Source organism: Miscanthus floridulus, chromosome 4, assembly GCF_019320115.1.
Source record: "Miscanthus floridulus cultivar M001 chromosome 4, ASM1932011v1, whole genome shotgun sequence".
Taxonomy (NCBI): domain Eukaryota; kingdom Viridiplantae; phylum Streptophyta; class Magnoliopsida; order Poales; family Poaceae; genus Miscanthus; species Miscanthus floridulus.
Window position 1 is genome coordinate 115,164,955 of NC_089583.1, and position 69,209 is coordinate 115,234,163.

General features: G+C 46.7%; 7 protein-coding genes, 1 non-coding gene and 1 pseudogene across 9 annotated transcripts; 4 read left to right on the forward strand and 5 right to left on the reverse strand.

Annotated features, from left to right (window-relative positions):
- Positions 1-1,977: 1,977 nt before the first annotated feature.
- Positions 1,978-6,414, reverse strand: LOC136549145 (uncharacterized). Its single transcript, XM_066540430.1, has 7 exons — positions 6,200-6,414; positions 6,025-6,075; positions 5,933-5,948; positions 5,072-5,713; positions 4,741-4,972; positions 2,129-3,648; positions 1,978-1,992 (listed from the first exon to the last, which is right to left on the reverse strand). Exons 1-7 carry the CDS (start codon positions 6,412-6,414, stop codon positions 1,978-1,980), a joined length of 2,691 nt encoding a protein of 896 aa, XP_066396527.1.
- Positions 5,188-5,326, reverse strand: LOC136553091 (small nucleolar RNA Z247). Its single transcript, XR_010782999.1, has one exon. It is a non-coding gene; the product is annotated as a small nucleolar RNA Z247 (small nucleolar RNA).
- Positions 6,415-11,544: 5,130 nt separating the features above from the next.
- LOC136549146 (uncharacterized) lies at positions 11,545-12,366 on the forward strand. The gene has a single exon (XM_066540431.1). It carries the CDS (start codon positions 11,545-11,547, stop codon positions 12,364-12,366), a length of 822 nt encoding a protein of 273 aa, XP_066396528.1.
- Positions 12,367-16,379: 4,013 nt separating this feature from the next.
- On the forward strand, positions 16,380-19,180 carry LOC136552745 (elongation factor 1-delta 1). The gene is made up of 8 exons (XM_066544311.1): positions 16,380-16,455; positions 17,485-17,598; positions 17,678-17,794; positions 17,879-17,957; positions 18,188-18,311; positions 18,471-18,584; positions 18,685-18,846; positions 19,007-19,180. Coding segments are annotated over exons 2-8 (684 nt in total). The 5' UTR covers positions 16,380-16,455; positions 17,485-17,512; the 3' UTR covers positions 19,009-19,180.
- Positions 19,181-21,661: 2,481 nt separating this feature from the next.
- LOC136549147 (protein NEGATIVE GRAVITROPIC RESPONSE OF ROOTS-like) lies at positions 21,662-22,998 on the reverse strand. The gene is made up of 5 exons (XM_066540432.1): positions 22,993-22,998; positions 22,783-22,864; positions 22,126-22,688; positions 21,822-22,005; positions 21,662-21,681 (listed from the first exon to the last, which is right to left on the reverse strand). The coding sequence occupies exons 1-5, from the start codon at positions 22,996-22,998 to the stop codon at positions 21,662-21,664; spliced, it is 855 nt and encodes a 284-aa protein (XP_066396529.1).
- A 2,571-nt stretch (positions 22,999-25,569) lies between these two features.
- LOC136550428 (uncharacterized) lies at positions 25,570-32,500 on the reverse strand. 2 transcript variants are annotated; one of them, XM_066541999.1, is made up of 13 exons: positions 31,826-32,499; positions 30,546-30,692; positions 30,243-30,455; positions 30,061-30,150; positions 29,798-29,911; positions 29,233-29,502; positions 28,979-29,135; positions 28,608-28,685; positions 28,102-28,202; positions 27,586-27,756; positions 27,095-27,169; positions 26,386-26,481; positions 25,570-26,145 (listed from the first exon to the last, which is right to left on the reverse strand). In XM_066541999.1, exons 1-13 carry the CDS (start codon positions 32,231-32,233, stop codon positions 25,810-25,812), a joined length of 2,256 nt encoding a protein of 751 aa, XP_066398096.1. In that variant the 5' UTR covers positions 32,234-32,499; the 3' UTR covers positions 25,570-25,809. The 2 variants fall into 2 exon arrangements, with proteins under 2 accessions (XP_066398096.1, XP_066398097.1); XM_066542000.1 differs by lacking the exon at positions 28,608-28,685 and having other exon boundaries at positions 31,826-32,500.
- A 2,588-nt stretch (positions 32,501-35,088) lies between these two features.
- LOC136552746 (uncharacterized) lies at positions 35,089-36,010 on the forward strand. Its single transcript, XM_066544312.1, has one exon. It carries the CDS (start codon positions 35,105-35,107, stop codon positions 35,570-35,572), a length of 468 nt encoding a protein of 155 aa, XP_066400409.1. The 5' UTR covers positions 35,089-35,104; the 3' UTR covers positions 35,573-36,010.
- A 20,904-nt stretch (positions 36,011-56,914) lies between these two features.
- On the forward strand, positions 56,915-60,788 carry LOC136552748 (proteasome subunit alpha type-6-like). Its single transcript, XM_066544314.1, has 9 exons — positions 56,915-57,226; positions 57,337-57,440; positions 57,554-57,635; positions 58,474-58,570; positions 59,026-59,084; positions 59,234-59,319; positions 59,591-59,686; positions 60,487-60,546; positions 60,653-60,788. Exons 1-9 carry the CDS (start codon positions 57,106-57,108, stop codon positions 60,776-60,778), a joined length of 831 nt encoding a protein of 276 aa, XP_066400411.1. The 5' UTR covers positions 56,915-57,105; the 3' UTR covers positions 60,779-60,788.
- LOC136552747 (protein STRICTOSIDINE SYNTHASE-LIKE 4-like) lies at positions 60,764-67,968 on the reverse strand (annotated as a pseudogene).
- Positions 67,969-69,209: the final 1,241 nt, after the last annotated feature.

The window sequence follows — 69,209 nt, forward strand, 5'->3', positions numbered from 1 at the left end:
ATTGTGCGAATAAACGCCAGCACTTCTTGGCCGCCGAGAAGACCTTGGATATGGCAAGCTTTGACAAAGTTTTTGTTTAATACTCCGTACTGTACTAGCATCTTTGCTTGTGGCCTCGGCAAGCGTGCATAACTGCATCTTGGCAATGGCAAGTGCAGAGCTGAAATTGAGGGCCCTTGACGTGCTATCAGGACGACCACGTGTCCGTCCCACCCCATTACAGCGGGTACAGCCTCAGCCATCAGCGTCATAATAAACGTCTAGCCTACGACGGAGTAGGGAGTACGTGCTGCCAAAAGAAACTTGTGAGTGGTCTGGCCAAACTCGCTGGAAAACAAGTACTCCGACGTTGGTCAATTGGGCCGAAAACCACAAAGGGAATTGGGCAGGAAACCAGCCGGATCGATTAATCGTCTCCTGTGTTGTGTTCCGTTTGGCACACGGCCTAACTATGTTTATCTATCTATATCATATATCAATGCATCATGTCGCATTTTCAACGTCTGAGAGTATGCACTGTTACCAGCGCGGAAGTACCTTGCTTTGCAAGTCCATGGTCTTTGTTAAATTATTTTGAAAAAGGAAAAAAAATTACGTGACGGCGGGCATGGTGTGATGGAAACCATCCAAAGGTTTGAAGAAAATGGAAATATAAGGTCAAGTCTCTTTCTTTTATTTACTTTTAATAAAATAATTGACTTCTAGATCAAGTTAAACGTACGTACTTTAGGGTTTAGTCGTTTAGACGGACTCTCGGATCGGCCAATCAATTGACTGTAACAAGTCAACGATTGCTTTTGTTCTCACTAAAGTTATTGTTTGTTTTCTCATAATAGTGAAATTTGTGAACTCTGAGCCCCGCTCCCTCCCGCCGGTGGCCACCCCGGCCCCGGCGTCCACCTAGCCCAAACCCCCCGAGGCCGCTGGGGCTTCCGCCGGCTAGCTTCCCAGCCGGCACCGCCTTGGTTCCGCCTTCCCCTTCGTCCCCCCTCCCTCCGGTCGCCATGAATTCCGACGGCTCTGATGACTCTTCCTCCAGCCTACCGCCCCTGGCCGCCATTGCAGAGGCCGCCCTCGCCCAGGCGCAGGCTGCGGGGTCGTCGTTCTCCCCCTTCGCCGAACCTTGGGTGCCGTCCTCCCCCGTCGCTGCCGGACCGTCCGCCTTGGGGGCGCAGGAGATGCTCTCCTTCACCTACTCGGAGGCCTCCTCCGACGAGTCGTCTGACGCCTCGCCCGTTGCCGCCAACGACAAGGGTGTGCGAGATTCAGAGGCGCTTGGAAGATGGGAAATGCCGTTACAGGCGTGTTTCGTGTTTATTCTGATGATAGCTGAAAAAGCCCCAGCCGTGGCTTACATAGGAGGTGTAGCACCTAGATGAATGGCCAGGAGATAATTGAGGAGATAAAATAGCAACAACCTATCTCTTTTCTTTACTACGCTAACTACCTTATCTCCTGGCCTCTTCTATCTTTGGTGTACACGTTCACATATACAAATCTGCCACGTTACACATACTTTGTATTCTAACACTCCCCCTCAATTGAAACTTCCTAAGTTGAGATTGTTCTTAAACATCTCCAAGTTCCGCACAGCCAACGGTTTGGTAAAACCATCTGCAACTTGATCTCTTGTAGAAATGTATTCAATATCAAGTAGCCTTCTTGCTACTCGTTCACGAACAAAGTGATAATCTACCTCTATATGCTTTGTTCTAGCATGAAAGACAGGATTTGCCGAAAGATACTTAGCTCCAATATTGTCACACCACAATTTTGCTTTTCTTGGCGCTTGAATGCCCAACTCATATAGCAGAGTTTGTATCCACATTACCTCAGCAGTGGCATTAGCAACTGCTTTGTATTCAGCTTCTGTGCTTGATCTTGATACTGTAGATTGCTTCCTGGCACTCCAAGAAATAAGATTAGATCCCAAAAACACGGCAAACCCTCCAGTTGATCGCCTGTCATCTTGATCTCCTACCCGGTCTGCATCTGAAAATGCACTTACAAGAAGAGAGGGTGACTTACAAATTTTGAGTCCAATCTCCATAGTATGTTTGAGATACCTTAGTATTCTCTTTACTGTAGCCTAGTGAACAGTAGTAGGTGCATGTAAATATTGGCAAACCTTATTTACAGCAAAAGAAATATCTGGCCGAGTCAAGGTCAAATATTGCAAGCCTCCTACAATGCTCCTGTATGCCATAGCATCTTTGGGACCAAGAGGATCACCTTCATGAGCAGATAATTTTTTCGAGGTGGACAATGGTGAGCTAACCGGTTTACACTCCATCATATTGGCATGCTGCAACACATCTTTAGCATATTTTCCTTGTGTTAATAGAATCCCATTATTTATCTTCTTTACCTCTATACCAAGAAAGAAGTGTAGATCCCCTAGATCCTTGAGTGCAAATTCCTTCCTCAAATCCTGTAACAGGCATGCTGTGGCTTCCTGAGTGGAGCTAGCAACAATTATGTCATCAACATAAATAAGAATATATATAGTGACAGATCCTTTATGACAATAAAACAGAGATGTATCAGCCTTTGATGCTTTAAAGCCCAACTGACACAACTTATTACTCAGCCGTGAATACCACGCTCTTGGTGCTTGTTTAAGCCCATATAAGGCCTTATCAAGTTTGCAGATATACCCATTCTTTGACTTCTCCTCATAACCAGGTGGTTGTTTCATATACACATCTTCTTCTAGATACCCATGAAGAAAAGCATTTTGAACATCTAATTGGCGTAGACTCCACCCTCTAGAGACAGCAATAGATAAAATAGTTCTGATAGTGGCTGGTTTCACAACTGGGCTGAAAGTGTCCTCATAATCAATACCATAACGTTGTCTAAACCCCTTTGCTACCAGCCTGGCTTTGTATCTATCCAAACTCCCATCAGATTTCCGTTTGACTTTATATACCCATTTACAGTCAATGACATTGATACCTCTCTTTGGTGGGACTAAATGCCAAGTTTTATTATTAATCAAGGCATTATATTCTGCATCCATAGCTAGTTTCCAATCTCTACTGTTCAGTGCTTCATCAAGAGACTGTGGTTCACCAGATGCTGTGAAACATCCATACCTGACCATATCGTCTCTATAGACTTTAGGCTTGCGAATGCCATCACGAAGTCGAGTTCGTGGTCGGGGTGGTGTAGGGGTCTCTGTTGCAGCCGCAGAGGATCCACCTTCTAGTGCAGGCGCAGAGGTTCCATCCGCAGCAGCAGAGCTGTCGGCGCCAGCTTCTGTTCCCCCCGCGCCTGCGACAGGATGGAGCGTCGGGGCTGCCACGGTCGGGTCAGCGGGGCGCACCACGTCGGAGGCAGGACGCGTGGCCCCGCCCGGTTGGCGCGTACCAGACGACGGCGAGCCAGCGCGCATAGCGTCCACCGGGGGTTCCTCCGAGGTAGCAGTGGCGGTACTGTCTCCTACAGCACCAGCAAGAGTGAACGCCGGATCTTCTTTAGGTTCTGCGCTGGGAGGCAAGGAGCTCCCCCTGTTATCACATGCTGCATGCTCACCATCAGTAGCTTGGTTAATGGAATCAAACACTTGATCAACTAACTGTTCCGTCTCAAGAGAACGCACAAGGCCGGGTGGGAGAAGTGCAATTTCTGCACGGAGGCGGGCGCCTGCGGTGGAGTGAAGAGTAGAAAAAGGAAAAACTTCTTCATCAAAGATAACATCTCTAGAAATATATACTCGGACGGATTGAATATCAAGGCACTTATAGCCCTTGTGAAGGTTACTATAACCAAGAAAGGCACACTGCTTAGAACGAAGTTCAAGTTTATGACAATGGTAGGGTCGGAGGTTGGGCCAACATGCACAACCAAAGGTGCGGAGAGAAGAGTACTCCGGTTTTTGTTGGAGTAAACGTTCAAAAGGTGTATGATTATCAATGACTTTGCTAGGCAAACGATTAATAAGAAACGTGGCAGCCATAAAAGCTTCATCCCAAAATTTCAGTGGCATTGAGGCATGGGGACATGATACATGATGAATGATGCCGACTTGGGAAAAAAACTATTTAATTTTTGATATTCCCTGCCCCAATCAGTTTGCATAGCAAGAATTTTTCTATCAAATTGTCGCTCAACCATTTTTTGGAATTCATGGAACTTTTGGAAAATTTCAGATTTATACTTAAGGAAATAAATCCACGTAAAACGACTGAAGTCATCAACAAAGCTAACATAGTAGCGTTTTCTGCCAACAGATTCAACTGCAGGACCCCAAACATCGGAATGAACAAGTTCCAAAGGAAAACTAGTTGAGCTAACAGATCTACTGTAAGGTAACTGATGACTTTTTGCTTGGTGGCAAGCATCACAAACTAATTTCTTATTGGACATGGAGGAACAAGAAAGATTATTACTGTCTATGACTTTGGTAACAATGGGAAGAGAGGGATGGCCTAGACGATTATGCCATCTAGACACGGTTGGCTTGTCAACAGCATTCGCCTGCTTAACTGAAGAATCGGCAGGAAGGGGGTACAATCCACGACGACATGGCCCCTTAAGAACCGTTTTCCTCGTAGCCTGATCCTTGATAAGAAAAAAATCAGGATGAAACTCAATAAAAGCAGAGTTATCTTTAGTAAGGCAATGAACGGAGACTAGATTTTTTTGCAGCTTTAGGAACATGAAGGACATTGTTTAGATGTAAACTACGGGATTGAGTTGGAACAGTAGTATGACCAACGTATTTGATTTCCATACCTGAACCAGACGCAGTGTGAATCTGGTCATTTCCATGATACTTCTCCCTCATCATCAACTTGTTTAGATCACTTGTGACATGATCCGTTGCTCCCGTGTCGGTGTACCAGTTGGTGTCGACATTATAGGCGTTCATGGCGATGGCGGCGTTGACATGGCGCTCTTCTGGGACATAGTTTTCATCAAACCAATGCCAGCACCGGGTCGCCCTGTGACCTGTCTTGAAGCAGATCTGACAGAGCGGTACATCATCAGACCCACTCGCCGCATCAGGTCGTGGTTGTCGCCCTCCATTGCGTTGCTTCGGTGCGCCGCTTCCTCGGCCGCGCACCTGGCCGCGCCCGCGCTGACCATGGCCACGGGCTGTGCCCGAGCCACGGTTGCCATTGCCACGCCCACGATTTGCCACGTGAGCATAGGAGCCGCCATCTTGCAGCTCCAACCTGGTCTCGAAACTGAGCAATTGGGCATAAAGCTCGGGAATCGAGATGGGATCCGTCCTAGCGGTGACCGATGTCACCACTGGATTGTAATCGGCATCAAGACCATTACAGATGTGCGCCGCCAGTTCTTCATCATCTAGGGCTTTGCCGACAGCAGCCATCTCGTCTGCAAAACCTTTCATCTTGGCAACATAATCTGTAATCGACATGTTACCTTTCTTCGTAGTGGTGAGGGCAAGCCTCAAATTCATTGTCTTGGCGCGGGTCTGCGCGGAGAACATTTTCTCCACGGTCGACCATGCTTGTTCCGCCGTCTCTGCAGCGATGATCTGCGCCTGAACTTCCTTCCCCGCGCTTGAGAGGATGAGCCAAAGGATCTGTTGATCCCGAGCATACCACGCCTCAAACGCAGGGTTAGGGTTGGTGACGGTCGTGCCGTCCGTCTTCTTCTCGACGATCTCAGCATCAGGGGCCTTGGTCTTGCCGTTGATGTGCCCCTCGTAGCAAGCACCGCGGATGGCGGCGAGGACCTGCGCTCTCCATAGCGCATGATTGGTTTTGGATAACTTCTCGGTCACTTGGAAACCGAAGAAGGGATTGGTGGTGGTGCTTGAACTCGTCGCCATGGAACCCTAGGCTCTAATTACCATGTGCGAGATTCAGAGGCACTTGGAAGATGGGAAATGCCGTAACAGGCGTGTTTCGTGTTTATTCTGATGATAGCTGAAAAAGCCCCAGCCGTGGCTTACATAGGAGGTGTAGCACCTAGATGAATGGCCAGGAGATAATTGAGGAGATAAAATAGCAACAACCTATCTCTTTCCTTTACTACGCTAACTACCTTATCTCCTGGACTCTTCTATCTTTGGTGTACACGTTCACATATACAAATCTGCCACGTTACACATACTTTGTATTCTAACAAAGGGAAAGGCCGTCGTCGCGCAACTCCGGAGGTGGCTTCATGGCTGACGCCCGTCGCCACCCACCTCCGCACACCCGTTGCAACCGCTCACCTCCGCTGGACACAAGGCGGGACCTTCACCTGCCGCGCCACCACGTACCGCGCCACCACGTACCCTGGGAGGGCGCTCGTGTGGACTCTAAGGGCTTCACGCTCGTCGAGAGTCGCCATCGTTGGCGTCGCCGGGAGCGCCCTCGGGTGTCGTCCCGCCGTCCCGTTCAGCCTACTCTGGTGGGACTCTGCTTCAACTGCTTGGCGGGAGACCATGTCGCTGTCGCCTGCCGCTTTCCGTCGCGTTGTCTCCATTGCAGGTGCACGGGGCACCGGGCTAGGGACTGCAAGCGCGGTTGCTCGCCCACGCGCTCCCTCCGGAACAGAGGCGCACCACGACGACGGCTGCTGCGGGAGGACCAGCGCCGTCCACCTTCGCCATCCAGCACCGTCTCCGGCAGTGGCGGAAAAATCCGCCTAGGGCCACTCAATAGAGTTAGTGGATTGGTTGTATTAGGCCTCCTTGCTACAGTAGTCTACAGTATAGAAAAACCAGCCAACGCCTAGGGCCATGGCCCTAGCGGCCCCAGGCCTAAATCCGCCACCGGTCTCCGGCAGGTCGCGTTCCACGGGCCGGGACACCTCTGCCCCCCCGGTCTGCAAGCCGCACTTCGGCTCTCCACGTCGCGAACCTAGCCCGGACGCGGGGCAGGCGCGCCTGATGACGAACCGGCCGTCGCCGCCGCCATCGCCCCCCAGGCGGGCTTCGCCACCTTCGGCCCACCCCTCCACGCGCCCCGTCTCAGAGATCGTCGTCATCCCGCGGTCCGCGGCACTCAACGAGGCTGAGGAAGCGCTTTCTTCCCTCGCGCTGGTGGCCATGGTTGGTGGCACCCGTCCACCGGTGTCATCCGTGGACGTCCGCGCGCAGATGGAGTCATTCTACAACATCTCGGCGAACGCGTTCACTGTCAGCCGGTACTCGATGGAGGATTTCCTGGTGTGCTTCAACAACCGGGGAGACCTGGAAGAGGTTGTCCAAGCACCGGTGCCGCTGGGGACACCCTTCTACCTCGTCTGGAAGCGATGGCGCCGCCAATCCATGGCGTCCGCTGGTGCCATGCGTTACAAGGTCCTTCTCGGACTGAAGGGAATGCCGGCGCACACCTGGAGCACGGACACGGCTGAGCGTATTTTGGGCAGCTCTTGCGCCCGGATCGTCGAGGCGCCGCAGACTGCCGCTCGCGATGATCGGTGCGAATTCTTCGTCGCAGCGTGGTGCATCCACCCCATGTTCATCCCACAGCAGATGATCGTCGCCGTTTCGGAGCCTGACCTCCGCGCGCCCCAGGTCATTCAGTCCGAGCTGCCGACACTGCGCTACCTGGTCCGCATCAGGGTCGTCGAGGTACAAGATTGGAATGCGCCACCACCCTCTGACGACGATGAGTCACCGGGGGACTCTGATCGGCTCGACCAAGGCAATCGGGGCAACACCTGGCCTCGCCGGTTTCGGTACGGCAACGCCGACGGCGAACCCTCCGGTGAAGCTCCGGAACCACAGCTGGGACCTGGTTGGGGCCCAACCTTCCAGCAGGCGACACCTGCCGTCGTCGGATCCATCCTGTGCCCGATCTTCCCGGGTCCTGGTCCAACTGGGGGTGCCACACGCAAGCAAGGCTCACTGCCGGGTGTCGCCTTCCCCCTCCCGGTCACCCGAGCCAGCGCTGGAATTCGAATTTCGAAACACGTCGCAGCCTGAGATTCCGCCAACGAGGACGGACCCGATGCTCTGTGTCGCTGACACGGCAGCAACGGCTGGCAACCCGCCAAATTGGGCGGCACCGGCGCCCCTGCTTTTGGCCTACGAGCCGGATTGGGCGTGGCAAAGCACACCACCGCAGTCGTCCTGGGCAGCACAGCTGGTGGCTAACGAGCATGAGCTCATGTCATGGCCCGCGGTCACGCCAATTGCCGGAGATCCGCCTCTGTCTTCGCTAACGGGCAATGCGGAGCAGCTGGCAAACTCTGCTGAGCCTGATCTGGTCAGCAACGTCGGGATGGAGAAGGCTCCAGAACTTGGGTCGGACCCTATTGGACCTTCCACCGTCGACGCACGGCGGCCAGGGGCTGGTTGCTCGCGGCCAAACCTTTGCATCACCAGCACACTCAAATTGAGGATAGCCCCGCAGGAACGGACGGGCCTCTGGATCAGCCCACGATGGGGGGGCCATCGACGCCGGTCCCCCTAAACACGCCTCCTCCCGTTGCCGGACAGGCTACAGTCCTCCCAGCCACCGTCCACGACTTCATCGAGGGCCTGAAGCTGCCGCTCGACAATCCAATCATCAAGTCGCCGCCGCGCCTCCGTGTTTCACGTGTTCCGGAGGAGAACCTCGTTCCGCGTCGCAGCGACAGGCTCGCAGCGAAATCGGTCTACCGTGACCCAAAGCCGGAGACGCAGGCGAAACAAGTCATGCTGAACATGTGGCGGCCGTCGTCGACTGCTCCGCGTCCGTCGCCGGCGACACCCGACGCCGCCGTCGCCAGTCGTTTCCACGACACGTTCTAGGAACCACTGTCCTTTTCCAAGCGCGCGGCAATGCGGGAACTCTTCCCCAAGGCCAGCGGATGTCGTGGGCGGCAAACGAGCATGGCGCTCTGAGCACGACGCCCACAGTCGCGCAACAGATTAATGATGAATACACAAAACGTCTTGGTGTGGAACCCCCGGCGGCCTCAACAGCCACGCGAGGCGGTGCGTCGTCAGAGATGTTGTCGTCAAAGAGCAATGCTCAGTAGTATGCTTGCAAGAAACCAAGCTTGAGTCTGTGTCTCTATCCATGTCTATGGAATTAACAGGACCTGATTTCGATTATTTGTGTTTGCCTTCGGTCAGGGCATCGGGTGGGGTGATCATTGCATGGCGTCGTGACTGCTGGGTCGCCTCACAGCCTTGTCTCCGCAAATTCTCGGCCACCGTCAAGCTTCACCCAGTACTGGGCGACGACTCAGAGTCGTGGTGGCTAACTTCGGTCTATGGACCGACTACGTCGCACTCGAAGCTGCTTTTCCTGCAGGAGTTGCTTGATCTACAAAATACCAGCGCGGGCGCTTGGGTTGTTTGCGGAGACTTCAACCTCATCCTCCACGCCCGGGATAAGAACAACGGCAGGTTGCACCGTGGCATGATGCGCCGCTTCAGGAAAACCATTGACGACCTTGGCCTCGCCGAGCTACAGCGCGCTTCTGGGTCGCTTGTACACCTGGAGCAGCGAACGCCACAACCCCACCCTCGAACGGATCGACCGGGCGTTCGCGTCCGTCCAGTGGCTAGAACAGTACCCAACACACTCATTCTGTGCGATCTCGTCGGACTGTTCTGACCATGCGCCCCTCCTTCTTCTGCTCAACACCGAGCCTTGGCCGAGACCACGCTTCCGGTTCGAACTCATCTGGGTCAAGTTCTATGGTTTCATCGATGTCGTGCAGTTCGAATGGTCCCGGCCACTACATGATGTGGATGCTTGCCGCCGCGTAGACTGCAAGTTGCGCTCCGTCGCAAGGGCGCTCAAGAGCTGGAGTGCGGCGAACATCGGCAGCGTCCGACTCCAGTTGGCCGCCGCCCGTGTAATCATCTACGATCTGGACGTGGCGCAAGAGTCGCGTGCACTGTCCACCGAGGAACTCGAGTTACGACGAGATCTCAAGGCAAACGTTCTCGGCCTATCATCCCTAGCTCGGACCATCGCCAGGCAACGAGCGCGCAACCGTTTCGTGGCGGAAGGGGACGCCAACACACGTTTCTTCCATCTACAAGCTTGTCACCGGCGACACAAAAAACAGCTGCCGACCCTGTCGCACAATGGAGTCACGTTCAGCGCTGAGGAAGCCAAAGCGGACCTGGTGTTCTGGTACTACAACGAGATCCTGGGCAAAAGCTTCAGTCGCAGTCACCGAATTGATCTCGATCGTCTAAGCTTGCCATCGCTGGATCTCAATGATCAGATTGGTGCGTTCTCGGATGACGAAGTCTCCAGGATCGTTCGGGAAACGCCATCCGAGCGTGCGCCGGGGCCTGACGGTTTTAACGGGTGCTTCTAAAAGGCCGCCTGGGAGGTGCTCAAAACGGACATTCTGGAGGTCTTCCATTCTTTGTGGCGCCTAGACTCACGGAGCTTTCATCTCTTGAATGAAGCTAACATGGTTCTGCTAAGGAAGAACGAGGCTCCGTCAGGGCTACGTGATTACAGACCGATTAGCTTGATACACAGCATCGGGAAATTATTTTCCAAGGGCCTGGGTATGCGGCTGGCTCCAAGGATGAAGGATCTCGCCAGAGATAACCAAAAGGCCTTCATCAAGGGGCGCAGGATCCACGAGAACTTCAAATCGGTGCAGTTGGCATGCCGCTGGCTGAACGCTAGGCGCTGCCCGTCCATGCTCCTGAAGGTTGATCTCGCAAAGGCCTTCGATTCTGTCGCTTGGCCATTCCTGCTCGAGGTTCTCCAGCGTGTTGGCTTCCCGCAACGGTGGCGTGACTGGATTTCGGTCATCCTGTCTACTGCAAGCACCAAGGTAGTCATCAATGGAAGGCCTGGAAGGCGCATTTGCCAGGCGCGGGGCCTACGACAAGGAGACCCGCTGTCGCCGCTACTGTTCGTCATCATAATGGAGGTCCTCAACGCGCTGATCACTGAAGGGGACGCGCAGCACATGCTCACTCCGCTGCCTGGTAATGCTATCAAATACCGGGCATCGATATATGCCGATGACCTCGTCATATTCCTCAGGCCACACCCGGAACACTTCATCTGCATTCGACAACTCCTGGAGCTGTTCGCGGGGGCCTCAGGCCTAAATACCAATGTGGACAAGTGCCTGATCACCCCCATCCGGTGCACTGACGAGGAGATCGCAGCGGTGCAGCTTGTGTTTCCCTGCCAGGTCGCGCCGTTCCCCTGCAGATACCTGGGCGCGCCTCTGTCCCTCACCACACTAGGGCGTTCGGAGGAGCAGCGCCTAGTGGACGCCGTCGCTGGTCGCATCCCAACTTGGAAAGCCAGTCTCCTCAACAACGCCGGCAGGTTAACGCTGACGAAGTCGACCCTGTCCGCCATTCCAGTCCATGTCTCCATCTGTTGTTGCCTCTCCGCTTGGGCGCTCCAGCAGATCGACACACGCCGACGCGCTTTACTCTGGACCGGCACTGATAAGACTACAGGCGGGAAATGCCGTGTGGCTTGGCGCATCGCTTGCTCTCCCAAGGACCTCGGTGGCCTCGGTGTGCCGGACTTGCGCGTCATGGGCTTCGCCCAAAGACTACGCTAGGAGTGGCTCTCTCGAACGTGCCCTGACGCAGCATGGACACGTTTACCGTCGAAGCCGGAGCCCACCGTCGCTGCCATGTTCCGGGCGTCCGTCTACGTCCGGCTGGGTGATGGTGCCACTACACGCTTCTGGACGGACTCCTGGCTGCCGCAAGGGGCGATCTGCAACTTTGCCCCACATCTGTACCGGGCTATCAGCCGCCACCATCGACGAGCCACCGTGCAGGAATCCTTGCATAACCGTCGCTGGGTGAGGGACATCACGGGCGAGCCCACCACCCCGGTGCCCTGTTACTACATCCGAGTTTGGGAGGCGGTGGAAGACATCCAGTTGAACCAGCTTGAAGCAGACCGCTTTGTCTGGCGTTGGACGGCGAACAGAGAGTATTTGGCTTCCTCGGCATACTGCTCGTTCTTCATTGGCATGACATCGTTGAGGGGTGCCAAAGAGGTATGGGGAGCAGCCGTTCCACCCAAGGTCAAATTTTTCTTCTGGCTCGCGCTCCATGGCAGGCTGTGGACAGCAGAGCGAAGGCGCCGCCATGGCCTTCAGGATGAGGCAAACTACGCTCTGTGCGACCAGGCTGACGAGAGCTCAGACCATCTCCTCGCCTCTTGTGTCTTCAGCCGTGAGGTCTGGTTCCGGCTGTTGCGTCTCGCAGGGTTACAACACCTCGCACAGGGCTCCTATGCGGTCCTTGTGGACTGGTGGCTGCGAACCCGCCTGGAGGTGCTGAGCCAATTCAGACGGGGTTTTGACTCGGTGGTTCTGCTCGTCGCGTGGGAGGTCTGGAAGGAGCGCAAGCGCAGGAATTTCCAGGGTGGTCGTCTTTCTCCGCCGCAGCTCGTCCAGCGAATCATCGACAAAGCCGCAGCATGGATTGGGGCGGGCTTCTAGGTAATGTCGCCGTTCTTAGCGCGTGGTGATAGCTAGGTCCCTTGTTTCCCCTCGTCGCAAAACCGGTGTCTGTATAATCGCCCTTACTACTCGCCCGGTTTAAGGCTGGCGCATTGGCACCTCGCCATCTTGCCTTCTTGTAAACTTCTAATTTCCACTTACCCCTTGTTTAGTTCCACCCCAATTTCCAAAAAGTTACTACAGTATCTGTCACATCGAATGTTTGCGGCTCGTGCAGGGAGCATTAAATGTAGACGAAAAGAAAAACTAATTGCACAATTTGATGAGAAATTGCGAGACGAACGTTTTGAGCCTAATTAGTCCATGTTTGAACACTATTTGCCAAATAAAAACGAACGTGCTACAGTAGCCCAAAAATCCAAATTCCTGAAACTAAACAAGGGCTTACTGAAACACGTATTTTGCATGTTCTCGAAAAAAATGCCATAGTTATAAAGAGATTTTTTTTATCGAGTATAATTTGGACGCACACAACCCATAAACTCACACCACACGCACACACACGCCTACACATCCTTACACACGGAGAGAGAGACTTGAATGAAAGTAAAATGCGTGTTGTTCTATGTAGTCCAGAAACTATACCAACATCCTTTCTTTAGTTATCTTTATGCTAAATTTTTTTGGCTTGTTACACATATTGCATTTGATATGTATCTCCTATTGAAGTATTATGCAACTTCATGATTAATTCCAGAGTATAGATGATGCCAGTCTCAGATACTAGCATGTATAAACGAATCATGAGACCAACCCACATGCAAATCCTCGTATCTTATTTAGGGCCTCTTTGGCATGGCTTATGTCGGCTTCGGCTTCATCTATTTTACGCAAATCGAGGCACTATAGCGTGAAGCCGTTTTATAAGCCGGGTTAAAATGAACTAGAAGCCGGGAAAAACCAGTTTTTCTGGCTTCACCGGTGAAGCCGTTTTGGATGAGCCGTGCTAAAGGGGGCTTTATTTGATAACACACTTGCTTTCCAAATCATGCATTTTAATAAACAAATCTGGACTCGATTCTCATTTACATTAATAACATATAATATGAGTATATCATACAATAATCAACCAGGTCATGTTTGTAATGCGAGAACTTTTGCATGTTCCTGTATTTTTCCTATAAAATTGAACTGACTATTGTGAAATTTCTGCATGATCCTTAAGTTCCAAACATGCCCTTAATCCTGTTGTCATTCAATCCATCAAAACCCACTTAGGTCCTAAACTCACTTTCAAGGACAACAATATTTTTTGATATAGGAAAATAAAATTATATTCTAGAATATAATAGTTTATAATATGGGTCTCTATTATAGTACTTGAAAGAGAACATTTTGAAATATACCACCGAACATCACGTGGAAAAATAGAAATAATAAAAAGTAGAACAAAACATAAGCGAAAATGAAAAATAATCAAACGAAAAAACAACGTAATTTGGGGAAGTAGGAAAAAAATACATCACATAGATACTACTCAAACAACCTAAAATATACCAAAAAATATCTCATAATACAATGTGAGTAATGAAAGATACACTCCAGAACAACCCTTCTATACTACGCAAACATCTCAAAATACACCCAACATCTCACTATTATAGTGAATAAACAAAAATACACAATCGAACATCATGTATACTTATGATCAATATATGTATCTCATAGAATATAAAAAATAAAAAAAACTACAACATGAAAAAAAACAATAAGTTAAAGGAGATTCTAAAAGAGAAAAATAAACAAAATAAAACAAGAAAATATAAAGGAAAAATAAAATGGCAAACATGAAAATAAAAAATAAAATAAAGAAAATAATAAATTACATTAAAACAAACAAAAATAAAAGAAAAATAAAAAAAAGCAAGGAAATAAAAAAGATAAAATAATAAGAAAAAGAACAAAAAAATAAAAATAATAAGAAAACTACGGGTTTTTTTTAGAGAGACTAAGGGTTTGTTTGATCCTTAACTAAATTTTAGCTGGCTAAGTTTAGCTGCTATGAATCCAAACCGTCCAGCTAAAAGATCAGCTAAAGTTTAGCTGAGTTTAGCTGGCTGTTTTAACCTAACTAAACTTAGCTAAAGTTTAGCTGTCTGTTAGCTGAGGGATCCAAACATCTTAGCTAAAGTTTAGCTGGAATAACTTTTAGCTAACTAAAGTTTAGCTTTGAAATTTTAGCTAGCTATATAAACTTTAGTCTTTTTTTTAGGAAAACCACACTCATTATTCATGGAGTTGGTCATAAAAGTTACATATGTCCAAAGACGGATCTAACAGCCACACATGCCTGCCTGTATAAAAAAAAAAAAATCAAGCTCCCAGCTAAAGCATGAGCATCAACATTGGAATTTCTATTCTCATGAACGAAATCAACAAAAACAAAATCATAAGCCTGCTCCTTGATCTCCTTCATAACTTGTCCATAAGGACCCATGCCTGTTCCTGCCATGCTTCTAATAGCATTAGCACAGTCAGATGCCAACCGGAATGAGGTCAACATGAGGTCAGACGCCAGAGCTAGACCTTCTCTGCAGGCGATTACCTCGGCTGTTTCCGGTTCCGTGGTTCCTTCAAGAACCACTCCCGATGCTCCCAGAAAATTGCCATCCTGCTCTTAGGCTATGGCTGCTACTGATGCCCTTCTCAAGTTCTTTGAAATAGCTGCATCGACATTCACCTTCATGCATTCAGCTGGCGACGACAGCCACAGAGGACGTCGAGTCTGAACTTTTGCCTTTGCTCCTTGAGTCAGCTTCAGTGCTTTCAACTCAGTAACATATTTGTTTACAAAGCTATGTGTCGATAGCGGGATCTGAAAAATATTTTCATGGATCGCCTTCCTTCTTGCATACCAAATTGCCCACATAGTTACCAACACCCAAATAAGATCATCATGGGACATTGTTTCAACAGGTTCGCCAACTAACCTCTCTAGTGCTCCTCCTGCATCTCGCTAAGGTGTTCCAGCACCCATACACATCTCACCATATTACATTCGAGCAATGAATGTTTCAAGAATCAGTGGCTCCACATAAAGCACATTGGCCATGATCAGCCATATTTCTGCGTTGAAGAACATCCACCGATAGCAATGAGTGCCTTGCAAGCCACCAAATAAAAATTCGTACCTTTGAAGGCACCATGACCCGCCACAAGGACCACTCCTCTTCCTGTCTTCTATCAGATCTTGCTGCATTCTCTAACAAAGCACGCCGCATAATAAGCATCCTATATGCAGAACACTGTGAAAACTCTCATCTTATCATGATGTCAAGCCCTGAAATCCGGTTGGCTCCGATGACACACAGGGATATTAAGAATCACATAAATACCAGCTTGCGTGAAAAATTCCTAAAGCTTAATTCGATTCTAAGCTGCCGATGTGCTATCAATTAGCTCGCTCACAAGCTGTGGGGAATGTGGGCGTGCGCTAGGTACTGGTCATCGCATTCCATCAGTCAGTAGCCAGTCCATATTCCAAACTGATGTAGTCGAACCTATGCCGATTCTCCTAATTAGTCCGAGCTGAAGCTTTTCTCTGCCATCCAAAATTGATCGCTAGATTTTAGAGGGGGTCGAGCCAAGATTAGCCTCTAGAAAATCATCTTGTGGAAAATAAACCGCCTTTAAAATCGCTGGCGGTTCCTGAAGGATCCGTCGGGCCTGCTTCGCAGCAAAGCAAGGTTGAATAGCTCTACATGTCAATAGCCCATTCCCCAAGAAACTTTGGCGTAATATCCATGCCTCTTCCTCTTTCCCGGTATTTTGGGCATAAGAAAAAGACCGTGCGGAGGAATCGGCCGGTATTTTGGGCTGAGGACAAACTGGGCCGATTCGGAAAGAAACAGTCAACTGGGCCGATGCGGAACGTGGACGTGTCGTACAGAACGTGGACGCGGCTGGCGGCGCGGGCATTGACGAAGGAGAAGGTCCATTAAAGGCCCAATTACAATCAGCGGGTATATATAAAACCCTAACAGCCACCAGCCTCCGCCTCTCATCCCAAGTGCCAGCCGCCACCAGCCTCTCTCCCTCCTCCCGGCTCCGGCGAAGAGCGACCACCAGGTATACCCACTTCTCTTCCGTGTCTGCTGTGCGAAACCGAGTTCCCAAATTTTTTTTTAGGAAGAGATCAGTAGCTGGCTTTTTCGGGTTTAGCAGTCGGCAGAGAAAGATCGAAAGGAAGAAGGAGAGAGGAGTCCAGAACCAGACCTGGCTTGCGGACTCGCAGAGGGAGAGGCGCTGGTCGCTGACCCGTGGCATCTCGCTTGCCTCGTCATCGGCCGCGGTCGCGTCCTGCGGTCGCACCTCGCAAGCTTGCGGGCCGTGATGCTTGACTTCCCAAACTCTAACCTAAGCTATTTGGCTATCTGATGCCTACTAACAACCTTTTGCAAAAATTATCGGCTGTACACATGTACACCCATGTCCCGTTACTAGATCCGCCCCTGGATCACAGTGGTTCCAAGTGTTGAGATAACATCTAATCTGAATTCCATTAAGTGATGAGATAACATCTAATCTGAATTCTGTTATTAGCTCTTATTAGTTCTCCGTTCTATTTTATAGCAATACCGATGTGGAGATTTAGTTCGTTAGTTTCTTATATTCTTGTTGTCGTACTTGTTAAACTCGTGATTATGTTGTGCAATTTTATGACATACGATTTTAGAATTATGTCTTTGTCGGGTAGAACCGATTCTATGATTTCACAGTAATTAGTTATAAATTTGCGATCCTACCAATTCCGAACCGACTCATAATCATGAACTGTCGCTAAAGATCTCGGTTTTCTGTTTAGATTTTTTTGTTTACCATGTGGTTCTGCCCATAAGTTGTTACCTGAGCTCTGAATTAATCTATGACACTTAGCTCTGTTTTGGATACTTCAGAAACATAGCTTTGGTTTGGATTTGGGTTCAGGGTGCTCGTTATTAGATCTAATAGCTATGAGTTGTTTAAGGATTTGGATTGGATTCTACTTTACTGTACTATAGTAGCATCATTGTTCTCTGTTCATTGAATGCCTGTTTAACTGTTGTCATGATTTGACATTTCAAGTGTTTCTAACACCACCCTCATATGTGCTGCCAGATCACTTGTTAATCTTTCTCGTGGGGAGATGGCAGTTTCTTTCGCAAACGTCAACTCTGAGGCAGGGCTAAAAAAGCTTGATGAGTACCTTCTCACTCGCAGCTACATCACTGGGTATGTGATTCGAGCTACTCTGTTTGCAGAATCGCTATAACCTTTGTACTGAACTTATGATGCATTAATCTGTCTCTAGCTACCAAGCTTCCAAGGATGACCTGGCTGTCTACTCTTCATTTTCGGCTGCTCCCTCATCCAAGTATATCAACGTAGCAAGGTGGTTTAGTCACATTGATGCACTCCTGAGGCTGAGGTATGCCCTTCTTCTCGGCCTTTATATTTCCTACTAGGTATCCTGTTAGCGGTGTGAGTGAGCTAATAATCCATACAATTTCAGCGGAGTTACTGCAGAGGGCCTAGGTGTCAAGGTTGAGTCATCAGCAGTTCCTTCAGCCTCAACTCCTGATGTTGCTGAGGTATAATTTCTTAACTTCTATTTTGGCTGAAAACGTAATAAATGAATTTAAATGTTATATGCTAATTCTTTGCGATTTTTTGGCTGAAAATTGTTAGTAGTTTTATATGCTCACATAGTTTGTGCTGATCGCTGGTTTGAATTATTATTGTTTTCTAAAGTTATCATCCATGTGGTTCAATATCGAGTTACTCAGTTTAGTTACTGAAGAGCATTTTCTAATAACCGCAGGCCTCAGCTGCTGATGAGGACGATGATGATGATGTTGACCTTTTTGGTGAGGAGACTGAAGAGGAGAAGAAGGCTGCTGAAGAGCGTGCTGCGGCTGCCAAGGCTTCTGGCAAGAAGAAAGAATGTATGTCAACGTGCATATTTTTCTGTTTTATTCTCTCATCACACTCTGTCTTGCCACCTTACTATAAGGACATCCTTGCTACTGCTATATTGTTGTCGTGGCTTTGTTTTCATACCCAAAAACTTTAAGCATAGTTCTAACCTTTCCATACCTTGTCAGCTGGGAAGTCGTCAGTTTTACTTGATGTGAAGCCATGGGACGATGAGACCGACATGGCCAAGCTCGAGGAAGCTGTTAGGAGTGTCCAGATGGAAGGACTGCTCTGGGGTGCATGTATGTTACCTCTCAGTTTTCTGCACATAATTTAGTGAATCGCACAATTGTTTTACCATTTAGTATGATGTCTGACATAATCATTTACTGTCCTTTGCAGCCAAGCTAGTCCCAGTTGGATATGGCATCAAGAAGCTGCAAATCATGATGACCATTGTCGACGACCTCGTCTCTGTCGACACTCTCATTGAGGACCATCTCTGTGCTGAGCCAGTGAGCGAGTACGTCCAGAGCTGCGACATTGTTGCCTTCAACAAGATCTGTAAGTCATTCAGCACTTGATACTTACAGCTGCAGTAGCATAACTAGGATCTTGCTTTAACCTACTCATTATAATATTGCCCAGTCCAGTTTGTAGTTATTACTCAAAACTTTTCTGCTTTCGATGTGTTTGTAACTTTTGATCAATCCTGTTGTTGCAGAAATTTCCTTGCGGTGGTGGTTGGTGGGCAATGCACCAGCCTAATTTATCCATAGTCTGCTTTGTGTGGCTAGTGATATTGCCGTGAGGTTTTTGGATCCTAGTCGAGTCGGATGTACCAGTACCAGAGTTAATTTGCTTTAATTCGAAACACCGTGTGGGTGGATTTCTGTTACTACTGTTCGTTGCTCGCAGTTCCTTTATTTTTGCACACGATGGGGTGGTTCCTCAATTTTTTATTTTTTTTTGCATCGGCGGTCGTGGAGAATAGCCGAAGATGTAGTGCTGGAGACAACGGTGCGGTAGCACCTCGTCTCGTGGCATCAGCTGCTTCGCTGCGGTAGCTCTGGTGCAGTGCAGGCCTGTTGAGATCTGATCAGAGTTGACAAACGCAAGCTCTGAATGGCTACTAGTCTACGACTCCCCTCAACTTAAAGTGTCCTCTCTCTGTTTCAAATTACAGGATGTTTTGACTTTTTTTTTACTTAGAATTTGTTATGTATTGGTATATCTAGATCCATAGTAAAATAAATATATATATAAAAAAAAGCTGAAGCGACTTATAATTTAGAACCGATAGAGTATTTGAGGAACAACTGGTTGAGTCAACATACACATCCTCTTACTCCGAGTCCGACGTCAACATCTGAATCCCAACCTGTTCCAGTTCCCATAGTGATATAGCTGCGCGATCTCATCTAGATTATCTCGCTGATTCACCGCAGATATTGCTGGAAATATTCATCCTTCTGAGTTCTGAGGCCATGCAAGCGTATTCAGTAGTTTGAAACCCATGAATGCATCATATGGTTTAGATACATTGTTATACTCGAACCATTTACCTTGTGTATCAATTAGAAGCCTCAAGCCTACGCCTAAAAACTGATTCAAATTCATGAGGAAACATTATTAGGATTAACCTACGCCTAAAAACTGATTCAAATTCACGAGTAAACATTATTAGGACCAAATCTGCAGCACAAAGAACTCACTCCGACAGATCCAGATCCTCTGCAAAATCTTGAGCATGCCATTCTCTGGCAGTCAAGCCAGTCAGTCGACATCTGAATCCCCAAATGGGTCTTCTAGTTCCCAGGGTGATAGTGATGAGCTGCCTGTGATCTTATCTGAATATCATGCCGATTTCACCGAAGATACGACACACTCAGAGTTGACTATTTGCTAGATTCACATTCCAAAAAAAAAAAAAAAACAAGAGAAAAAAAAGGAGGTACTCCGTACTCCTACTAGCTAGCCATTCTTTTTTTTTAAAAACCAAAAGCGACACGTGATTCAGGACCACATCGCGGCAGCTTCTGGGCTCTCCTAGAACACCACAATTCGCCCATTTTCCAATAGCTTTTATGCATCGATCGATCCATCCATGCACCAACGATGAACGATAGGTGTCTCTACCCTGCCCAAACATTCTTGCACGGCCAGGGACAAAAGAAATGCATGAGCTTTGAGCTCAACTAAACAATAGGTCGTCTAGCTTTCGATGGAAACCTTTTTATCTTGTGGATCCCTAGGATCCTTCCCAAAACTAACAAAGACCTGATGTCTCTAGAGAGTGGAGATCCTCAGGAATCATCTCTATCAAGTTAGAAGTATTGCTACCACCGTATTATATCTATCTACTACTCCACTACTACTGCTGCTGCTGTAGCGTATCTGCAAGCCTGGAAATATCTATAGATATACATATGATTACAGTGAGTAGTGAGCAGGCACATATATATTCAATGGCACACATCGGCATCTGCCAAAGGTGTACAATGTTGCTTGGCACTCACTCCTTGGCGTCTTTTTTCCCACAATTGTGCACGAACACACACAAATCTGCCGGGGAGCTGCCTCTGATCCTGATGGCCAATGGAGATTTCGGATGTATTTTCAGGTCCAGCCTAGCTTTCCGGTTTCGGCAATGACCATGTTCCAAGCACCCAACTTGCAATGCTACTTCTGCACACTCAGGACTCCGGGTGTGTGTGTGTATATATATATATATATATATATATATATATATATATATATATATTTATATTTCACGCAATCATATGCTTCATGAGGAATGCCATGTTCTTGAGATGGGGTCACAATTGAATAAGAATTTATCATCAGGGTTACGTTCTCACTAACTGAAATCACTTCTCTTAATTAGCCCACAGGATGAGAAAGAACTACAATACGTAGGATAGTATATATATGGAACATTAACATATCTGGCATCTGAAGATGAGATGGAAAAGGAAAGTACAAAGCTGAGAATTCTTCCTATGAACAGCTCCATTGTGGCGCTTGAACAAGCTCGCCAATGTACGTGTGAATTGTGATCTTCATTCAGTATATTACACCCTGGTGCATTAGGTATATATATCCCGTCTGATCGATTTGCCATTCAACTGAATATTCCTTCACTAGGCATTATTGTTGCACCGACCATTCTAATGGGATTTGTCTTCTGAGTCAAGGCCATCACTCATAAGCTGCGAAATAAAGATCAAACCACCCAAATTTTAGCACCAGCAATGAACCTACAAAAAAAAATGGTCATCGTATCATACAACTTTGACAGGAAATTTATACTTTTAATTGCAGTGTTGTAGCTTACCACATTGAATACCACAATGACCTTGAACTCGAGCTTCTTGATCTAGATCTCCAGAACAATGACTGCAAAACCCAAGAAATTTCATTCAGTGATCTATGATCATTACTGGCAGAGCTCATCGCATAAATAAGTTTCCACATATGCATTGTTATTTAACCGTGTGCATAGTGTGGTTGAAACTTGAAAGCATATATGTTCTTACAGTCAGTATCAGTTTTATCCCACTTGATTCTGTCAGAGCCCTTTTCATCATCCTCTTCATCGTGGCGACCATCCCGTATCATCCTCCTCCCACTCGGTTTGTCATCGAGGTAGTACTTCCTGGATGACACTGCAGCATTGCTCGGGCGAGCATTCATCTTCTTCTGAAGCATCGTTCTGAACAACTGTGTGTGCACTCAAAAACAGGAGAGAACCATATATATTAGCGTTTAAACTTTGTCTGGTGACAAGACATGAACTCAGACATATATATTTCATGTGCGTTGCTAATATAACGCAGGTACCTTCTCCATCCTTGATTCAACTGGATCCTTCAAGCTCGGTGCGGGGGCGAAGCCGCCATGGCAGACGAACATCTTTTTCAGGAGGAACTTGAACGACTTCTTCTTGATGGTGGTGCCGTTACTGTTGACGAGGAGATCCCTGGCCTTGCTCAGTATGATCTGCGTGTCCGGCGAGAACGCCTCGCCGTTCTCGCCACCACTGTCGCCCGCGGCGTGCCTCAGGGAGATCCTCCGGTCGACCTCGAGGCTGGAGGGGCAGTTGAGGAACCTGTCGAGCGGCAGCTGGCTGGCGCGGTCCTCGTCGGTGGCGCCCGACCCGCGGGATGAGCTGGACTTGGACTTGGCGCGCCGGAGCAGCTTGTTCAGCGCGTCCTGCAGCTTCTTCACCTCCTCGATGGTGAAGTCCAGCACGTCGGCCTGCGACGCGCGAGGCGGGCCTCCACCTCCATCCCCCGCCGCCGGCGGTGGGTCGTCGCCCAGTGTCCCGATCGAGAGGAGGCCCTGTGGCGGCCAGTCGCCGTTGGGGATCTTGTCCTCGCGCGCGTGGTCTTGGCGGCAGCTTTCTGACGTAGAAATGCAGCATCATGCATGCCATTGAAGCGATTCGTTCGTCAGCACGAAGCTAAGAAGAACGCACGTACGAAAGGAATCACTCACCGCGAGCTGAGCTAATGGCGGCGGCCTCGGGTCGCCTCTTCTCATGTTTACCATTGAAGCGATTCTGCATCCAGTTAATGATCTGCAGGGTGCAGACAATGCAAAATTAACCGCGGAACGTACACTAGCTAGAAAAGAACACATGGAAGAATAGCTGTCAGTGGATGAAAACCAAAAGCTAGCTTTCAGTGGAAAGTGGAATTTAATTACCCCCATATCTTGTACGTACTGCTCCCGGAGAAGAATTAGCAGTAGTATGCGAATATCCGAGCAGAGCAGAGTGTGACAGTCTGCAAGAGCGGCTGGGAGTGGGAGGCAACAGAAGCTCGATCGGTTCCAGGGCTCTGTGATTGGTGAATCAGGACGCCGCCGACTTGGCTATATGCATCCGCTACACATTCATTGGGAGGTTTCCAGGGAGCAGAGAGAAGCTAAGCATGCAGTGAAAGAAAAGAGAGTAGAGTGGCTTTGGATGCAACCAGGGTCCCCTCCCCCCTGAATTAAATAGGGTTAGGGAGGCTAAACCCATGGCTACCTAGATTGATGGTAGTGGCCAAATTGCACAGTCGCATCCTGTTACGTTCTTACATGTACATGGGATGTTAATTAATTTTATTTTACTAGCTACTTGAGTGAAGTAGAGAATATGTTAGTATTACTGGGCGACTTTTTTATTTTATTTTATTTTCTCGATCAGTAATAAGAAAGTTCATAGCACCTCCTTTCTGGTTATTCTGGGATCAATGTGGGAGTTTCTTACACCTGCCGACGCGAATCATGGACATTAATTAGAGCAACTTTTTTAAAGTACGATACAGGCAAAATGCCCACATACAGTTAGAAAATAAAATTGTAATTTGACTTCACCAAAATAAGCATTGTAGGAAAATCTTATTTTATTTCCTTGATCGAAACTTCTTAGTATTTTCTTTCTGGTTATGGGATTATTGTGGGAGTTTAACACCCATGCTGGGGAAACCATATCTACAATGAAGCAATATCTTCCATTCTTTTCTTTTCTTTTCTTTTTTTTTTTAAAAAAACAACACAATGGTGCTGATACACATTATATGAGCATCACTTCTAAGAGATTGGGCTTGTAAATCTTGAGATTGACAAAATTAGCATAGGCTTGTCTCGCTTTCGACGAGAACTCAATCTAACACTGAAAAAGAACAATTAGATGTAAATGTGAGCATTCATGTCAGCTGAGTCAGAAACTCAAACTCAACTGGACAGATTCCAATATAAGGAAGAAGGTACCTAACACTCGTCACCCTGTTCGCTTGATCGTATCAGCCATGCTTATCAGCCATGATACAGTGTTTTTCTCTCACAACAAAACAGCATCAGCCGGCTTATAAGCCACAGAAACGAAAGCGAACAGGGTGCGTAGTGGCCACATTAGTGTGTTGTTGTGGTGGTTCTGCCACAAATTTAAAGCACCTAAAGGATTAGTGCGCATTCTCTTGTTCCGCTACAGGGACTTGCTGCCCATGCATGATGCACATGGTCGTGCGGGTCTCAAGCTTACACACATGTAAATATGTCATCCAGCGTGGTGGCTTTTGCAGCTGTAATGCCAACGATATTGTCTCTCGCGTCTCGGTGCCCGCTGATGGATGTTCCCACGGTAACGATGTACAGTTGTGTACTCCGCGTACGTAGGATCCGAGTAGCTGCGAACTTAATTGCCATCGTCATTCGGGCTCTACTACTCCAAAGCACGCACCGACCCCGGCGCCCAATGCTACAGCCAGATCCCGAGCTAGCAGTAATTATCCCAGGTGCCCTGTGCGCACTGTCAAAGCAGAGACCCCGTGGAATTTATCCCAGGTGCCCTGTGCGCGGCAGCCAATGGCCTTCGCCGACGTGGTGCGCGCCCGTCCGTTCGAGCCAAATCCTGGCAGAGCGGACGTGGGCTCGCAGTCGCACGCACCCAGCCATTCGGCCCCTATTGTATTCCTCCCGCGCGTCGGCCGTCGGGGGTCGCGCGCGGACCATGAGAGAGACCATCGCTCCTCCTTCCCGCTCCCCGGCAATCAGGCGGCCGCGGGGCGGGAGGAGAGGACCTCGCGGGGAGTAATCTACCAGGGACTACTAATCTAATCGCGGCGCTCCAGGGTGCTTAGGCGGGGAGGAACCGGTCATTAACAAACAGGTGTCAGCCCGACACGGGGTGCCCTGGCCGTGCACGCTGTCGTGACACTTGTCCCGGCTCTCGCATCGCACGGACGGCCTCCCATTGGCTGCCCGAGATCCCAGTCCCAGAGGTGGCGCACGCCTGCATAGGCTGTAGCTGCAGCTGCTTGCATGTGCATGGGCATCCACTCTTTCTTTATACAGTAGTAGATGCAAAATAAGTACATGTTTAAGGCCATTTGGCCACAATTATGGAGCTTCTTTTTCTCTAGCATGTACTTCAACTGCATTCTACTATTTGGCTAGGCAACTTGCACTTCTCTGTAGACTCTAGACGGGCTTTGCAGTTTCCCGGGTGACCCTCCTGATCAGATATTCAGCATCAAATTCAGGAGGTACGGCTAGTTCCCAGTTGCCAAACTAAATCATCGGGCCAACTTACAGCAGCCACAGAGAATATCGCCGTTGTTTGGTTTGTATATGAAAATTATGTCAGCCATTGCGTTTGCTAGTCATTTTTCTGCCCAAGACTTGGGCGCCGACTTTTAAGGCCACAACCTGGGTGCGACGCCGCACCAGCGGCGCGGCTGGCCGTGACTGGGAATCAAACAGCCCCATCAACTCCCAACATTGAACAGGCAGATATTCAGAAACAAGTACTACTCGAGTGTGTGGCCCTTTTGCATCGCATGTAACAAGAGCAAATTAGAACGTTTGAACGGAGATAATGTACAACCAAGATCGATCCTCGTCGATCTAAGCTGATATATTGTATCTCATCCTCGCCCCACAACCCGGCTTCCGCAAACTCTATTATGTACACTCCAAATCTCCAATCTTCCATACAAATACAAAACACAACGCCCGGAGCTCCCCTACTTCCTACTACGACTCTGACCCTCCGCAGCACACCTCCGCACAGCACTCGTAGCAGCCAAGGCACGCTAGAGCCGCGCAGATCTGTGCCATCAGAATGGCGCACTGGTCGTTCATCCTGTTGCACGCCTTGATGCAGCACATGCAGCAGAGGCAGTCAGCGACGCGGCTGCAACAGCCATTTCCCTTTTGGAGCATCACAAGTTTTTCTGCCGGATTCATGTCCCCAAATCCTGTGATGAGATTTTCCCTTGTAGCGTCTTTGTTACCGAATCCCAGTTTCAGGCCATGAAGCAGGATCCGTTGCTCATCTCTGCCTTTCTGTCCTTTTAGTTTTTGCTTGACCTGTTCAAGTACACAAAGCTCAGCAACAAGTCCTTTCACATCAAACTATTTATAATTGCAGCCAACGGGCCAACAGCAGCAAATAGTTATGAGCTATAATTATTGTCTCCACATATGAAAAGACCCACTTTTAACTGATTTATATTTGGAAAAGGAACATAAGTGATCAAAACCTATTTTATGAAAGCCCCTACACCAAAACAGAATGAATATCATGGAAGAATAGCATATTGGACCTACCTTTTGTGTTCCATCTACTTTATCCAGATTTGTTTGAAGTAAGATCATTTCTGTGTACTCCGATGGAACACCATTTTGTATGCTTAATTTAATCACCTGCAAGATTGAGAAGAATCCCTTGTTATTCAAAGATGTGCAAGAGAGAAAACCAAAGCAAAAATAAAATACTCACTACAAAGTTTAGTTGGAGGTTATTTTGCTGTGTTTGTGGTGTGTTCTTTTCAAAAGCATTTTTAAGTCTTTGGCAAATCAGATTGAAGTTGAACAAACTTGTTTATCCATAGTATACTCACAGTAAATAGCAGTGCATTTTCAGTTCTGTTAATTTCCCCTTCAACTTACACCATAACATAACACTAAGATCAAATTTTGGGTCTAGGGCAAAAGGACAATTGCAAAGCCAAGGAAGTCTAGGGTGGCGCAGGCAAAGCAAAAAAAAAAAAAAAAAAAAAAAAAGGCCGTGCTTTGGCCGGTCAAAAATTGTTCCCTTTTTTGTGGCTATAAGCCAAAAATTGGCTAGCCAAAATCGGCAAGGCCATTTTGGCCACCCGAGTTCACTATAGATTATTTTTTGTTGAACAGAATTTGGCTTGGCTGGCCACCAAACGAAGGCCAAGTTTCCTTGGCATGGCCAAATTTTTGCTTGAACTGCTAGGGCCATAAACTAAACACACCCTAGTTCAATCATTTGTCTGACCAAATACCCCACCTTTCTCTCCAGTTGTTTGTCTGCCGAAAGCCATGCCTTTGCTGTCATAAGATCAATCTGTTGTGTCACCAATACCTGAAATTCATACAAAAAGATCCTTAATGAATAAATATTTTTTGGAAAACTACACAGATTTTGACCAAAAAAACTATCTCAAAAGCACAGCTTCCAGGAAAATTTTCACAATAATAACACACATTGTTCACAAAAAGTTTAAAACTAAACTTCTTAACGATTATTCCAGTCAACATAAATAAAACCAGTCCCACCAAGTGAAACTTTAAAAAGCGAGTTTTAATATAGGTGTCCACTGTCCAGAAGAACATGTGATTTTGTGGAAACTCTTTCTCAAGAGTACTTTTGTGATGCATTAGTTAGATTGATCAAGAAGGCTGTATTATCATGTAGTAGTTTTGTCCTAAGTCAAAGCTCAAGTAGAGAAGTCACAAGCATAACGTACAAAAAAATAGCTTCAGCAATCAGCATCTTACTTTGTCAAGAGGTATTTCCTTTAGTTGTTGGACCTTCAGTTCAATCGAGATTTCCTTCATGTCAGCTAAGTAACCTTTAGCTTTAACTGTGTGTGGGAGTTTTCCTTGGTATTTTCCAGATACACACAAAGGAGAGTTTGCTGAAAGGTCTGGAATGTACTCAGAATCCACCTAACGAACAAAAGAACGGCAATTAGACAACCAAAACCAGTACTTTTCCAGCAAAACTTGCAGAATCTTTCTTCTTAATACAATGATACGCAGCTCTCGCGTGTTCTAGATAAAACATGAAGAACCTTGACTGGCCACCAACCCAGCCTAAAAACATGTTTCTTTATTGACAAATAGAATAGTTATTGAAAAACTTATCATGGATTATACAGTACAATTTTTAGTCTATACATCCGCATCTCCACAATTAAGCATGCTAAGGTAGTTTTATGAAGTTGTACTGTCACAAGTATTTAAAATAAAATAACAAAAGTATAATTACTAATCAATCATGCACAAACTCACTTCGAATTCATCAAGATGTGTCATAGCATCAATGGAGATATTTGCCACAATTGTACTTGATGCTCTCCTGAACCACTTTAGAATCCGATTTTCGACTGATGCTGGATAACAGATTCAGTAAAAAAAAATTGGTTAAAACCATATATTTATATATTTACTAGTCCAATGCATGCATATAGCAATCATAGTGGAGATTTCTGACAGATTAAATTCGTTTATTGAACTTTAGATCATAATGTACACATAATAAAACAAAGACCTTGTAACATGTAGAAATAGAGCAAATGCAAACAGAACAAATGCTTCCTAGCTCTGAAGACCCAGAATACAAAACAAGGTTCAATATTTTTTTTTGTCCATGTCAAGGAGATTTAGGAAATTGGATAAAATGTATATTTAAGCACAGCTAGAACTGATTACATCTTATATTTGCAATACATCAACAAGCAATGGAATCATGATGAAAGGTACATAAACGATAATGCAAAGACAAGAACCACAGATACCTGTCTCAAGTGCAGCATCGTAATGTCCCTTGCCAATTGAAGCTAACATGCGCAGGAAATAGTGGTTGCAATACGATCCTAACATGTTCAAGTCACAACATCAGAAAAAAGAGAAAACATGTGATATCTAAAACATAATTTGACAAACTACACAAGAAAGAGCAAAACATAGTTTGATTCACAATAGTTACAAATCACAGAGTTAACAATCCTATTAAATTACGCATAGTTTTCTTTTGCACAGGAACTAACACTTGTATATAAAATTATGAGAAGACCATAGGTAAAATAAGGCAGAAGAACTTTAGTTCAAGTCAAGAACAAAGGTACTACAAAAATTGCATTTTGATCGGAAGTCACAATAATATTACCTAGTCCAAAAGTAGAAATTCGGGGAGATTTAGAGCCTCTGTTGGTAAGCTCAGTTTTTGTAGTTTGGCAGATGTTATGCTCATCATCAACAGAACCATCAGTAATAAGATATATTTGTGGAAGTGTGTCATGAACACTTGATAGTAATGCCATTGCCTTACATGAAGAAATGACCAGTATGAATAACAAAACAAGAGAAATCCGGATTACAAGATAAGAAAAATCCCAACTGAAGTTGTTCAAAATGCCATACCTCACTCAAAGGATGCATAACATCTGTGCCACCCTCAGCAACAAAGTTTGCATTCATCCAATCAGTTGCACTTGCTATTGCTTTGTCATTTACTTGCTCTAAACAGGAAGAGAATGAGTGAAGCTCATCATTAAATGTTATAATGTTGAAGTAATCCCCTTCCACAAGCTCTGAAAGAGCAGTAGAAACTGCACGCTTGACATTCTCAAGAGGCCTTCCTTGCATGCTTCCACTTGTGTCAACAATAAACACAACTGCTTTTCTGAATACCTATTGAAATAGCTCGGATGAGATAAAGGACCATGAAGGCATATCTCTTGAAATACAAAGGGGGCAAACATGATGATGAACTTCTTCTGAGCCGATGAAGCAAAACAGGTACTAAAAGGCTATAAAGGTACTAAAAGGAGAATAGAGGCAAATGACAATTTAGAAGAATCTCATGGTAAAATTCCATGCAGCTTAAAAGGAGCTGATACAGCTTGACATCCCTGACCGTGAAATAGATAACATTCCAAGTGCAGGGATATCAATCAAGATAATGTTGCAAGTAGCAGCAACTAACCTTTCTGTTGCCACTTCCAGGTAGAAGAAAAATGCAGAACATATCTCTTTCATCATAGTCACGTAATGTTGCGGGTTGCACAAGCACACCACCAGACAAATCGCCAGAGTAAACCTACACATATCAACATAAAATTGAAATTAGGCAAAGGACAGAATATTCAGCCAGATTATAAACTTTTATCTGCTGAATATCATGATGAGCTAGATTAGCAAGATAGTTCGGCATCGGCCTGTAGGGAACATCATTGCAGAAAAACTCACACTGTATGAAAAATTGAAATCTTTGCTCGACCAATTCTCAACAATGGTTTCATGATGGAAAAACAATTTATCTCCCTGCCTACTCTTTTCCTGAAATGAAAATAAAAATCCGGAAGATCAAACCTAGGCAGAGTTCCTAATGCTCCAAATGCACATCAGGACAGTTAATAAAATTAGATCACCTTCAACGGGTGGCTTGTTCCTTGCAGCAAAACCTCTTTACTGAAACCACTGTTCACAGACAACTGAATTTTTTCCCTCTTCATGAACACTTTTGGTAATGGGTTGGCAAAGTATGGATAACGGAAAGGTATTTCAACAGAGAAACGGCCACTGTCATATAGTAACTTCTGAGACCATCGAAATGTAGCACAAATGTCTGCTCCTCCCTCAACCTTGATGAATGAGACAAGCAGCGAATCAGCAAAGCATGATAGGACTTCCAATCATCAAAAACAAGGCACTGGGGAGACCAAAGCACATACCTGAGGTATTGTCAAGAAAAACAGATGTGGCTTCAGAAGGCCACCACTCTCAATTTTTGCATGATTCTCCAAAGTGTCTTCTACTTCGATTACTTGGGTATTATATGATCTTCTTCCGACAGTAACCTCAGCGCCTAGAATTGAACCCTATTAGCCAAACCGTTCTTAGGTTGAGACCAATCCAAATGGAAACTGATGTTTCTTAACAACGTATGTATGCAAGATAGTCAATGCTTGGCTTGATTTTGTGGTGATGTCTATCAATAATGGATGAAAGCAATGCATATAAACAAATGATGAAAGAGGAAATTCTTTGTTACTCGTACCTATCATGTTATTAAATTGAGCAATCAGAACACCAATCGATAAAAAAACTATCCCTGGCAATCAGAACATCAATCGATAAAAAAATATCTGTCTGAAAGCAGGCAAGATGCCGACCTTGCATGGACCTAATGACATGCAACAGTCATTAAAAGAGAATAAGAACTTGAATATCAAAATTAATTCCACTGGATGTTAAGGAACATCACATATACTTTCACTGCCAGATGTTTTTCAAAGCCCAAGCAATCCAATGTGCGTCCAAATGGGAACACAAGATGATCCCCCGTGCACAGTGAGCAAGATTGCCCATTGCATAACAGGTTCACTGTCATGAAAATCAGGTTACCTCTCTGCAGAACCAACAGTTCCCTTCTAGTGTTTGATTTCCCATGGACAAAGCAAGGAATTACTTTTAACTGCTTAAGCAACTACACTGCAAATTACTGTTATGTTACATCTAAAGCGTGAATACACTCATATTGCTTATCTAAGAATAAGAATCCATGAACCCAGTCTTAGTGTTACCTGTAGTTTACATGGCAAATCATTGGTCGCAGACAATACCCTTGCAACAAGAAGATCGATCAAAACACATGAAAACAGTGGCAAATGCAACAAAAAGACCCAACATCACCAGCGGCAACTACGTACAAACGCATCAAATGAGTCATGTTCTGAATGAATAGCATTAGTTTACGGGTCATATACACAGATAAAAACGCAATGGAAGGCAAAAGTCCATACACCGAAAATCAAATTAGTACATGGGCCTTCCTGACCCAATCGCTCTGGTCAAACGGTTTGGTTATACTACAACCGCAATCATTTGAGCCCCCACCAAACTGAATCTTACGAGGCAAGTCAACACTCAACAGAATCAGGGGAAAAAAACAGAGAATGCGAGCGAAATGCCAAGCCGCGATAACATAGCGCAGAAACCCGATCGTGCTCACCTGCTCGGCCAAGGGCACGACGAGGCGCACGTTGCACTCGCGGCTTCGCGTGATGCAGTGCAGCCACCAGCGCGCGCGCAGGGTGACGTGCGCGGCGTCGAGCGCGCAGTCGACGGCCAGGTCGACCTCCTTCATCTGCAGCGGGATGAGCGCGGGCGGGTCGAGGTGGCCGTAGACGTAGGGCTGGTAGCTGGGCACGTCGGGAGTGTCGACGGCGGCCGGGTCGGTGACCACCGCGTAGGCCATCGGCGCCGTGGGGAGCAGCCGCGGGTCGGGCCCCGACGCCGCGGCGGCCGACACGGTGCGCTCCATCCCCGCCGGCGGGCGCGGCGGGGGCAGCCCTCCCGGGAGCACGAGCCGCTTCGAGAGCTTGAGCCCGTCCTCCACCGCGCGCGCGAACTCCTCCATGGTGGGGTAAGGCGGGGAGGGGCGGGGCGCGCGCGAACGAATGACGATCCGCTAGGGTTCCGACGCGGTGAGGGTGAGGGTGAGGGCGAGGGCGAGGGCGATGCCGGGAGGAGGGGCGAGGGAGAGGACGAGGCGGCGGCGGCGGTATGGCTGGTTTTGATTTGGAAGGTAGGGAACGGGGAGGGAGGAAGACGGAGCGCGGCGTGTTTTTATTTGGTTGGCCGCTGCTGCCTACGTCCGGGTGAAGGAAGGCGAAGGGCAAGGTGATTAGAAACTTGCCCCGCCGGCCCGCGCCCGAGGAGGGGAATGATGAGCTGGCTGGGGGCTGGCTGGGGCGTGGGCGGTGAGAATAGGCGTGAGGAGGGAGGCGCCGTGTCCGTGGTGGCGTCGCGTGGACGAGGACGACCTGTGGCTGATTGATTCGTCCGTCGTTAATCGTTGGGGCGACCAGTGAGATTGGGTTGGTACAGTGCGGTCTGTTGGGATGGAGCTTGGGGTTGGTATCTTTCATTGGCTCTCACGGTTTTCTTTCGTTTGTTTACACATTGCCTACCCCCAAACGTTTGCAGGATGCTTGCTATTTGTTTAGCAAAGCTAGAGGATGACAGCCATTGTCTGAGAAAACACGCGATTAAGTTATGGTGTCTGGGCAATAAAACAACAGAACGATTTATGAGTGTGTTGGTTTGTTACTGTAACTTGCCAAATCACACCATAATTTTTGTGCCTAACTTGTGGTGGTTGTTTGGTTAGTTGCTGTATTTGGGGTGTGCTGTGGCACGACCACTCGTCCGTCACAGTCCTGGTGTCGTCCTTGCTATGGCGCGGTGAGCTTAGGCGTAGGTCAGACAAGCCCTATAATTCTATCTGTTGTTTGTAAAGTCATCAATTTATTAAAAAAATCATGTTTTAGTATAATATTATCAGTTGTTGATACCAATCTATGTTTCAGAGGATATGACATGTTACTAATTAGCAAAACAAGCTTATCATTGCAACTAGCCAACTATAATGCACAACGGACTTTGGTTTACAACATTTTTCATTCTATTGCCTTCAAAAAGCATTTTTCATTCTGCACTTATCAAAAGAGAAAAAAAATAGATCATGACTTCTCAATCTATAGAAAAACTGGGAGACAAAGACATGGATAATAATAGGAAGTAAGTCCTTATTTAGTTTCTCCCCAAAAAGTTTATACCCTATCACATCGAATGTTAGGACACATGCTTGGAGTATTAAATATAGACTAAAAAATAACTAATCGCACAGATTGCGACTACTTTGCGAGACAAATCTTTTAAACCTAATTAGTCCATGATTTGACAATAAAGTGCTACAGTAACACATACGTTAATGATATATTAATTAGGCTTAATAATTTTATCTCGTAGTTTACTGACAGATTCTATAATTTATTTTTTTTATTAGTATCCAAATATCAATGTGACATCAAAACTTTACGCTGGATTTAAATGGCCTAAAGTTACCCCTAGACATCGCCATCCATAGCCTAACAGGCACGACCATCTTGGCTAAGAAATGCAACGTGGCCATCGCCATCTGGTCGATCTTAGCCCATGTAATCACTCGCTACTAATGGTATATTCCTGTCCCATCACGCCTTGTCTTTCCACCAAACATCAATACTTTTTTTTAGAGACACCAAACTTTAATACAACTACTAGTGTTTAGAGACGTGCTCGATCACATAACACGCCCTAACAACAGTGGATTAGCTAGCGTAGCTCACGCGAGCAGCTGCCGACGGTGGCGCCCGGCACTTTTCCGCGGGCGGTGAGCGGACTCGCGGAAGGACTCGGTGTCTCTCGTCCTTCTTCACGCACCAAAAGTCCGAAATCTCCGCCGCCCCAACGGCTAGTTTCCACACTGACCCCGCCGCGGCGGCCGGCCGACTCGCCGCCCGCCACGTGTGGCCGTTGGAGCGCTCCTCCCTCGGCAACCAACGGGCTGGATCCAGGCGCCACCGCGTGGGCGCGTGGCGTCGTCCGTGGCGGGGAGTCGGGGGACCGACGGACCGTCACGCGGCGTCCACTCCGGCCGTCCGGGTCCCCGAGTCCGGCCTATGCATGCAATGCAGGCATGCAGCTGCAACGGCTACTGTAGTTGGTAGCCTGCCATGCGAGGGCAAAGTACGGCGCACCTGGCCCGCTTTCTCTTTCTGGGGCCGCGGCCTGGGCCCTTCTGCGGTTCTGCGGCCGTTGGACTGGACGGTTCTATTCTGGGCTTCTGCCTCTGCATCTTTCTTCGGGAGCAGCAATCATGCTTTGGAGAGACCATATATTTGTGCTTGTGGGCCACCGCCTAACGTTTCTCGCTTCTGCATCGGGGCTGCTCCGCTGACTGAGTAGACTAATTTACTGTGAGAGAGAAATATTATTTCTCTAAAAAAAAATACAGTTTATAGGCCAACAGTACATACGCGTGTTCATCCGTCCAGAGCCTTTTTTTTTTTTCTTTGGTGCCAAAAGATGTATACAGTACTAGCGTACTCCGCCACTGCACTGCACGCCTGATTGTTTGCCGGAGGAACAGCAGCGCGCGTCCGATAGGGACGCCGGACGCGGGTGATTGTTCGGCTCCACCTGCAAGTGTCTGCAGGTTAGCAAAACGGTCCTGAAAGCTCGCTCGACAGTCGGCAACAATCGTTTCTCTACCCGTAGTCGTCGACCTATGCCATCCGATTTGTCCACGTGATTCTCTTTCTTTCTTACGAAAAACTAGTCGTTGTCGACGGTGCGGCCCACGGCCGCGAACCATGACGACTGGGCGATACGGTATCCCCGCGAGCCGCCCACGAGGGAGCTCGTGCTCGTAACCGTGGCGTGCTCGCGTGGACAAGGGATCGCCATGCGGGCTCACGGAAGCTGGCGTCCCGCGTCCAATCCACCTGTGCTTGCTGCCGCGCGACGGTCACAGGCCGACGGATCTGTTGAGCCTTGTCTGGAGCGGTTGCCGTGGTCGACCCACCCGAGCTTCGGTGCCGCGTGCAGGAATTGGCGCTCCGTGGTGGCGCCCTTCTACCCGGCCTGGGTGACCCCGGTTCTTCTCAGCGCCGCAGACGTCGGCTCCACCAACCTACGCTTCTACAGCCCTTATTACCACAAGAACTTCGAGGTCTCCCGCACCCTGGAGGCACCAGGCGCCAAGTTCTGCTGCGCCGCCGGGCGCCACCTGACGCTGTGCCAGCGGTCCAAGGTACTGGAAGCCGACCTCGTCACCGGCGATGTCCACGAGCTGCCGCCGTCCATATACGGATGGTTCCACTTCGTCGTCTATGACGGCGGCGCGGAGCCGGAGAGGATGTTCCGAAATTAGATTTGCGAAAAAAGGCCGGGAAGATGATGTTTTCGATGTTTTAAGATTAGACGTCGGAATCGGTTAACTCTGTTTTGTAGGAATTTATGACTGGTATAGCCCTTATGTGTATGTGATGCATGTATGTAATTAATTTATGACTTGCATGTCGTGAGTATGACAATATGGCTGGAGCCACTAAGATATTGTCAAATTGATGTAATGGCCTGCGTGCCAAACTGTGATGATCATATCCGCGACTATGTAATCTTCTTCACTGCCTTGCGTTAGTGATAGCTAGTCTTGGTAGACTCATCACTGAAGGATGGCATACATGGATCATGGAGATGGAGATCATCATGAGGAATAGTTCGATAGAGATGGAGATGGAGATCCCCAAAGGAACATTGGGCTATACCATGTCATATCTCTGTGTTAATGCCGTTCTTACTATATTCTACTTTCACGTGCGATAATGTTTTTTTTGTCTACGTGATGGTGAAGTAGAACGATCCCTCAGCAATGTTTAAGTTAAAATGCTTCTCCAAACCTTGCACTGTCAGGTGTCTTGTACAATCGGTGGTGGGTCTATAAAATTAGGGTGCCACTTGTTTTTCTTGACTAGACAGGTTCGTATCGGATATTTACAGCAGAAGGATTGGTTACTTGAACAAGATCATCCTAACGGTTAGAGACCTTGGAGCATGAGTAGTTGGGCACCAAAGCATAGAGATGCTACCCAACAACAAGAGTCATATGTGATATGATTAGCAAAGAGTTGCTTACCAATCTACCATGTCTTCTAGCGGTGATGCTAAAGCTCACTAGTAGACTTGTTAGTTGTGGGTCTTGAATCACTAAGTTTCAATAGAGGGATATTGATTTTAGTGGGAGTAGATTATATTAAAGTTTTAATATTGTTTACTCTATCTTGGATACATTGTCTTAGTATTTTGCATTACTTTTGTTGTAGATAAATGACACCTAGCAATCAACCATTTACTTTGCGTTCAATTCTTGAGAAAGATAAGTTGAATGGAACAAACTATGCGGATTGTATCCGCAACCTGAGAATTGTTCTCAGGGTAGAGAAAAAGAAAGAAATTCTAGACACCCCATTACCAGATGAGCCTGCTGATAATGCAGCTGCTGCAGAGAAAAATGCTTACAAGAAAGCATGTGATGCTGATCTTGAAGTGAGTTGCCTTATGCTTGCTTGTATGGAACCAGATCTGCAGTTGCAGTTTGACAATAACCATGCAGCGCACGATATGATCGTGGCGCTCAATGATATGTTCTAGACTCAAGTCAGGACTAAATGGTTCAATGTCTCAAAGGCTTTTTCTGAAACCAAGCTAGCAGAGGGCGCAGCAGTTGGGCCACATGTGATCAAAAAGGAAGAAATTAGCTACTGATTTTATTCTCGCGTCTCTTCCGCCCAGCTATGAAAATTTCATCGTGAACTACCATATGCATGGGGCGGAGAAGGGCTTGAATGAGTTATGTGGCATGCTTAAAACAGCAGAGGCTGACATCAAGAAAGGTGCTGGCAGTAGCCATGTGATGACGGTCCAAAACAAGCCTAAGTTTAAGAAGAAGGGCAATTCTTGGAAGAAGAAAAAGGGCAAGGCTAAAGATGAGATCTCTAAGCCAACCCACCTGCACCCAAGGCTGGACCACCTACTGATGCTGAGTGCTTTCATTGTCATGGGAAAGGTCACTGGAAGAGGAACTGCAAGTTGTACCTGGAATCCATTAAGGATCGCGGCAGTAAAGGTACTCCCGCAGCATGTACACTTGTTGTTTATGTTACAGACATTTTCCTTACTAATTCTTATATTAATTCTTAGGTATTTGATACCGGATTGGTTGCTCATATTTGCAATACGATGCAGGGAATGATAAGAAGTAGAAGCGTGGAAAAGGGAGAAGTTGATTTCCGCGTGGGCAATAATGCAAGAGTTGCTGCGTTGAACGTCGGGACGATGCAACTCCACCTCCGTCAAGATTTATTATGGAGTTGAATAATTGTTATTTTGTTCCTAGTTTAAGTCGAAACATTGTGTCACCTTCATGTTTGATGAAGGATGGTTATTCATTTGCGAGTACAAACAATGGTTGTGTGATCTCTAAAAATGACATATTTGTGGCTTCTGCATCCATTGTGAATGGGTTATTTATTTTAAATCTTGAAGTTGCTCCTATCTGTAATATAAGTGCTAAAAGGCCTCGGCTTAATGAGTTAAGTCCTACCTATATGTGGCATTGTCGTTTAGGTCATATAAGTGAGAATCGCATGAAGAGGCTCCATTCTGATGGGCTTTTAACTTCGTTTGATTTTGAATCATACGAGACATGTGAGGCTTGCCTGCTGGACAAGATGACCAAGGCGCCTTTCACAGGTTTTCCTGAGAGGGCGGCAGACTTGCTGGAACTCATACATACTGATGTATGCGGACCAATGAGTACGACAACAAGAGGCGGATTCCAATACTTCATAACCTTCACTGATGACTTTAGTAGATATGGCTATGTCTACTTAATGAAACATAAGTCTGAGACATTTGAAAAGTTCAAGGAGTTTTAGAGTGAAGTAGAGAATCAACGTGGCAAGAAAATTAAGGCTTTGCGATCTGATCGTGGAGGCGAATATTTGAGCCACGAGTTTAGCAATCATCTAAAGAGTTGCAGAATTGTTCTAAAGCTTATGTCACCTGGAACGCCTCAGAGAAATGGCATGTCCGAGCGATGTAATCGGACTTTGTTGGACATGGTTCGATCTATGATGAGCCAGTCAGACCTACCGTTATCATTTTGGGGATACGCTCTAGAAACAACCGCTTTCACATTGAATAGGGTACCATCTAAGTCAGTAGTTAAGACACCATATGAGATGTGGACTGGTAAGAGTCCCAATTTGTCTTTTCTAAAAAATTTGGGGTTGTGAAGTTTATGTCAAACGACTTATGATAGATAAATTAACACCCAAATCAGACAAATGCTTTTTAGTGGGATATCTGAAGGAAACTTTAGGGTATTACTTCTACAACCGATCAGAGGGCAAAGTGTTTGTTGTTCGGAATGGTGTTTTCTTAGAGAAAGAGTTTCTCAAAAGAGAGAAAAGTGGACAGAAGGTGTATCTTGAAGAAGTTCAAGATGAGCTAGTTGGGAAGGACTCTACGAGTGATGCTAATGTAGCAAAACAAATTGAGATACCCGTGGCAATAGAAACACCACCACAACCACGAAGGTTAGTGAAAGTGCATGTAGCCCTTTAGTGGGTTTTGGATGATTGAATGACAACGTGATTAAAGAACTAACCCATTTGCTAAGTGTGGACAGGTAATAGGTTATCTCACAGGTACTTAATTAAAGCCAAAATGATGTGTTGTTGTATAAACAATCTAGTTCAAGCACAAGACAATAATGCAAATGGAATTCATGCAAATGCTTGTTTATTGTGGGATCTCCATGTACTATGTGAAAGCAAGCTCATGAGTATTAGTCAATGAGACATAAGGGATTGCATATGGAATGGTCTCATATTTGAAGCTTGCTAAATTGAAATGAAAAAGATAACAATACATATAAATGGATGATTCAACACAAGATGTGACTTAATGGCTTGAGATGGTGAAGATAGCAAGGAAAGGCTTTGAGGTACTAAGCAAGGGTGAAGGGCAAGCGATGGCTTGGCGGCCGAAGAACCTAGCTAGGGTGAAGAAGAAAGTACTTGCATTTAGTTGAGGTACTAATCAAGCTAAGATGGTCATATTGATGTGAAGGATCAAATCTATATTGGACAAGTTGACTAAAGTGACTTGATGCATTTGGAGTTATTCATATTTGATGAATGGAATCAAGTCACATGCTCAAGATGGCTATGCTCAAGTGAAAAGATCAATATTGACATGTTGGCACCCTCACTTGATGAAGATTGAAAGACACGGCATCAATTTAAAGAAGATCAACTCAAAAGGTTTAATTTCGTTTTTCTTTTGATCTTGAGTTAATAGGTATGCCGTACTATTAAGAGGGATGCAAGTTTAGGTGGTCTGAGGAAGATAGAGTGCTCAAGCATAATAATTAAATCAAAAGAGAGACACTCTAGCACTTCACGAGCACAAAGAATAATTTTCTATGACTGTCGGTGTCGGAAGTCCCGACGTAAGCCGGAACTCCCGACAGTCGGAAGTCATGACTCTTGCCGGAAGTGCTGACTCCCAGTCACTGCCTGTGCGATGACTGTGGACGTCGGAAGTCCCGACGTGAGTCGGAACTCCCGACAGTCGGAAGTCCCGACCCAAGCCGAGAGTCCCGGCATCGATGGTTCTACTGACCTGCTGATTGTGCACATCGGAAGTCCCGACGTTCGTCGGAAGTTCCGACCGTCGGAAGTCCCGACGTTCGTCGGAAGTCCCGACGTTGGCTGTCTCGAGTGGACTTTGACCTCGCATGAACAGTGTTTTCTTCATACGTCGGAAGTCCCGAGATCTGCGTCGGAACTCCCGACGTAGATCTGAACGGTTAGATTTTGCCTTGGAGTATATTTACCCCTCTCCTCATTTCTAACAGTTGCCCACTCATTTCATTGCAACAAACACTCGGCCAAAACAGCCCCCAAGCATTCTAGGCTCGCCACTCTTCTCTCCTTTGCCTCCAACTTCAATTCCTAAAGGGTTTGAGTGATTGGAGAGTGGATTGAGTGAGAAAAACACTTTGAGCAAGCTTAAGCACTTGATTTCTTCGTCAAGCCGGTTTGATTTGCATTTGTTACTCTTGGGGATTTTCCCCTAGCCGGCGAGGCGTCGCCCAAGAGCTTTCATCTTGTGGAAGAGCCTTAGGAAGTTTGTATTACCCTTGTTTTCTAGTGAAGAAACTCAAGTGACCTTTGTGGTATCCTTGAGTGAGGCAAGGAGGTGGAAGAGACTCCGACCTAAGTGGTCACCTCAACAACAAGGACGTAGGAGCTCCTTTGTGGGGCTGCCGAACCTCGGGATAAATTCTTGTCTCCCGTGTGCTTGTTGTTGTTGTGATTTGCTCGAATTTACATGTATTTGGTTATCTTCCTCTCTCTAGCTATTTCTTAGGGTTTGGGCCTCGATCTACGGAGTGGTGGCTTATCAACGTCAAGAGAGTGACCCAACACCTTACCTTACCACTAGGAAGTGGGTTTGTAAGTTATCGGCATCACAAAGTTCATTTTAGCACTTGTAGTTCATTTCCCATAGGGGTCGGAAGTGCTGACAGTTTGCGTTGGAAGTTCTGACCCAAATTGTCAGGACTTCTAACACGTCAGAAGTTCTGACCCAAACGTCGGGACTTCTGACACGTCGGAAGTTCTGACCCAAACTGTCGGGACTTCCGACATTAACTGACTAGTGCATTTTGATTCAACTCTTTGGTTGCCGTTGTTTGGCTCCCTAGGTTTATCTAGTATCTTTTATATTCTTTGTGGCTAACTTGTGAGGGGCTGTATTACTTTGATTTGGAGTTTCCATTTTGGAAACTCCTATTACTAATCATTTCCGCTTTTAAAGGTGTTGATTTTTCAGAAACGCCTATTCACCCCCTCTAGGCGACATCCTAGATCCTTTCAGTTAGCAAGAATCCGTGAGTTGCGTGGGGATTTGTTATTGTTAGACGATGATGAACCTGCGACTTATGCGGAAGCAATGATGGACCTAGATTCCGAGAAATGGCAAAGTGCCATGAGATCCGAGATAGATTAGATGGGAAACAATCAAGTTTGGAACTTGGTTGACCCGCCTGATGGGGTTAGACCCATAGAGTGCAAATGGATCTATAAAAAGAAAAAGGATATAGATGGAAACGTTCATGTCTATAAAGCTAGACTTGTTGCAAAGGGTTTTTGGCAAGTTCAAGGAATTGACTACGACGAGACTTTCTCGCCAGTAGCGATGCTTAAATCTATTCGGATCATTCTAGCAATAGCTACTTATTTCGATTATGAGATATGGCAGATGGATGTTAAAATAGCCTTTCTAAATGGAAATTTGGATGAGGACGTGTATATGATACAGCCCGAAGGTTTCGTTGATCCAAACAATGCTAAAAAATATGCAAGCTTCAGAAATCCATTTATGGGTTAAAGCAAGCATCTCAGAGTTGGAACATTCGTTTTGATGAAGTGGTCAAAGGGTTTGACTTTTGTCAGAATGAAGAAGAACCTTGTGTTTACAAGAAGGAAAGTGGGAGCGCTGTTGTATTTCTGATCTTGTATGTGGATGACATATTATTGATTGTGAATGACATTCCTATGTTGCAATCCATAAAGATTTCATTGAATAATAGTTTTTCTATGAAGGATTTAGGAGAAGCAGCATATATTTTGGGCATCAAGATCTATAGAGATAGATCGAAGAGGCTTATAGGATTAAGCCAAGATACGTATATTGACAAGGTGTTGAAACGATTCAACATGGAACAGTCCAAGAAAGGGTTCTTGCCTATGTCACATGGTATACGCTTTAGCGATAAACAGTGTCCTTCGACAGCTGATGAGCGAAAGCGCATGAGTAAGGTTCCATATGCCTCGGCAGTTGGTTCCATCATGTACGCCATGATATGTACTCACCTAGATGTCTCATATGCTCTAAGTGTTGCGAGCAGGTACCAAGCTGATCCAGGAGAGAGTCACTGGACACTTGTTAAAAACATTCTTAAGTACTTGAGAAGGACTAAAGATGTGTTCCTAATCTATGGAGGTGAGGAGGAGCTCATTGTAAATGGTTACACCGATGCTAGCTTCCAAACTGACACGGATGATTCATAGTCTCAATCAGGTTTTGTGTTCACAATAAATGGTGGTGCTGTAAGTTGGAAAAGTTCCAAGCAAGAGACGGTGACCAATTCTACAATAGAGGCCGAGTACATTGCAGCTTCTGGAGCTACGAAGGAAGGTGTTTGGATGAGGAGGTTCCTCATTGAACTTGGTGTGTTTCTGAATGCGTCCAGCCCATTGAATCTACATTGCGACAATAATGGGGCAATTGCACAAGCTAAGGAGCCAAGGAATCATCAAAAGAGCAAACATGTATTGCAGAAATTTCACCTCATTTGAGAGTTCATTAGACGAGATGAGATCAAGATGTGCAAGATACACAGAGATTTGAATGTTGCAGATCCTTTGACAAAGGCTCTTCCACAGCCTAAGCATGAGGCGCACATAAGAGCTATGGGTATTAGATATCTTTGAGATTAACTCTAGTGCAAGTGGGAGATTGTTAGGAGTATGCCCTAGAGATAATCATAGAGATGATTATATTGCCTTGTATCCATGATATATTATGAGTTCATTGAATTTCCATTAAAGACAACCTGTATCGATTAGCAATTATGTGAATTGTTTGTGAAACTCTTCTACTTGAATGGTTATTCTAATGTTGTCCCTAGTCAGAGTTCGTGTGTAAACACACATGAATAATGGATCAGCACATTATTAGTTGATGACTATGTTTCACAAGTCATAGACATGGAGATGTCAAACTAATAATGTGGGCACATGTATGACATGGGGCTGGACTGACCCAACGTGAGATGTCATTATTATCTCTATTCACATTATGTATGTTATATCCTTAGATCTGAGATTGTTGTATGTATTCAAGATATGAAATGACCTACTCAGGGACTATCAAACGCTACTCCATAACAGGGTAGTTATAAAAGTGGTTTTTGGGTTTGTCGGGAAACATGCTTTGAGACATAGACATTCAAGATAGAATTTGCCCCTCTCTATATATGAGAGAGATATCACTGGATCACTCTAATGATTAGATCAAGAAATGCATGGCCGTGCTTGGGTTAAGTGTTAACCTATGAGTTGGACCAAATATCGTGTGGCAAGGGAATAACAAGTATGTGGTTTTGTGGTGGTTCGTCTGATATGATATTTGCATACGCATAGGAGTTGACATGCCTTGCTAGAGGCCGCTATCAACTAATGGCCGAGTAGGAGTACTCGGGCCATATCTATGTGTGCGTGAACCCATAGGATCACATGCTTAAGGGGCTGGAAGCCTAGTTCGAATTAGATCCAAATTAGACAAGCCTTAGGGTTACTAATGGGTCTCCAACTCGGGAGCTCATTAGGGACGCCTATAAATATATGGGGTGGGGCAACGGTGCAAATCAATCCATGCCTTTTGGCAGCCGCCACTGCCCATCCTATGCCCACACCTGCTGCTCCTCATGGACCTAGCAGTTCGAAGGCGCAACTCTTCCTCCCTATACGTGTGGATACCTCGGAGGTGCTGCATCTGGAGCACAAGGATGAACCGCATGAAGGGGACAGACAGACGGACAGACAACCTCACAACTGCACGGCACTGCTACGATGTGTTCAACTACATCGAGTCGCTTCCACTACACCTGTGCATCTAGTGGTAATCCCGTGATCTATAACTAACAGTAGATCCTGATTTATGAGGTCGAAATTTTTGTTTTCCGGCTAGCGTAGCATCCTCATAACCCTACATGGAGGACATCCAATCGATCAGGGAGAGCTTGCTGCCGCACGCAAGGTTAGTGGCAGAGCAAGTCTCTACTCAGTGGGTGATGGACGTCCACCGTGAAGACATGGCCAGAAGCGTGCCCCGGGAGGACGTTGCCCAGCCTATGGATGGCATGGAGCCTGGGTCGGAGGTGGACATCGCCCCTGCTTCGACCAAGCTGAATGTGGTCCCGCCTAGGAGTGAGCAGCCTATGCCTTCACCAGCCGTATCAACTGTAGATGCCACCAATCCGGCCCAATAGCTTAGTAAGCATAAAAAGTTCCTATGTACTTAATGACTACAGTTGATTTTGTTTTCTGTGATGGAGTCACTCCATTCGGAGAAGCTTGTTCCCTTTTGTTTCTTAGTTTTCCCTTAGCATAATTTTGTTTTTTATTCTTTCTTTCTCGTACCTGCCCATTTATCCCATAGGCTGCAACCTTGGGAGCCCGGGGTGTGGCCCATGAGGCTCAGCTGCTCGTAACCATAGGGAAAGATGAGGTGCGATCGGTCGGAATGCTTTAAAGCTAAGCTACGTAAGGCAAATTAAAGGAACAAACTACCCTTTTGGTCGGGTAGGAAGGAATTTCACCATATGATAGTAAACAAAATAGAGAGGTAGTAGTGTACCCTAGTGGAGCCCCCGAGCGCCCCGGGCCGAAAAGTGTTCGGGTCGGGGTGCTTTTATAGGAGCATACGCTAAGTAAATAATGGTAAGACTGAACTTAGGGGAAGAAAAATGACATAGCTGTTCCTCAGAGAGAATGTCATCATTGTCGTCCTTCAGTTAGTAGGCATCCGGTCGGATCACTTCAACCTTTAGTCGTCTGGATCCTTGCCCGCTACGCCCCCTTTCTTGATCGCTGCTTCTTCGCCTTTCTCTTCCTTTGGCCTGCCAACCTGTCGTAGAAGGCGCTTGAGGAGCTGGCAGTCCTTGTAGAGGTGTGTGATGGGGTAGTCATGGTTGGTGCATGGGCTCTCCATGAGCTCATGGAAGTGGCCCAGAGGGTCCTACTGGGGCTGCGTGCCCGCGTGATTAGCCATGGCGTCCAACGTGGAGTTGGGCGGTCGGCGGTGATCCTTTATGTTCTTTTTCTCCTTCTGTGTAGAGGGGCCCTCGTCCTAATCCTAGCACTTGGCCTTACCTTGGCCTCAGCCTCCATTGGAGCGCGGTGGGAGCGGCGCTCGCTGGAGGTTTTGGACAAAGGTCCGCGATCTCGGGCCATTAGGGCTAGAACTCCGGTCGCTACTGCGTGTGTCTTGGTTTGGCCCGAGCCGCGTGTAGACAGGCGATTGGTACAAAGTGGTTGTCAAGTCAAGGCGAGGTGCCAAGGCGGCCTCCTGTGCCGTGCTCGGCGGCCATCGTGGTGATCAGGTGGAGCGATCCATCTGCTGTGTCCCCATTCCCTTGGTGGGGAGTGAGGTCGTGAGTTGGCATCGCGAAACAGAGCTCTCCGCTTGTTGCACGGTAGTGGTCTCCACTAGTGCTGGGAGGTTTCGGTGGATCGCCTGTTCATGAGGGTCGTTCGGCTCCAACAGGCCGCGCAGAAGCATTGTCGCGGCGGTGATGTTCTGACTGGCCCGAGCGAACTATGGGGTTTTGGTCCCCCTGTCGATGGTGTTGCGCTGAACCTGACGGGCACAACCCCGGGTGCCGCTCACCAGTCTATGTGCACGAGGCATAGTGTGATGCGCCGAGCACGCTGGCGCAGTTGGTGGCTGATGTAGCCATTGTTGTTGTAGTGCCTCACCGTGCTCCTGTGTGAGCTCGGGGGTCTCCGCATGAGAGTCCGATGAGGTGTGAGTCTGTGAGGACTCTGCTTCCGCCGGTGGGTGTCCCAGAGCGTCCACCATGGCGCACTCCTGGAATGAATGGTGGCTAGGCACCATGTCGCCGATGCTAGAGCTGTCACTCTCGCCATCATCATCCAGGAGGTCAAGAAAACAGGTGAGAGTGTAGCTCGCCATCCCCACGAACTCAGACATGAGAGGGGGCGGCGCCAGCATCCTTTGGAGCCCCTGGGCATACATGTCCATGGGGGACACGAGGCCGTAGGGGAACCAGCCATATGGTGGCCGTGACAGGGACAACAGCATCCCTCTAGCTAATTGGTGGAAGATAGAGAATAGTAAGTAAATAACAGCATGTACATTACTCACAGCGGGGTTTGAGCAGAGGGTTTGCTCAGAATGAAGCGTAGATGCCGCGTAGTCGAAGTCGTGCATCCCAGAGTCGATGGAGGGCGCCCCTCCGATGGGTGCTGAGACATGAGCCTCCTCGCGGAGGTGTAGTACGCCGAGTCGGTTGGTGATGAAGTCCAGGCTTCCGAAGAGGAAGGCCTAGGATGACTCAAAGACGGGTAGAACCCGCATCCCAACTGGTGGGGGAGCGGGAAGTTCGAGCGAGCCAAAGCGAATCGTATCGCCTTAGCCCACCATGGTGAGGGTGATGGAAAAGTGGGACATCCGATGACTAAAAAAGTGTTGAACGTACAGCGTCTTTCCCATGGACGGCGCCAACTGTTGGTGCAGAAAGTGACCAACACATAAATATTTTTAGTTTTGTCGTACGTTATGATCGGAGATGGCCTAGCACTTAATGACACAGGGTTTATACTGGTTCAGGCAACATGCCCTACGTCTAGTTTGAGTCGGTCGGTGACTTTATTCCTGAGCCCAGGTGCTCGAAGTCTGCAGTGGGGTTACAAATGAGAAGGAGAAAGATGGGGTGCATAAGAGGTCCGGTCAGCTCTAGTCGGAAGGGCCGAGAGAGACAGGAGCTCCGCTATGGGCTAAGTGTTCAAGCGCGTGCCTGAGGTCCTAATCTGGCGGTTCTATGGTTGTGAGCTAGTGAACTTGATCGATCTAGATTAACTTGTATCGATTTAAATCAACTAGGTCTATTGAGAGAGAGCGCATCCCCTTTTATAGATGAAGGGGATGGCCTTACAAGTGAGAGGGAGAGAGTATGAATGCTTCTAAGCCTTATTGCCCATGTCGATGGGTACAGGATGATGGTAGGCGCCCACAACACTGTTGGACGCTAGATGCACATGGGAGGTTCCGTCGTCCTTGTTTGGGTATGGCAGATGTCGGTACCCGTATATACTATTGATGCCCAGAGGCATGTGAGGAGTTTCACCATGTGCACTCGGTACGGTAAATCCCAGTGCCCACAACACTATCGATGCCCAGAGGCATGTGGGGGGAACCTTACTATATGGGAGTTTAATGGCGCCCACAATACTGTAGGGAAAATGTAGGCGCCTACAACACTATTTGTTTCAGGGCGGTTGCAGAGTACTGTTCCGTGCAGGGTACGGTCCCTGGTACCGTGGTTGGACTTGTGCGCCTTGCCTCGCTTTTCTCCGCACATCTCATGGTCCCTACTAAGCGGGCGTCCCCGGTCGGTTGATCTCAGTCGGCTCTGATCATGCCAGTCAGAGAAGAGTGGTGAGCAGGGGCCGAGCGTATCCCCGGTCGGAGAGTGCAAGGTCAAAGTCAGAAGCGGTGCTTTTGGCTAGGCCATCTGGTCGAAGAGGCCGTCCGGAGGCGGGCTGACGACTGAATCGAGCGCTCTAGTCAGAGAGGTGGGCCAGAGTCAAAAAATAGGTGTTGTTCCTCCTCGGCCTGACCTTTCGGTCAGAGATTGGATCACTCCTCCAGCCTGTCGCTCAGGTATTTGAGCTGGCCCATGAGTTGCGTGTTGTCTGCTTGGGCCAAGCTTTTGCGGGGAAGCCGGTCCATGAGGGACCCTGAGTTTATGAACCCAACACTTATTATTAAACACAATCTGACATTTGTCATTACCAAAATGGCAATCATATCCATCATCATTTAAACATGAAACACTTATCAAATTTCTACGCAAAAAGGGTACATAAAGGACATTTGAAAGCTAGTATAAAACCATCATCTAATTATAGAGAGAGATCTCCAATGGCTTCAGCTTCAACTCCATTTGCTACTTTAATTCTTCTTTCTCCTCTTTGTAGGGTCCTCCTCATAAATCCCTGTAATGAATTTGCAACATAAATAGTTGCATCTAAGTCAATCCACCAAGTAGATTTTGCATAACTTAAATACAAGGACTCATCTATGAATGTAATAATATCCTCACCTCTCTTCAAAAGGCTCTTTAGAAAATATGGATAGTCCTTCTGGTAATGTCCATGCTTCTTGCACCATTTGCATTGATCCTTATCAACTTGGACATTGTTGTTCTTTTGATGGTGATCATTCTGAGGGGCTTTCCCTTGAGGTTTGGCATTCTTGTTAAAGTTCTTCTTTTTATAGTCCTTCACATGGCCAGCAGAGTCACCATGTGAGCTTTTAAGCCTCTCCTCTTCTTGCACATACATGGCAATGAGCTTCTCAATGTCCCATTTATCGGGTTGCATGTTGTAATTAACAACAAAAGTTTCATACTCTTTGGGCAAAGAAGCAAAAACCAAATGAATCATGAACTCATATTTCAGCCCCAAATCCATTGGCTTGAGCTTGGATGCCATGTTGCTCATCTTCAATATGTGCTCTCTTATCCCTCCACCAGAGTATTTCTCATTGAATAACTTCTTGATTAGGGTGCTTGCATAAGCCTTTGAAGAGCCAGTAAACTGACTCTCTACTTTCTCGAGATACTCGGTGGCGGTGTCACAATCTAAGATTGATCCCCTTATTGCATCTAAAATAGTGGACTTAGCCACCATCAAGCATTTGCGGTTCAAAATGTCCCACTTCTTACGATCAAGATCGTATTTCATTCTCACTTTTGCATGATCTCACTGCCAAGCAGTGAAATCAACATCAGTTTCATTCTCTGCCCTCATCGGGTCCACTGGCCCAGTAGGACACAAAGAGGTAAGTGCTAGGTTATTCTCGGACAGCGCAAGTGTCAACTCATACTTCTCTCGTCATACGCGATAGTTGCCCCTTCAAGAGGTAGAATGTGCGAGATAAATGCAATAGGGTTGAGTCCTAAAAACATCATCAGAGAAAGTGAGAAAACTTGGCATAATAATTGCATGGCTTAATTTAACGTTGGTCAAAATTAAAACATACATCATTCTTCTACATTAATTCTACATCACTGTTGGGCAAAAATAGAATTAATGCATAAACTCATAAATAAGACATTTATATTATTGCTATCATCAAATTTGGTTAGAAAACAGTAAAATCATAAATACAACATTTTTCTACATTAATTCTATAACACCGTTGGGCAGGAATGGAATTAATGCATGGAAACAACTCATAAATACACTTATAAAATTGTTATCACCAACATCGGTCAGAAAAATAACAATACCATAATTTAACTTAAACAAATATGACTACTCCTTTAATTAAATTTTCCCATTGGTTTCAATTAAATTAGGGGATGAAACATTAACTTAGCAGCGGAAACATGTAAAATGAAATTTATCCACTTTTCATAAGCATTTTTCTGTACTTTTCGGTTCAAATTTTGACAGAGATTTAAACCTTCAAATTTAACTAAAAATCATTCAAAATGTGCTTCTAAAAATAGATTATACTAAACTTTCTCATATTGTTCAGCGGCCCTGTGGTGATTTTGGCCCGCGGCCTAGCCGCGCTCCCCGCGCCTAGGCCGCAACCTAGGCCTGAGCCAAGAAAGTTCTTCCTCGCCTGGGCCTGGAGCTGGCCCGATGGATCCTTTCCGTCCATCTAGATCCGACGACCACCCGGCGATGTCGCGGGGACAAAACCCCGATTCCCAGCCGCCTCCCCTTGAAACCAAGGTCACTTCATCCCCTCCCCCTTCTTCATGCGGTGAGCCAAGCGACGATGAACACCACTATCGGCCGAAGAAGGATGGCGGCTGCCATAGGCCCTTTCGTCGACATGCATGTTCGACCGCGGTGGAGCACGCTGCTGTCGAGGGGTCCTGCGCCGGTGCCTGGAGCCCAAGCCCGCACACGCGCGACGCATCGTCGAGCTCATCTTCCCGCGTGGTGGTGGAACACCGACGAGCGGTGACTTGGGTTCATCTTCCCACACGACGGTGGTTTTTCTTCCCACACGACGGCGGTGGTGACAGTGGTGGAGGAGCCCTGGTGAGTCCCCCTCCCCATGCCGTCCATTTTCATAAGGTTAGGGTTTTGAATCTTGAAATTGAACTCATCACCTTCTTATTTCTACCCCAAAGCCTAGATCTATGCCTAGAATAGGCTCAACCGATACCATTGTTAGAACAATAGGATCAACTAGTCATAAATCTAGTGGGTGGAACCTCTTCTATTCCGGATAAAACAACCTAGATCGACTAGAAATAGAACTAGAGAGAGAGATGTAGAGGTAGCTGACCATTGGTGGGCTTAGCGAAGGAGGAAGCCATGGCAGTGTCAGTGGCGTAGAGTGCTGGCGAAGGGAAGGCAGTGACATCTGGCCATAGTGTGGACATCCTAGCGATGGCGAGACGGTGAAGAACGGTGGTGGTGCTTCTCGCTGCTGCTGCGTACCCTTGATCGGTTAGGGTTGTGTCGGTGGGGTACTGTGGTTGTGGTCAACGACATACTACGAGCCGCTGGTCCCCGCCTCTTTATATAGCACAGTGCGATGGGGCCCACCAACTATATAGGGTTGGGCGCCCCCGATCAGGGCGTGGGGTCAAGGCCCAACTCGGCTGTTGGGCTGATGAAAGGTCCTAATGGCTAGAGGAGGGTGAATAGCCTATTAAAAATTTCTACAACAACACTTAACAAACCGGTTAGACAATTATGAGGCGAAGCAAGTGTTGCGCTAGCCTACTAAAATAGCAAGCCACCTACCATAATTCTAGTTTATATAATTTCTATCCACACAATAGCTATGACACTACACTAAGTTAGTGTGCTCTCAAAAGCTAACTAAAGAGCCACACTAACCAAACTAATAAGCTCTCACAACTAGCTATACTAAAAAGCTTGACAACTAGTTTGCGATAATGTAATGAGAGTGAGCAAGAAGGTTATACCACCGTGTCGAGGAAGGAGTCAATCAATCACAAGAATGAATAACAATGAAGACCAATCACCTTGGAATCAAATGATGACACAATGATTTTTTACCAAGGTTCACTTGCTTGCCGGCAAGCTAGTCCTCGTTATGGCGATTCACTCACTTGGAGGTTCACGCGCTAATTGACATCACACGCCAAACCCTCAATAGGGTGCCACACAACCAATACAAGATGAAGATCACACAAGCCACGAGCAATCCACTAGAATACCTTTTGACTCTCCGCCGGGGGAAAGGTCAAGAACCCCTCACAATCACCACAATCAGAGCTGGAGACAATCACCAATCTCCACTCGACGATCCTCGCTGCTCCAAGCCATCTAGGTGGTGGCAACCACCAAGAGTAACAAGCGAACCCCGCAGCGAAACACGAACACCAAGTGCCTCTAGATGCAATCACTCAAGCAATGCACTTGGATTCTCTCCCAATCTCACAGAGATGATGAATCAATGATGGAGATGAGTGAGAAGGCTTTGGCTAAGCTCACAAGGTTGCTATGTCAATGCAAATGGTCAAGAGAGTGAGCTTGAGCTGGCCATGGGGCTTAAATAGAAGCCCCCATGAAATAGAGCCATTGTACCCCTTCACTGGGCACAACACGGGGTGACCGGACACTCTAGTCATATTGACCGGACGCTGGACCTCAACGTCCGGTCGTGCGATGCATGCCACGTGTCCCCTCTCTTTAAATATTGAGCACTCAATCCCAATGGTCAAGTGATGACTGGACACGCTGCTGCAAAGTGACCGAACGCTGGACCTCAACGTCCGATCGTTTCTAGTAAGCATCCAGAAATGATTTTTCATGACCGGATGCATTCAGTCATGCTTGACCGGACCCACCCAGCGTCCGGTCACTCGGTGTCTCCTCTGTGTACTGCCACGTTAGCGGGACCGGACACAGCCCTCCAGCGTCCGATCACTAAGTGACCCAGCATCCAGTCAGAGACTAACTCCAGTGTCTTCGCTACTTCTACTGACCGGACATGCCGGTCCTTCGGAGACCAGCGTCTAGCCACTCACAGTGACCTCCGTCTTTTCTGTATCGGACACTCCGCCGGTGAAGTATCTTACCCTTACTCAAATGTGCCAACCACCAAATGTATCACCTTGTGCACATGTGTTAGTATATTTTCACAAACATTTTCAAGGATGTTAGCACTCCACTAGATCCTAAATGCATATGCAATGAGTTAGAGTATCTAGTGGCACTTTGACAACCGCATTTCGATACGAGTTTCACCCATCTTAATAGTACGTCTATTGATCCTAAATGTGATCACACTCATTAAGTGTCTCGATCACCAAAACAAAATGGCTTCTACCATTTATACCTTTGGCTTGAGCCTTTTGTTCTTCTCTTTCTTCTTTTCAATTCCAAGCACTTGATCATCACCATGGCATCGCCATCTTCATGTTATGATCTTCATTTGCTTCACCACTTGGAATATGCTACCTATCTCATGATCACTTGATAAACTAGGTTAGCACATAGAGTTTCATCAATTCACCAAAACCAAACTAGAGCTTTCAGCCGAGCTAGAGAGATCAACACTAACATGGGACGATCGACGGCGTGAGCCGCCTTGGCTGGAGTCTCACGTCCGTGGGTGACAAGTTCCTCATGGACCTTGTGTGGACGGACAAGGTTGTGACGCTCGATATCTCACCGGAACCCCAGTCCACCGTGATCCCCGTGGAGGCCGTGGATAGGGATAGTTGGCCCTGACCGCCACATAACGGCACTTACAAATATGCATGGGTAGAATCATAGGGGTGCCTATTCTACGTCTGCTTCTGCTATTCAGACCACTCGCTCGACAATCGTTCCATCGTCAGCGTCGAGGTTTCAAAGCTTGATTTGTCGGCACGGGCCTGGGTGAAAGTAGGGATGCTCGATGGCAAGGCGTTCCTGCTTGTTCATCCCTAGTTTGGAGCGTCCTTGGATCCACATGAAGCCAGTTTTAGCTTGAAAGGTGACTGTATCTAGTACTGCATGCCCGATGACGATGCGCTCCATGTTTACGACATGGGACGAGGGACTACATCTTTGCGAAATCCTGGACCCTACATTGGGGATCATTGTTCTACCAAGGTCTTGATGCCTACTACTTTGCTAAATTAATGTTATCTAGTGGAGTAGCTATGTATTCTTATGGGAAATTCTAGCACCTTTTAGCTAGCTAGATGACTTGTTAGTTTACTTTGTTTTTTCTTTTTTATATATACTATATATATATATTTTTTGAAACGAATCAGGCAGGAGAGCTGTCGATCTCCTACCAATTATATTAAAAAGCAGATGAAGCCCGGACTAGAGCACCTGCTGAATAACATTTGCGTAGCACTATCGGTGTTTTGGGTCCGGCGGGTTCTCAACCGACTAGTGAAAGTGTACTGCGTGCCCCTAATCCCGGATGGTGATGCAAAGAGACACAAGGTTTATACTGGTTCAGGCAATAGATGTCCTATGTCAAGTCTGAGAGAGCGATCTTGTATTCCTTGCACCAAGGTGCTTGTAGTAGGGGCTTACAAGCTGAGCGAGAGAGGGAGCTAGTCCTAGGTCTCTACGTAGAGTGGCGTGGGTTGCTTGAGATGTTGATCTCTTGTAGTGAGGAAGCGTGTGTGTCACAGAGCGTTGTGCGTTGCTTGCACGTGTGAGTCTCCTGCCTAGAAGCGGCCCTGGTCACTCCCTTTTATAGTTGAAGGGAGGCACAGGGGCGGTACATGGATTTGTTACGTGGCGTTTTGTGAGCAGAGGCGGTATGTTCGAGCCCTGTAGCTCATCACTGTGGCGGCATGGTCGGTGGAGCGGCCTTGTCCTCGGTGCATGGGAGCGACGTGCCGGTCACACCTGATCCTGTGCGACGTGGGTGCTCCTGTGTATTGACGTAGGGCATGGTGCGTACTGCGGACGACGTGCCGGTCCCAGAGTGCTGATAACATAGAGAGCCGAGGCCTAGTCGGTGCAGAGGCTGAACCATTGTGGGGGGCTCGGCGGGCGCGAGTCCCGAGGCTACAGGAGCCCGGAAGCGGATAGCCGAGGCTCGGAGGGAGCAGTTGGTCTTGTACGCTGATTCCGAGGCTACAGGGACCAGACTTGACTTTCCACGCTGTGCTGTCCTTGGAGCAGGGGTTAGGCAGCACAGTGCAGCACGGGTGTCAGCCGTGGGCATAGTGCCGAGCACAGCGGCCGGTAACCCCTGTCCCATCCTGTCCCGGACGGCATGGCGTCGATGTGACTCCCGTCTCGTCGGCCACTCCGCTGTATTGTGCCGCCGTTCGGCTGACGTCGCGGGAGTGGTTGGACGCGTTGGTTGGACGTGACGTCATGTCAGAGAAGTCGGTCAAGGCGGCGGTGACGGGGTTGATGCCGAGCTGGCCTCGAGCGAGTTGGTAACTGAGTGCTCGTCCAAGGCCTCGTGACACGGGGCCTCGGGCGAATTGGAGAATCGGTACCTCGTCCGAGGCCTTGTGGCGCGGGGCCTCGGGCGAGGCGGAGAATCGGTACCTCGTCCGAGGCCTTGTGGCGTGGGGCCTCGGGCAAGGCGAAGAATCGGTCGTCCGAGGCCTTGTGGCGCGGGGCCTCGGACGAGGCGGAGAACCGGTACCTTGTCCGAGGCCTTGTGGCGCGAGGCCTCGGGCGAGGCGGAGAATCGGTACCTCGTCCGATGTCTCGTGGTTTCATTCTGGGCCGAGCCCGCTTCAGGTGAGCCTGGATTTTATTCGAGGTGGGCCGGGTGGTCTAGCCGGGCCTCGGATAAGGTGGGGTTCGCCGGTGGTTGTCTCTTGGCTTCGATATTTACAAGGTCTAAGCGATTTTTTCGGTTCTTGTTTAGGGGACCCCTTTTTATGGTACCCGACAAGCACTTTAGCCACATTAATTTTTTTTTGAATTGGAATAATTTAATACATATATGTGGGAGTTAACCAAATTTTGGATCATTTTACAAAGCTTAAAGATCGTTATGAGCTAAGCAGGGGGCTAAATTATGAATGGTGCCAAACATTCATAATGACTATTATCTAGGGCAGGTAGCCACGCAGGATAACACAACAACTTTGAAAATTTATTCAGGACAGGAGACCAAGAGCCAGCCAACCACTAAAGTCTCGATGACGCTTCGCTGGTGCTTCTATGTAGTCTGAACAATTAATGTCGACTAATCCTAAACTCTTATAAAACTAAATCCCACTAGCTTATCTCTCTAACATCTTCTTAAGCCACGTCATCCACTTCCACGCATTCATCTCCACCGAGTCCCTCCTCCATGTAGCAATTTAACTTCCTTCGTGACTTTCTGGGAACACGAAACGAACAGACAAAGTCCTATCCAATCAATGCTGCAAGCGCGCTGTTTGGTCATCTCTAGCCCCTGCCTCTTTCCCTGCCATCACCTGCTCACCTCCCAACTGACAACCGGTTCATTTGTTCGTCGATTATAAGTTAAAATAATATATTTTTTTATATCAAACCAGCCAGCAGTAAATAATATATGATCATTTACGATAAAACAAACAGGCTGTGAACTGATCATGTATATAAACCCAAGGAGGCAAGTACGAACCCTTGATCCAAACTGACAACTCTTCGAGCCTGTTCGTTTGACACAAAATATTATAGTCGAAGCATCCATGGAGCATAGACTCTCTGCTACTGATTTTAAGTCAGCGCTTCTCCACTGGCTGTTGGTCAACAAGGTCTAAGAACGTGGCAGTTCCTCTTCCTCCAAAAAGTCTGAGAAAGACAAGCACCGAAGCTACCATGGATCATCAGCAGGTAGTAGTACTTTCTCATACCCAATCTGTTCTTCCTGCATCCTCAGAGTTTTTTTTATGTACATTAACTTTTAATATTCTTTTACGAGGTTAGCGATCCACAGGTATATGCCTTTTATGAAGTTAGCGATCCACATTAGTACTTTCTCCTCTGCAGGTTAGCGATCCGTGTTTTCTTTTATGAAGTTAAAGATCAAAGATTAGCATGTTGCCTTTTCTTTAGTTCATTCACGTTGGACTACTGACGCAACTCCTTTAATGTATCATTTTTTTGTAAACATATTTAAATCAATTAGTAATCATGATACAAATATATGCCCACGGTCCAGCATTCAATTGAAGTTCATATAGATTTTTTTTCTTCAATTACACCCCTGCCCACAATTTATTGCAGAAAATTTACAAGCCATTGTATGTAAATCATGTCTGATTCTTCTACATCCTATTCCTCTTAACTCAATTAAAATTACCTTTATATTCCCGCGGCAACGCGCGGGGATTTCACCTAGTTATAATAGACAACGAGAACTTCTACTAGCAAATAAGAACCAAAATGAGTCCATGAAGATTCAAACAATGTTAAGCTTGGTACCATTAGATAGAGCATGTTTTTACAAAAAAAAAAATCTAAAATTGGTTTCATAATTTTCCAAGCTAAAACAATTTTCTAAGATTAAACCAGATTTTAGAATTCTTAATTGCATGATTTTTTCATGTAAAAATATTTAAACAAATTTTGAAAATTCATTTTTATGTTTTTTGTTATTTTTTTATAAAAATATTTTTTGTCTGATTTACCTCCTTGAACTTTCACTTAGTTCAATTTACCCGTCTAACATGGCATCGCGTCATTAAAACATTCTTCAAAACCACTTAGGTGCTTTAAAAGTTAAGGGGTTAAAAGAATAATTTTTGTAGATGAGGAGAGTGGGGGATTAAATGGACTTTTTCCTTTATTTTTAGGTCTTGGGGCCCTTTCAACTGCAATATGGCCCAGCATTCCAGCAACGTAACGCCCAAGCCATCAGGCCGTGATGGGCCGCTCACCGAAGATAGGCCGCATGCCACACACAACATAACCTGGGCTGCCGCGCGACCTAGAGCTGAAGCCTAGAAGCACTCCACTTTACTTTCGCCCCCGACCAAAACCCCCCGTCGTCGCGTCCCCAACTCATCTCATTCTCAGCACGGCCGCCCGAGCACCTCCTCCCAAACCCAAACCCACGCCGAGACCGATGCAGGTGGGTGAGGTGTCCAGCGGCGGGAGTAGACACCGCGGCGCCGGAGCGTCCGGCGCCGTCTCCGAAGACCGCCGCGTCACCGTCTTCTCCGCCAACGGCCGCCTCTACCAAGTCGGTGAGTGCGCTGTGCGCGCGCACGGAAAACCCCGAAACCCGAAGCTCCGCGCCGCCCGCCGGCTCCGGTATCTGATGGTCCTTCACTCCTCTTCCGCGTCTCCTTCGCAGAGTACGCTTGGAACGCCACGAGGCTGGCGGGCGTCACCTCCGTCGGCGTGCGCGGGGCCGACTCCGTCTGCGTCGTCGGCCAGCGGAGGGCGAGCGAGCCCAAGGTGAGTGCCCCTGGCCCCGCGCGCCCGCGGCGGGGATCGGTCCAAGTTTAGTCTCTCGCGTTCGCTTGATTAATCGATCATGATGCTCTTCTGCTTGCTTGCTTCTATTCTAGGACAAGTTGCTGGACATGACCAGCGTTTCGCGCCTGTTCCCGATCACCGAGCGGCTGGGGTTGCTTGCCACGGGGATCGTAGGTGACCTCACCAGCGCTTGCTTCTCTTGTTATTTCTGCCCGAACTCTTAGCGGAACGTATGCGCTGTGTCTGATCCATTCTCCAATTGCTTTAATGCTAATGCGGTTCCAACTTGTTCCGGTTTTGTGGGTGATGTCGCTCGGGAGTTACGGGGTAATGGCGTAATACACCATGCGCCGTGGCGCAGCGTTGCTTTATTTATTGCGTGTCTCATGAGGGCGTTTGAAAATTGAAACTGTATGGTGTATCTTCAAAATCCACCTAGGAACTTTTTTAATTGAGCTTTGAGCTCTGTAGACTTGCATTTGGTTGGTTGACACACCAACATACTGTAATCATATTGGATTTGATAATCTGAAACCTTTGGTTATACACTGCAAAGGATCAATTCGACTGTCATCAGCGCACACATATAATAATGCATTAATGCATCACTTCGTCGAAGTTGGTCTAAATTCTAATGATCTGTTTGGTTTTCCTGATTGATGTGAGCCATTTCCGCCTTATGTTCATGAGCATCGAATGCATGATTGCTAGCTTGACATTGCTTGCAGCAAGGTGGCTCTGCCAATTTATTACTTCTGTTTCCAATCACCATTGCATCAGACCATTGGTTTGGTAGCTTGTTGAACACCAGGCCATTGCCATTAAATTTAACATCTGAAATTGTTTAGAATTTACTGTTGAAATTTGAACTAACTCGAATCACTATTGACCAGTACCGCCGTGCGGAGCACTAAAGATAGTAACATCAAAACATGACACAATAGTAATGTTTATTTGTATGCTTCTTTTAGAATGCTGATAATCATAGCTCTTTCTTCAATCATCATTACAGGAGAGGGACGAGCATTGGCTCATGAGGCAAGGAATCAAACTGCAGCATTTCGTTTCAAATGGGGATATGAAATGCCTCCTGATGTTTTGGCACAATGGTAAATATTGACCTCAAGGAAATAGATACTAGATCAGGACTTCACACTGGCAGTGCCTATAATTGCTTGCTAACATGAAAATAATTCTATCTGCATCATTAGTTAAATCTCACTCATGTTCAGTCTCGTGTTGGATGTATGAGAGGACACTGAGATATCCTCTCGAAGGCATTTATCCTGATTTATGCATATGTTTTGTCTATCTGTTGATCCTGCACATTAAGTTGAAGGAAAGAAATTAAGTGGGGCCTGTGAATTTCAAACACCGTAAAGTACAGAGAGTCATGGGTCGTCACAAACCAAAACTATGTTTATATATTTACTATGTATAATGTTTTCTTTCATTAATGATAATTTATATATAAACACGATTTTTTTTCAATAACCTGGCATACTTCTGTATTTAAACAGGGATCTTCTGCATGTAACCAACTGCATATGCTTGTTCTTCACAGGATTGCAGACAGAGCACAGATCTGGACCCAGTATGGTTCCAAGAGACCTTCTGGAGTTGGTTAGTGCAATGAGATTTACATATTTGAGGGTGGTGTTCCTTCCCCACAATAAAATGGGAGTGGTGGAACCTGCAGCCATGTTTTACTATTTTCTGTTATATATCTTAATACTTAGAGCCTTAGACCGCCCTTGTACTCTCCCATGCAGTTGCTATGATTTTGGGCATTGATGATGAGAAAGAAACTCCACAGCTCTTTACATGTGATCCTGCTGGGTATTTCTTCGGTCACAAGGTATTTATTATTCAAGGAAATTTGAGCTACTCACTGACTTCCTTGGTTCATCAAACTCATAAAGTCACAATGCAAGCTATTTCTCTTTTGGATGATTTTCACGTCTGCAGATAGGACAGTGTTTATTTATAAATTCTGTAAAAAATTCTTTTGTTTATAACCTCGATAAACATTCTCGATGGATAAACTTATATCATCCCATTTTACATGCATCAATTTGGAATACATTCTGTATCAGAAAGACATGACTTCTCCCATGCATTCTTTTCAGGCAGCAAGTGCTGGCCAAAGAGATAGGGAGGCTGCCAACTTTCTTGAGAAGAAAATGAAGAACAATCCTTCACTAACATTTCAGGAAACCATTGAGGTGCGTGTGTTTTTATTTGTTGAGAGCAAACTCGATGAAGGTATGCAAGACCTCCTGTGGATGAATAGAGACAGGAATCATGTGATTTACTGTCCATGACCATCTTCCTGGTGTCTTTTTAAATTAGCTTGAGCAAACGTTTTTATTTGAGATGTTTTTTTACATGTTTTTAATATCATATTGATTCCTGTAAACGCATAATACAGGAGGGTGTTAGCTATTTGGTCTGTTCTTGTGAAATTGCGAGTTACGACGACAGCATGCATTTTATACAGCATGGTTCTTACAATTGCAGTAATAAATGTTCTTTAAGACAAGTAGTAGTGAGATCTATAACAATAACACTGTAAGATCTCTGGTGAACATTATTATAAAAAATCAGGAGTTCCATTTTGTTGGTTATCTACACATGCTATTAAAAAATCAAATAAAACCCAAGTAATCTAAAAACACTTGCTGAACCTTTGGGTGTTTTTTTACTGTTATAGATTGCTTTCCGGAATCATGTAGTAAGTTCAATAGAACTGTACCTGGAGACTTTATTATTATATTGTAATAAACTACTGAATGCCACTTTGTTTTTTTTTCTTCTACACTTGCTTCAGAAACTTGTTTACAGTTTAATGGATTGTGACTTGGAACCTAGTTTGCATATTAATTTGTGAAAGCATGTTGGACTCGATAGTGTTAATGCATCTTTCTGTGAGCTGATTTGGCCTTTATTCTCATAGCACAGTGATCAGTTTCCTGACTTGGTGGTTCAGTCCAATTTTGATTTATTCTTCTCCTCTCATTTCCAGATGGCAATATCAGCATTGCAGTTCGCCCTGAAGGAGGACCTCAAAGCCACAGAAATCGAGGTACTTAATCATTTTTAACTTCTGTTGATATGCTGTCATATTCGTCCTCGTCCATCATCATGCTCTGAACAATGCAAGCATATATAACAAGTAATCACTGTTCTAGGTTGGGGTAGTCAGGACGGATGATCCAACTTTCAGAGTGCTGACAGAAGCTGAAATCGATGAGCACATGAAAGCCATCAACCCACGCAAAGCAGAGCTAAAGGCCAAACAGTTTCTCAGCTACTAGTCTTCTGAATCTTCTACAGCTTATGAAATCTTAACGGGGAGCCGATTACTGTACATCAGAGCCGTATATGTCTGTCTAGACCGAAATGTTCTGCAGCTTATGAAACGCTTAAGGAGTAAAAAGTGTGTCTAGACCTAAATGTTCCCCAGTTTATTCCGGTATAAACTGACATGGAGAACTCGAATGTCTGTCTACGAAGACACTGCTCCCTGCTCCTGCTGTGTCACCTGCGCCAGAGATAATTTTCCGACGAAGTTGGTCGAGAGGCTGCTGAGGAAGATGTCCCCGTTGAACTCCGTCACCGATGTGACGGAGTTGATCACCTTCCCTTCGGAGTCGTCAAGCACGCGGACGATGTTGCCATCCTCCGACACCTGAGCCACCATGGCACCCTTGATCGTTGCCTTGCTCCACTTGAGGAGCACGGGGAACGAGGCCACCACTCTCTTCGTGAAGGTCCAGCGCGTGATGAAGTCCAGCCATGGCGAACTCAGCTGCATTTTGGACACCAGAAACTCAAAACTGTCAGGTGATGCTGTTAGCAAGTTAGGCATGGATGATGCGAGGAGGCGGGAGCCAGTGGCTGGAAGGCTGACGTGGAGGGCAATCCAGAAATGGCCGTCTGACCCGAGACGAATGTTATCTGGAGCTCCCGGAAGGTCGACGAACGTCTCTGCCTTGCCGGCTTTCTCCCCTTCAAGCCACACTTTCGTGCAACTGAACCTGCATGTTTTTTTCTCCATAGTTGGTTGGTTCTCCATATGTTACGCGTACTGTATGGTCCGGGTGAAGGCTCAGTTACCTCCACGTCTCGCAGACGACCACACACGTCTCGTCCCTTACTCCCTTGGCAGGGCGACGCCGTTGGCGCAACTGAGGCGGTCGAGCACGACGGACGTCTCACCGTTGCGCGGGTCGTACCGCAGGAGGTGGCCGGTGGCGCGGGACTCTAAGAAGTCGTAGAACCACCTGTCGAAGCCGAACCTGATAGTATATCAGGGGATAATCTCGACTTTGGACGGAAAATTTGGTGGTGTACAGTGCCCTAGGGCAGTTGCGGCCATGACGTCGCAGCGACGTGGCCGCCGGTGTCGTAGTAGCGTAGGCGCGGCAGAGTTCAGAGAACGATGACGCGTCCAGCAGTGCTTCCCGCCACTGCAGCACGCCCGCAATCGGATGGGGCCTTCTAGGGTTTCTTTGGTGGGTTACTAGCGGCATCAAACCTCGTGTCTAGCGTCCGGCCCCCACCGCCTTCTTATAGCGCTGTGTGACAGGGGCCCGCCGACCAGTGGTCGGTTGTGTGTCCCCGATCAGGACACGGTCAAGGGGTTTAACTCAGTTGTTGGACTGAGTCGGATGAGATCAATCCTAACATTCTCCCCCTTAATCTCACCTTATAACTTAAACTTAACTTACTTACTTTATCTTGTTCCCATTCCATCACAGATCAGTGCATAGAGCGTGCCTCATCGTCACGGTCTGTTGCCATTAGATTAAACAGTTACAACGCACCTCTCTGTTTTGAAACAGATACTCAACTAGGTCCTTAGTATCCAGAAATCATAGACTTTTCCATAAACCCATGTCGACTGTGTGTTCTCTGAACGCACTGGGTGGTTAGCCTTTGGCAAGCGGATCCACAAGTACTTACTCGGTACTTATGTGCCCAATGCTTTCAAAATGATTCTGGATTTTCTCCTTTACAACATATACTTTAGTGTCAATGTGTTTGGCAGAACACTTGACTTGTTGTTTTAGGAGTTAACTTACTTTAAATGGTTATTGTTGTTGTCTACCATTGTCAAATCCGGGTACAACTTTCCTTTAACCTCCTTTTGCCTGTTCCTTAAGTCTCATGACAAGCTGTACTATGGTTTGCATCACTGATGACACCACAACTATTTCTTTGGAGCTTTTCCACAATAATGCTCCAACTACAAGTGTTAGCAACTGTTGTGGATTTCACTATACATCTCGCCAAGACTTAACTTTTATATCCTCAACTTATTTGAGAGTTCTTATTCTTTCTTACTCAGCATGAGGCCTATAATACTTTACAAAATTGCAAGACATTCTCAACTCAATTCCAGTGATTTATATCTGGGCTGGACTTTTTCCAAAATATTCCGGATACATAAACTACGTCAGGATAAGTTCTTACTTATACTTGTACACTCATCAAGCTTCCAATGACTGAAGCATATGGAACCATGTTCATTTGATCGACCTCATATAGGTTTCTAGAACACTTAGAGTTCCTAAATCTATTACCCTTGACTATAGGAGCAGACGTAGGTTTAATCACATGCATACTTTACTTCTTTAGAATCTTTTCTAAGTATGCCTTTGAGATAATTCTAATACCCCCATTTTTTCCTATCTCAGTGAATTTTGATTCCTCGAACCAATGACGCTTCATCAAAATCATTCACATTGAAACTTGAGGACAAAACTTCTTCTCCAATGATAAATTAACATCACTACTAATGAGTAGAATGTCATCTATTCACAAGATGTTGAAAGTGAATTTTCTATTCTTGAGCTTTGCATAAACGTTATTGTTCTTCTCATTTTCTTTAAAACCCAAAGTTTCTTATCATTTCATCAACTTCAAATACTATTGTCTAGAGACTTACTTTTAACCTAATAAATAGATTTCTACAGGCGGCATCCCTTATGTTCTTGTTTCTTCCAAGACAAAATCTTTGGGTTGTGCCATATAAATGTTTTCATACAAATCCCTATTAAGGAATGTCGTCTTTACATTCATCTGATGTAACTCTAAATCATAATGTGCCATTAACACCATTATGATTCTAAAAGAATCCTTACATAAGACTGGAGAGAAAACTCTCAATGTAATCTATTCATTCTCTTTGCGTAAAGCATATTGCTACAAGTCGTGATTTATATCTTTCTATATTCCCTTTGGAGTCATAATTTGTCTTGTGGACCCATTTAATAGCCTACTGTTTTGGCTCCATTAGGAATTACTTCTAAATCCCAAACATCGTTGGTATTCATCGAATTCATTTCAACTTTCATAGCTTCTTGCCATTTAAACGACTAAACGCTTCTCATGGCTTCTTCAAATGAGGTAGGATCACCCTTTATTTGAATTTTTTTACTAACATAGACTGCAGTCATCAGAAAAAACTGATTTACTAATTCTTTGAGACCTTCTAGGGCCTCATCTACTGGCACTTTCATATGGGGCTGTTGTTGCTCTTCATTGCCAAGAGACGATTGATTCTACTGGTTCTTGTATAACAAGATCCTTATTTACATTATTCATATTCTTCGAAGAGCTAACAACAGATATTGTATTGGTCATATAACATTAGCAGGCATTGAGAAACTTATTGCTCCTGAGTCACTGAAGTAGGCACACAGTCCCTCTTCTCTTCAAGTCTTAGATCTCTACATACCTCTATATACCATGCCCCCCCAGATCTTTCCATCTTTTCTAAAGATAGTGTATCTTCAAATATCTTATTTTGTGTTTAATCTGTTAAAATCTCATATGGCGCTTTAAGGATCACCTTAACATCTTTGAGACTGACTACGCTATTTTCATGTTAGAACTTTAAAAAAAATCCAGGAATTTAGCTATTTCTCTGCTTAGGGGTATTATTGTTGTAACCGTTGTATTCCTCCAACGGTCACATTCATCTTAATTAATCTTTATCTCACTCTTAATGAAGAGTATCTTTCTTAATTGGTCTTTATATTTTTCTTCCCCTCGAAATATGGCATGAACTTTACTGCCATAATTTCGATAACTATTCAGAAAGCCTGTAAACGAGAAAACACTTATAACTTACTTCATTCACATGATTATGTTATGTAAATAAAGTTATTTATTGATCCATTTAGGAGTACACTTTCCTTATTTTACTTCAACAACTCAACGAGGACTTTCATTAGTTGTACTTTTGCAAGTCACACTTGCATCTTTTTCTTATCCTTTGATTAGTGTTGACCATGACAATGCATTTTTATTATGCCACGGTCAATACTTGAACAACATAAGAGCTACCCAAACTTCTCTCGCCATATGCGATACAAACATGTGAATCATCACAAAACTTTTCCCGCCATGTTGAATGGACTAGCATAATTACTATGCCAAAACTTCTCCCCATGCGGGATACATCTATATGATAACTTAGTAATGACGACTAAAATATTCACTTATACTTTATTTTTCAATTAAATCTTCCCGTTGATTTTAATTTAATCAGAAAATTAGTAAACTAACAAAGATTGTCTCGAACTAGCTTGACTCAAGCCTTTTCATTCACATAACCTAGCATTACAACTCGTTGGCATGCAGCCGAGTGATCTCGTCGGTTAAAATAAAATATACAATATCCTTCTACATCAATTCTACATCACCGTTGGACAGAAAATATAATTAATGCATAAAACTCATAAATTAACTTAAAATCCATATAACTACTCTTTAAAATTAAATTCTTCTATTAGTTTGAATTTAATTAGAAGATAATTAATTTCATTGCAGCGGAAACTTAATAATGGAATACATTCTTACTTAAATTCGTTATGATATTGTCATCATCAACGTTGGTCAGAAAATGACAACACCATAATCTTACATAAACAAAAAACAGACTACTCCTCTAATTAAATTTTCTCGTTGGTTCTAATTTAATCAGAGGATCAACATAATTATAATTTACTAAATACAACTGCTCTTCAAATTAAATTCTCCCGTTGGTTTAAATTTAATTAGAAGATAATCAACATTAAACTTTACAGCGGAAACATGAAAAATTCTTTATCTACTTTTCAGAAGCATTTTATTTTACTCATCTACTCTCTGAAAAATTATCCCGTTGGTTCAAATTTTGACAGAGATTCAAAACTTGACAAAAAATTCATCGAAATTTGCTTATGAAATTGTCAAAATTGTTTCTGAAAAATAAATAAAAGCTTAAAACATTAGCAACTATTCATTTGGCCCGGCCTTTGGAAAACAGTACGCGGCCCAGCTCTACAGCGCAGCAGCGTGCGGCCTGTTCAGCGAAAACGGCCCACGCCGATCGTGCGAGCCGCCCTCCCCCGTGCCCAGGCCGCAACCTGGGCCTGGGCAAGGAATTCGACCCACAGCGCGCGCTGCTGCACCACTCCGCCTGGGCCAGCTGCCGGCCTAGACGATCTCTGCCACTGGTTTCCATCCGACGCCTAGGCGTCAATATCGCGGGAACAAAAACCTCGGTCGCGGCTCATTCCCAAATCCCTAATCTCATTTTCGTCTCCTGCCTCTCTCTATTCGCTCTCTCTCGCGCAGCAACTCTCAGTGCAACAAGCAGCAGCGGCGACCGAGCGAGCATGGCGCCGTTGCCGGCCTCCTCGCCGGCGCGCGCGCTCCTCACGCGGGTGAGCGTGCCGCCGTTGAGCGAACTAGCGGTGGCGCCCTTGGCTGGAGCTCGCGCAAGCCCTAGGAGCAGTGGTGGCTTGGCTGCTCCCCGCTCACCGATGAGGCGGTGGCGGAGCTCCTTCCTGCGCGCTGATAGGAGACAACCCACGCGACGGCGGTGGTGACACGCGGCAGAAGAGTCCATTAGGTCCTCTTCTCCTCCGTTCGATCTATTTCTTGGGTGAAGATTTTCTAGGGTTAGGGTTAGACTGTTCTTCTCCCCCGAGATGATTTCACGGATTAGGGGTCGGCTTTGAGATCCTTTCCAAAAACCGACACCCTTTCTCTTCTCTGTGCTTCACCCGATTAGGGTTAGGGTTCCGTTAGGTAAGCCGCCATCCTCGCTCTTCCCCTTTCCCCTTTCCCTCTTCTGTCTTTGAATCTTGCTGTGTTCTTCTCGATTCTTTGCCGATTGGGGATTAGGGTTAGGGTTCGGCCAAACCCGAACCCACTGTTTATTTTCTTTCTGAAATCGTTCTTCTTTTCTACCCCAACACGCAATCTACACACTAGATGGACTAGCTCTGGTACCATTGATAGGATCATTGTACATCTAAAACGTAGATCAAGGGATAATCTTGACTTAGACGGGAAACTTGGTGGTGTACATTGCCCTAGGGTAGTTGCGGCCATGGCGTCACAGCGACGTGGTCGCCGGTGTCGTAGTAGCATAGGCGCGGCGGAGTCCAGAGGACGGTGACGCGTCCGACGGTGCTTCCCGTCACTGCAGCTCGCCCGTGATCGGATGAGGCCTTCTAGGGTTTCTTGGTGGGTTACAGGCGGCGTCGAACCTCGTGTCTAGCGCCCCGGCCCCCACCTCCTTCTTATAGCGTTGTGTGATAGGGGCCCGCCGACCAGTGGTCGGTTGTGTGTCCCCAATCAGGACACGGTCAAGAGGTCTGACTCAGTCGTTGGACTAAGTCGGATGAAATCAATCCTAACAGAACCTAGTGCTGACATCGCTGAAGTAGACCGTGCCATCGGAGGCCTCGATCACCGTGTCTGTGAACCTGGTGTAGTGGTGCTGGCCAGCGGGCGGCGCGGGCGCGAGAGAACGGTCAGCGGTGCCACCGCAGGGTGCGATTTTGTTTGAAATTTGGGTAGGGATGCGAACCTGATGGTGGAGCTGTCGACCTCCGAAGCAAGAAGGGTCAGTCCTTCCTCCCCGACTCTCAAAAGTCCATGCTCAATCAGTTACATACAAATTATACATACAATAATAAACAAATATTGCCATTTTTTAATCGATGTTCCGTACATGTTTTCATGCTGCTGTAGGCTGTTCATCGTGACAAATGTTCGCAGACGAGCATGGTGCCATCGGCGGACGGCGCGACCCCGAGCAGCCCCGTGCCGCCGATGAAGCGCCACCGCTCCTAGGAGCCGTTGTTTGGGTGCATCCGCTGCAGCCATTTGTCCCTGGTGGCCGTGTAGACCGCCCCGCCCGCCGCCGCGTCCACGTACACATCCTCCGGCGCGTCCAGCGCCCCTTCCCCTAGCTTCTCCAGCCTCTGCAGCATGGCGCGCGTCAGCGTCACACACGCGTACGAAACGGCAACAACAATTGATGAGCAGCAAGGATTTTCCCGAACGACTCGTTAACCTGGAGGAGGTTGTTGGGCGGCGGAGTGGGCGGCCGTGGAGTCGACGGCACCGGCTGCACGGGGCAGTTGAGCGCGACGTGTGCCGCGAGCGACACCACCGCGACCAGCACGTCGGCGGCAGCGAGGAGGAGGCCAGGCGCCATGGTTTTTTTTCTCGAATACGCAAAAGATTTGCGTATCATTGTAATTAAGAAGAAGGAGAGTTTAACCATACATACGACACGCTTCTAAGGAGCGCCCTAGGAGGTCTTACAGTTGTGACTGGACCATCCTAGTAGATTGTTTCAAACTTCGATATTACATAAAAGTAACAACTGAACTACGAGCAGTGCAGTAACCTACGGAGCTGTGCGTCTCTGCTAGCGACCGCGCGACTCTGCTCTGTCATCCGAGAAGAGTCTTGTACCAGTCGTAGTATTGCTTGTCGGGAACAGCGCGTCCAGTGCTTCCACTTCGCTCGACATCCAGTTCCTTGCGAAAAACTCGTCGTAAGCTCCCTTGGACGCGGATGAGATTGGACCTACCGGCGGTGTAAATCCCATCCTCCGCATGAGGAGCACCTCGCCCCACTTGGAGATCGGAATGTGCGCCAGCGGCTGAGCGGCAATCCGTATGCTCCGTTTTGGCATGAGTTGCCTCATGGTCGCCACCTTCTGCCTGGGTGAGCTGGCGATTAATGGCGGCATTCGCTCGAGCTGCTCCTCCTTAGTGAATCGTGCGAGACGTCGGGCAGCTTCACGTGGTGTGGGCGTCGCGTCGCTGGGGGTGGTGCAACCCTCTGCGTCGCTGGGTGCTCCCGCCCGTGGTGGCGTGAGCTGTGGCGACCCCTGCACTGGCGACATCAGAGATAAGTCAGTCGTCCATTGAGCAGGCATCGTCGGGGAACCGGTGTCCGCCACTGGTGCTTCAAACTCCCGAGAGGCTGTCGTAGCAGGCAGACACTCAGGTGTTGGTACTCTCCTTGGTCGGCTCACGGCGAGCGAGGCCAGGCGCCATGGTCAGTTTGCCACCACGACACCACCTCACCAATGGACGACTTAGTTCCAAAGAAGCAGCTGGCAGTTGATATCACGGCTGTTTGAGCTTTTTACTATCTTGGCCCTCGTACGAGTGCTGAGTTTTCAGAGATTCAATCAGTGCACGCTGACGTTGTGGCGGCTTCAGCCAGAAGGCAAAAAGCGAAACTATGGCCCCGTTTGGCTTGCTGAAACTTGGCCGAATTGGTTAAAAACGCTGTTCTGGCTGAATTATTGCGAGAGAAAAATACTGTTCCGACTGAAAAAATAAGCTGAATAGTGCGGATTATAAGGTAAGCCGAACGGGCCTGTATATCACTATATCAGTTTCCAATTATATATAAAAAATATATCTCAATTTGCCCTGG

Bases quoted from the DNA above. Each gene is read 5' to 3' on its own strand.
- LOC136549145 (XM_066540430.1), bottom strand. From the start codon at position 6,414: ATGGTCTCCCGCCAAGCAGTTGAAGCAGAGTCCCACCAGAGTAGGCTG. The intron at 6,076-6,199 runs GTGAGCGGTTGC...GTAACGTGGCAG, and splicing joins CCGCCTTGTGTCCAGCGGAG to ATTTGTATATGTGAACGTGT. The intron at 3,649-4,740 runs GTATGGAAATCA...ACTCCACCGCAG, and splicing joins TCACACTGCGTCTGGTTCAG to GCGCCCGCCTCCGTGCAGAA.
- LOC136549146 (XM_066540431.1), top strand. From the start codon at position 11,545: ATGTTCCGGGCGTCCGTCTACGTCCGGCTGGGTGATGGTGCCACTACA.
- LOC136552745 (XM_066544311.1), top strand. From the start codon at position 17,513: ATGGCAGTTTCTTTCGCAAACGTCAACTCTGAGGCAGGGCTAAAAAAG. The intron at 17,958-18,187 runs GTATAATTTCTT...TAATAACCGCAG, and splicing joins CAACTCCTGATGTTGCTGAG to GCCTCAGCTGCTGATGAGGA. The intron at 18,585-18,684 runs GTATGTTACCTC...TGTCCTTTGCAG, and splicing joins AGGACTGCTCTGGGGTGCAT to CCAAGCTAGTCCCAGTTGGA.
- LOC136549147 (XM_066540432.1), bottom strand. The intron at 22,689-22,782 runs GTGAGTGATTCC...TTTCTACGTCAG, and splicing joins CGCCATTAGCTCAGCTCGCG to AAAGCTGCCGCCAAGACCAC. The intron at 21,682-21,821 runs GTAAGAACATAT...TGGGTTTTGCAG, and splicing joins GGATAAAACTGATACTGACT to TCATTGTTCTGGAGATCTAG.
- LOC136550428 (XM_066541999.1), bottom strand. From the start codon at position 32,233: ATGGAGGAGTTCGCGCGCGCGGTGGAGGACGGGCTCAAGCTCTCGAAG. The intron at 30,456-30,545 runs GTATGTGCTTTG...TCATTCATCAAG, and splicing joins TTTTCTTGACAATACCTCAG to GTTGAGGGAGGAGCAGACAT. The intron at 29,136-29,232 runs GTATGGCATTTT...TCTTCATGTAAG, and splicing joins TTATGCATCCTTTGAGTGAG to GCAATGGCATTACTATCAAG.
- LOC136552746 (XM_066544312.1), top strand. From the start codon at position 35,105: ATGCGGGCTCACGGAAGCTGGCGTCCCGCGTCCAATCCACCTGTGCTT.
- LOC136552748 (XM_066544314.1), top strand. From the start codon at position 57,106: ATGCAGGTGGGTGAGGTGTCCAGCGGCGGGAGTAGACACCGCGGCGCC. The intron at 57,636-58,473 runs GTGACCTCACCA...TCATCATTACAG, and splicing joins GCTTGCCACGGGGATCGTAG to GAGAGGGACGAGCATTGGCT. The intron at 59,320-59,590 runs GTATTTATTATT...CATTCTTTTCAG, and splicing joins GGTATTTCTTCGGTCACAAG to GCAGCAAGTGCTGGCCAAAG.